The 70,860-nt window shown below is 38.1% G+C and overlaps 6 protein-coding genes and 1 long non-coding RNA gene across 12 annotated transcripts in view; 3 read left to right on the forward strand and 4 right to left on the reverse strand.

Annotated features, from left to right (window-relative positions):
* Positions 1-757: 757 nt before the first annotated feature.
* Positions 758-16,615, reverse strand: LOC143860171 (Tetratricopeptide repeat (TPR)-like superfamily protein). 5 transcript variants are annotated; one of them, XM_077370724.1, is made up of 3 exons: positions 13,567-16,615; positions 5,206-6,134; positions 758-1,543 (listed from the first exon to the last, which is right to left on the reverse strand). In XM_077370724.1, exon 1 carries the CDS (start codon positions 16,543-16,545, stop codon positions 13,783-13,785), a length of 2,763 nt encoding a protein of 920 aa, XP_077226839.1. In that variant the 5' UTR covers positions 16,546-16,615; the 3' UTR covers positions 758-1,543; positions 5,206-6,134; positions 13,567-13,782. The 5 variants fall into 5 exon arrangements, with proteins under 5 accessions (XP_077226839.1, XP_077226840.1, XP_077226838.1 ...); XM_077370725.1 differs by lacking the exon at positions 758-1,543 and having other exon boundaries at positions 4,888-5,356; positions 5,444-6,134; XM_077370726.1 differs by lacking the exon at positions 758-1,543 and having other exon boundaries at positions 4,891-5,356; positions 5,918-6,134.
* Positions 3,358-4,608, forward strand: LOC143860172 (uncharacterized). Its single transcript, XR_013239624.1, has 2 exons — positions 3,358-3,794; positions 3,883-4,608. It is a non-coding gene; the product is annotated as an uncharacterized LOC143860172 (long non-coding RNA).
* Positions 16,616-17,768: 1,153 nt separating the features above from the next.
* Positions 17,769-30,006, forward strand: B73 (molybdopterin biosynthesis CNX1 protein / molybdenum cofactor biosynthesis enzyme CNX1 (CNX1)). The gene is made up of 13 exons (XM_077371692.1): positions 17,769-18,137; positions 18,286-18,412; positions 19,598-19,728; positions 21,398-21,499; positions 21,581-21,664; positions 22,213-22,440; positions 24,153-24,343; positions 25,702-25,806; positions 25,888-26,211; positions 27,377-27,534; positions 27,620-27,726; positions 29,356-29,412; positions 29,600-30,006. Exons 1-13 carry the CDS (start codon positions 17,946-17,948, stop codon positions 29,813-29,815), a joined length of 2,022 nt encoding a protein of 673 aa, XP_077227807.1. The 5' UTR covers positions 17,769-17,945; the 3' UTR covers positions 29,816-30,006.
* A 2,046-nt stretch (positions 30,007-32,052) lies between these two features.
* LOC143862496 (Nucleic acid-binding proteins superfamily) lies at positions 32,053-39,339 on the reverse strand. Of its 2 annotated transcripts, none has more exons than XM_077373551.1 (10): positions 39,038-39,339; positions 38,438-38,597; positions 36,800-36,861; positions 35,809-35,968; positions 35,587-35,707; positions 33,831-33,912; positions 33,629-33,723; positions 33,117-33,195; positions 32,984-33,034; positions 32,053-32,384 (listed from the first exon to the last, which is right to left on the reverse strand). In XM_077373551.1, exons 1-10 carry the CDS (start codon positions 39,275-39,277, stop codon positions 32,301-32,303), a joined length of 1,134 nt encoding a protein of 377 aa, XP_077229666.1. In that variant the 5' UTR covers positions 39,278-39,339; the 3' UTR covers positions 32,053-32,300. The 2 variants fall into 2 exon arrangements, with proteins under 2 accessions (XP_077229666.1, XP_077229667.1); XM_077373552.1 differs by having other exon boundaries at positions 38,438-38,600; positions 39,038-39,177.
* Positions 39,340-44,768: 5,429 nt separating this feature from the next.
* Positions 44,769-51,772, forward strand: LOC143862476 (ras-related protein RABA5c-like). The gene is made up of 2 exons (XM_077373526.1): positions 44,769-45,233; positions 51,137-51,772. The coding sequence occupies exons 1-2, from the start codon at positions 44,903-44,905 to the stop codon at positions 51,451-51,453; spliced, it is 648 nt and encodes a 215-aa protein (XP_077229641.1). The 5' UTR covers positions 44,769-44,902; the 3' UTR covers positions 51,454-51,772.
* A 1,652-nt stretch (positions 51,773-53,424) lies between these two features.
* On the reverse strand, positions 53,425-55,687 carry LOC143862474 (pirin-like protein). Its single transcript, XM_077373525.1, has 6 exons — positions 55,454-55,687; positions 55,200-55,249; positions 55,060-55,098; positions 54,873-54,964; positions 54,668-54,771; positions 53,425-54,515 (listed from the first exon to the last, which is right to left on the reverse strand). Exons 1-6 carry the CDS (start codon positions 55,675-55,677, stop codon positions 54,023-54,025), a joined length of 1,002 nt encoding a protein of 333 aa, XP_077229640.1. The 5' UTR covers positions 55,678-55,687; the 3' UTR covers positions 53,425-54,022.
* An 11,314-nt stretch (positions 55,688-67,001) lies between these two features.
* LOC143860092 (lipase class 3 family protein) overlaps positions 67,002-70,860 on the reverse strand; it is a 21,524-nt gene continuing 17,665 nt past the window's right edge. Inside the window, exons 13-14 of the mRNA XM_077370603.1 lie at positions 68,059-68,598; positions 67,002-67,451 (exon numbers count right to left, since the gene is read on the reverse strand). Coding sequence (XP_077226718.1) covers positions 67,263-67,451; positions 68,059-68,598 — 729 coding nt within the window. The 3' untranslated portion in view covers positions 67,002-67,262. The remainder of the gene's footprint in view (positions 67,452-68,058; positions 68,599-70,860) is intronic.

A 70,860-nucleotide genomic window follows, 5' to 3' on the forward strand; every position in this document is an offset into this window, starting at 1 on the left:
AGGCCATTCATCCCGCATTCACGCCATCCACACTCCATAAGATGATCCAAACCATTTATTTGTTGGGCCTGATGTAAATAGGATGTTTCGCTTGAAAATCATCTTCATAAAGATGGTCATAACCCCTCACCTCCAACCTGTAGAGGACAACACATTATATAAACACATATTGGTCGTTTCGATACCTGGATTTTATAATAAAATCTAGGTTTTAACTTGTAAAATCTGGATTTTACAATCATGAAAAGAATTTACTATCAAAGGTTTAGGTTATAAAATCTAGCTTTTAACTTGTAAAATTCAGGATCGTAGTAAAATCCTTGTATCCAAACGGCCCCGTACCAATTGAGGGGTTAGGATTATCTTGTGGAGATGATTTTTGGGGTACGGCCTATTTAAGTTGGGGCTCAATAATTAATTAAATTGTTTGAATCATAAAATGAAGTAGGTCCCATAATATTTTTTTTTCAAAATATGTGCAGGTACAAGACAGAAGAGCCAACTCATAGCTGAATGTCTTATTCATTTAATTCATATGAGTTGGTATTTCTATGGTGAAAAGGAGGGCCAGCAAAATCATAAAACTAATGATAAAATCCTAAAATCTCTCTCGATTGATTGATTCATCGATCTAAATTGTTCACTTGTGCGCCTTTTTTTATATTGAACATGTACAATCAAAAACTATATTTTAAGGAAAGTGTTGTGAAAATCAGCCAGATAAATCCAATCTGATCGTGCACGAATTAATGTATAAGTAGAAAATAATATAGGCCACAAGATGAATACCACAATCTTCACTACGAGAGAACAATATACAAGGATTACATTGGATCAACCCAAAACCTACAAACACGCAACCCTTCTTTGCTTCTCTTACCGAAGACTGTACACCGATAGTAACCCGAGAGAAAACCCTAGAAAACTCCAAGAAGAACGGATGCAACCCCAACTCATCTTCCTTGGCAACTTAGAAGAGTAGCCATTGAAGTTATCTTTCCATATTTTGCCCCACTCTATTTTCAAAAACCTGTCCATTCGCTTTCATCCACTTCCATCACCATTTCGAGCTATTTCTAGTATTTTTCTGAGCAAACTTTTGTCAGCAAAGTTGTAGATCTTTGAGTCCTTGAAATTTTGACTTTTGAATCAAGTCATTCCGACCTATATCGAGGGAGATACGCTCATTTTAAAGAGATTGCGCAAATCTGTTTTCTTGAATCCGAATTCTTGAGCAATTGAGTATTTGTTTGTCACTCTCCCGATCCTTAGTCCAAGAAGTCTAGGAGAGGCTTGCATCAAGAACCCAAGAAAAAACCCAAAGGAGATAAACCCCTCCCCCCTCTCTAGCCACCCAAAAGAGACTCACGGACTCTTTCTTTTTACCTTTAAAAAGAACTTTTTTGCCGTTTTCCTTCCCACCCAAGCAACCCAGTGGTGGTGAGTAATAAGGCAACTTTCCCAGCAGAAAGAATTCTCATTCAAGGATAAAAAATACACATTGGGGCTGTTCGCCATGTGGATAGCACTGGATAAGTTGTTCCTGGAATCGACAATCTTAAGTCAATAAGTTTATCTTTAAATTATTTTCTTCTCCGTTCATCACCACCAGGATAATAGGCACTTAAACAAAAAAAAATTTTCCATTGTTTAGTTTATATTGCAGTTATCCAATCAGACTCTACTCTCACACTTTAGAAAAGTCTTTATTTTTAGACTTCCTTGTTTGCGAAAAAACGAAATTTCTTTGAGGAAAATCCATCAAAAATCTGATGTGCAGCTTCTTCAATCCACAGATCTAAGATTACTTTGAACCCACTCATGTTTGATAAAATTAATGTAAGAAAGCACTAAAAAATAAAGTAAAATGTTTGTGACTTGACAATGTGATAAAAAAGAACACAAAAAAAAAAAAAAAATTGCAAAACCCAACAAATTGTGTTTCCATGTCTTGTAATGATATCCCTAAAATTTGTCATTTGCCTCTAAATTGCGAAAACACAAAAAATAATCTAGGAGAAAATTTTCCTCAAGAAATGTTTTTCCTCAAAAAATCCATGCAAAAAAGTCAAGGTAGTTTGTAGGTTCACAAGTTACTTAACATAGGAAAAATTCTCGATATTGGAATGAATTTTCCATGGAAAATGGACTGAGCAACAGTGCCTATTTTGTAGGTTCACTATTTTCTTGGAATATAACGAATATTCTCAATATTGGAAAAATAATTCCCTGGAAAATGAACTAAAGAACAGTTGCCCACCAAAATCTAAAAGTAAGTATCCTGATTTGGTTCAAAAGAGGAAGATATAAGATATAAAGGATTAGAAGAGACAAGCATGCCTGAATTTAGGTAGGGTCTTGGGTGGTCTGAGATTCCCACAAGGGTGGGTCCCATCTGTTGGGGCAAAAGAAACTTCAAAATAGAGCATGGTCGGATATAGGGAGACTGATTTTTTGTCACTTTCTCTGACATTTCCACTGTCTTGCTTGTGATTCTATTTCTATATTGTATTGAATTCTGCTTTCTCTGATATTTATACTGCCTTGCATGTGAAGGCATATTATTATATAAAGAACTCTTGGTGAAGTAGAAATTTCGCCGCTTTCTCTGATATTTCTACTGCCTTGCACGTGATTTTATATTATACAGAATTCTGAGTAGAGTAGAAACTTGGAAAGGTTGTTCTCTTCAAACCCAACAAAGTGGCGACTGTGAGAGGAAAAACTTTTTCCAAGCCCAATAAGGTGCCAACCCACAGTAATCCATTTGCCATTTACCTCACCATTGTTCTTTGACTTCTTGGTATGGGAAGTTGGAGAATAGGAACTCACTTAGGTAGTACCTAACCAATAAGGCAAAAGCTTGAATCTAACCAATACGCCAAAAGCTTGAATAGGCTAGACTCTTTAAACCTGTCCCACAAGATGTCGACTTATTGACTTACCTGTCAAATAAAACTTTTATCACTGCCCAAGGTAAGCCCACTCTGTAGCGGTTTATATGCTGGCCTTTTTTCCATGTAGCCTTTTCCACACGTCGCCCCCGCTAAGGTCGCTACTCTGTGGTAAATTTACTCGGATTTTTTTACCAGTAGCTCTTTCTTCTTTCCAATTAGTTATGTGGACCACCCTTCCGTAGCTTGAACATGTGACATGATGGCTGTTTTGATAATAAACGTGAAGTACCTAACCAATATGCCAAAAGCCCCAGAGTTGATGGAACATGTTAGGCTAGGCCCTTTAAACATGTTCCATACTAGGTTAGGTCCTACCTAATCCCATACCTAGGCAGGGCCCCACTTAAAACCGTAACATACCCTTACCAGAATTTATTATAAAAAATAATAGAAAGGATTGTAATATGAACACATCTCTTCCAGTGCAATTCCCATGAATGCAAAGAAAATGATTCCAGGAGAGAAGCAGAATATCTGCTCCTTCACAAGGGCAATCCACCTCGAAAGGAAATCTATTGGAGAATTATCTTCTCTCCAAACATGGGTTATTTTCCAATAGGTGAAACAGTCAATGGATAATCTGATTTCCTCCTCAGAGATAGTTCTAAGAGGAGATGGGATAGTTGTAAGAGGAGTTGCAGCATTGAGGGCATCCTGAAAGTAGGAGACAAAAGTGGTGCTAATCTCAATGGGATCTTCTTAGAGGGTGCCATCTTCCCTCACGAGTAAATGAACGCAGTTCCAATTCTGCCTGGAATACAGCTGTGGCTCTAATAATTAATATTATAGGGGGCCACATTTTATATAAGGTATTAGAGAGCATTACTTACCAGATAGGTATTATCCTTCTCCCTACGCACAGCTACATGGCAGTTCTTCGGTCCAACTCTTTGTCCTTACTATGGTCATGTTTCTTGTGCACCAGCTTTTATGCCTATCTGTCTGACAAGAAAAGAATTCGACTACATCCTACTACCTATGTCAGGTGGAGTCTAATGTTGAAGCAGTGAAACGAGCCCTCTTCCACTAGTTTATGGCCACGGCTTTGCCTCTTTTTCTTTTTGTTGAATGAGAAAGGTGTAACGCCTAGAAGGTAGGGCATAGGATGCCCGGTTCAAGACCAACCTTGGCGCGAATACGTAGGGAAAGCAGAGGCTGAACGAGTCTATATCATAGCAGTATGGTATGCTTTCGCACGGGAAAGAAACGCCTCTGAGAGCGAAGTAGTTGAATGAATCTCCGCTGATTTATCCGATCACGCTAGCAATCCAGAAGAACTGGAGGCTCAAGAGGTTAGGTCAAGTGGATTGATCCGTTTAGTCTTCGCATGTTATCCTCACCTCAGTCAGCAGCTCTAATCCAAGGCACACCAAGTTTTTTGCCTATTGCCGCCGGTCACTTTCTCAGGGGCTCCGTGGTACTCCGCCACCAAGCACCTTTCCCAACTGCGGCCCCGTTGATGCCTTGTTTGCATTTGACATTTGTACCTAGCCGTTGCCACGCCGTAGTCCATGGTTGCTGCGACCACCACTACGAATTCCACCGAAAAGACTAAAGAACGTTTCAATATGTGCTTTGAAGAACATTATTGTTCGCTTTATGTACTTGGAACAATATTCCTTAAGAAGGCACTCTCTTATATCTTGCATCATTTTTTGGAACCAAATGCCAAAATTGGGTGGAATCGGAAAATGATGCTGATTCCATTGCCTGATTCTGGCAATCCAAACAAGGAAAGGAAGTGGAAACACTGGATAAAGTCCCATCAAAATTCAGCTTTAGCAGCTTTTCGCCTTCCCACCAGAGTATGGTAGCTCTGTGATATCAAAGGGGAACTTCAAGATCTTAGGATATAGCTAAAAACTTAATGGCCTCTTTGGATTCCTCTGTAAATCATTTGCATATATTTTATACTGATATGGTTTTGAAGGTAAATATGATTATTTGCAAATAATGATTATAATCGTTTATAAATGATACAGGTAATAGCTTTCAAAGCACCCTTAATGACCCATTTGCAAAAAAAATTAACTTCAAATGATCTACTCTGCAAAGGACAGATTTTTGTGGCATCCAAAGAGGCCCTTGGGTGCCTTTCAACATAGTTTCCATGGAAATTACAACATGAAATCAACAAACCCTCCATAGAAGGGTTGGATGCCATCAAAATTTAAGCATATATTAGGGGCCATCAATATGGATTCTAAGTTGCACAAACATATTGAGAAAGAAATAGCAGACGCTTTACCTGATCTCAAGAGATTTGGGCACTGCCCCGTGTCAAGAGATTTTGTGCCTGCATTGGTTTGGTACAAACTGAATCTTTCTAGCTTCATCTCATGTGCCTGGAGAGCAATGGAAAGTCACCTGTCGCTTCTCAAACCCATCGCCTTTGGCCTCTGCTTTGATCCAGCAATAATTCCTGATTGTCAGTGATCTTAATGTATGATATAAAATTTACAACTAAAGAAATTTTTTGAGATTACTTTGTCTACCGTATGCTCTATGTCGTGCATGAGCTGTTTTCTAGCCTGTCATGAAAAACCCATCTTGGTTCGCCGCAGATCACCACAGTAGGTGTATATACATACAGTTGGAGTATCTGAACTCTCCATATGGTGGTGTTGTGGATGAACCGGGAATAAAAATTAAAAATTATAGCAATCTAATGGTCTACACATCCAACTAATGGACTTTTGCCCATTGCTTATAGATCATTTACTGTTTCTGTTTTCCAATGTGTCAGTCTGATCACTTCAAACCGTGTGACAAAATGGGCCGTCTGGATCCTCCAACAGTACAGCCATGTACAGTGGGGTGTCATGTGATGAAGCAGGTGCAACATTTTAATGAAAATATATGTAGCCACTTAAGGAATGATACCTATATGCAACCCAATGGACACTCAAGGAGAAGTAAATCAACAATCCAATCAGTTGCATACTTGAGCATAATGTTACCTAGGCACAAAGAGTTATGTCCACCCCTCAATTTGGTGAGACGATGAGCGTATACCGAGTCACCCACATAAAAAATGTGCCAGATAATCCCATTTTATTTTCCTGGTCAAAAGAGCTCCACCAGAAAAAACACAGGTTTAAGTCTTGTTATGAAGTGGTAAGTATGACCTATGTCAAGGAGCAGGACCATCATTATCATGCGCATAGTACCATGGAGCTGCAAAGGGAAGGAAGAAAGATATTACATGTCATATATTTTAAACAAATTACTATCAATCATCATATGAAAGTGTTACTCTATTAGTTGTGGGAGTCTTGGATGCAATAAGCTAATCTCATGGTTCTGTAATTGTGATCTTCACAAGTCCCCTTGAGCAATCCAAAAAAGAAAAAAAAAAATCCTTGGGAAGGTAAGCTTACTAAAATCTAATTGGTCATGAGAAGGAATGCAATATTCTGATTACTAAGACTGGACTCAGAAGTTGCTAGACTTGGTCACTAGGAGCAGGCCACGGCTGCAATATCCATTAATGTTATGTTCTTTTAAGACCCTAACAAGTCCAAATTGTCATACTTGTTGCTGTCGCCTATGGATTTATGAATCGGAGTACAAGGCCTGATCTAATTGGCAGAAATGTGCAAAATAGGAAAAGCCTTCTTAAGAATAAGAATAGATCCAAATGAATTAGAAGCTTCTTATCGCGCCAAAAGGCCTTCTCACAAAAATTGTTAACACAATAAAGCCTGTTGTTCCAATTCATCTTTGCTAGAATTTTCCCTAGACATTGGCATGATTTGAGGCATCTTATTTGTCTTCTTCTAAATCTTTCTGAAACTTCATGCAGTCTCATTTGATGTGCCCCTTTTTATGGCACCAACAGAATTCAATCGTGCTTCCCCACTCTCGATTTGGATCGAGATTTATCCCCGTCTAGCCTCCTATCACGAGATCAACCACGCTCCACCCTATTGTTGACATTCACCACAAACCATCTACCTTGGTTTCTTCCCAAGTAACCTTATTTATCTTTTCACTTGCTAGAAGGGATGATGTTACCTGCATTGTGACCAAGGTATCCTTCCCAAAGAGAAGGAGAGAAACTAGGTGAACTTAGGGGCCTAGGAGAGATGTCATAGGAAGCTTGTGTTTTCTTCCATCTGAAGAACAAATAGTTGCTTTTTGAGAAATAGTTTGTTTGTTAAAAACTCACGAGTTTGGGTCAAATCCTAGTTGTATTCTATTCGCCGATCACGTTCTACATGGACCACGGCCACGAAATTTAGGGGGCGTAGTGTAGGTAGTAGGGTAGAACGTAGCTGGCATAACTTTTTTCCATAGAATAAAGGGGGAGAAAAGAAAGACTCTCAAAGCACCAAATAAGTTTGAAGATATGGCAGCTTGGGCAAGGGCATAGTTCTACACATGTACGTACTTGTCAAGTGCGTGTAACTACAAGAAGTGTATGTGAGATGTGTATGTGCTGTGTGTATGTTGAGTGAAAGGAGAAGAAATACCTAGAAGTGTGAGTGCAAGCAACCAGCCCATTATGTCGCAAGAGAACTGCCACATCAGCACCTACAACTGGCATTTACCGCTGTCCAACAGCTAGAAACAGCTGGCCATTCTAGAACTTTCATTTGCTGCCTACAAATAGGCTTGAAAGTGGTGAAATGTAATTGGTCCAGAATTTGTCATTTTTTTTTGTGGGTGTTTGGGAGAGTTTTGGGAGAGAGCCTTGGGATCAAGGAGGAATCACATCCATGAAAGGAGATTGTGAAGAAATCTTCCAAGTAAGATCTTCACTTTTCCTCCACTTCACCTCGAATGTAATCATTCGTTTACAGTAAACCTCAGATCAAGAATTCTCTCTTCACTCGTGAAGTTCTGTCCAGAAATTTACATATCATTTAGATCAATGCTAATTCTTTTCTGCCTGAGTTTTTCTTATGAACCTGCTGCCATTACCGTGTAATTTATAAAGCCCTCTCTGTTTAGTCACCTTCATCCATCTCTGATCAAAGATCAAGAGAGATCTATTCAGATCATAGCAGAAATTTGTGTCAGCTTGTGACTAACGTGAAACTGTTGTGGATCAGCCTTGCTGCTATGAACAGGCTTAGATCCAATGACCTTTGAATTATCAATGACCGAATCGAACCTCCTTGTACAGATCAGAGAAAGATCAAGCAACTTAGGAAGTTACAAACCTACTCGAGTGAGGATATCACTGAAATGTCAATTTCATTAGAGTTGCTGCTCCAAACTAATTACCTTCAGTTGCCAAACAGTTTTAAGAGCTCACGTTTGAATTCTGTAAGTGAAGACTTGCTACTGCAGCAACCTAAGACTGAGAATAGGCACATTAATGGAAATCGATTTTTCCTTGATCATTTAACATTTTATTTTTACTTCTGTTGTGGATTCTTGTGAGACAGTTCACTTCAGAACCGTTCTTTTTGTTATGTGAGCTGAAACAAAACAAAAGAATTATACATTCACTTGACCAAATGTTTCTGCTCTAGTCAAGATAATCTTGCTCTGATATGAGCAAGGGAGAAGCTGAATGACAAAACAAGTTGAATCAAACAGCCAAGAGTCCAAATTCAATCAATCTGAGGGAAGAAGATTATTTTTTTTGTCAGACACATTGCTTCCTCTGTTGGAACCGAGAATCCAAATTCAGAGATGTTCTGACCTTCCATTTAGATCTGGATTGTGTTGTAGATTCAAGCACCTCTACTGATATAAATTCATTCATGAGTTTATGATGCCAAAGAGTTCTTTAGTCTGCTCCTTATTGACTCTAAGTAAAGGACCTGCTCTCTTGAACCAGTTCTTTAGTTAATCCAACACGATTGTATTGTGTTTATCTTGGACACCACAATCCGAATGGAATCGAGAAATTGCTTAAAAAAATTAATTTTGGATCTACGCTCAAACAAAGGATCTATTATTCTATTCTGTCATTTTGAACCTCATTAATATCCATCCAAAGTTCGGAACAGAATCTGCAAATTTAACTCGTGTCCAAGCAGCTGAAAATCTCGAGTGTTGAAATCCAAAATTAGCAACAAATGAAAGTGTCAGGTTATTATTATTCACAAACCAGAATACTGGTCGTCGTGACATTCTGGCTGAATCTTCCACTGTTGCTGCGATCTGGAATCAAGTAGATCCAGTCAAGTCTATTGAGCAATAGTCCAAGCTTCAATTCACAATTGAAGCAACCAGTTGGTTCGACTCTTCTTGCTTGAACTGATAGCACGGTAAGCAAATAAAACCACTCTTTTGAAACAAAGCCAAAAAAATGCCATCACTTTTCTAATGATTTAAAACCCATACCCTTCTCCTTAGAGCTTTAGAAAAGCACATCCTTTTATGTCTATTTACTAACCATGCCCTTCACCTTAAGTACAAAAACAACCCAAAAGTCACTCAAATTTACAAAAGCTTGCTACTCAGCCCTATATACAAAAATCAACCATTTTCTTTCCCATTTTTTTCAAATTCTTCCCCAAATATGACCGAATCTTGCCAGAAATCGTGTGCTTTCAATCAAACGGCCATAACTTTCCCAAAACCTACCCATTTTGCAAATTTATCCTCGCCCCAAGCACAAAATCTATTTTAAAGAAAAATTCCCCAAGAATCTTCCTTTAAAATGCCCATTTTTCCATTCAATGAGATATAGATCTCCTCCAAATCTTCAATTAGAACAAAAAATCCTTGCTTTCATGCCATCTTTACTTTAAAATCAAACCCAAATCCGATCCTTTTAAAATCCTTGATTGATGCCCTAAAATGGTAGTTCTTCACTCATTTCAACTATAAATATGCCTCCCTACAACCCTCTAAACCACGAAAATACAAGGCACAAGCCTCACACAAAGCTCTCAAGATCTCAATCACTCTTCTTCTCTTCTTTCAAGCTTTCTACATTTTCACTTTCTTTATACAATCTTTTTTTACCCTCTTTCTTCATTTTCTTCTTTGCCATATACACTGGGGCAGCAACTTGACGCCGTCTAAAAGGCCTTCAACATCCCCAAACGACAATCCCTTCCTCTCCTCTCGGCCTGCCGGTTCGTTGACCACCGGAATCCTGCGAGCAGGGAAAGCCTAAACCCATTGTTCTAGGTTTAATTTGCTTACTAATATTTTGCTTAGTTAGTTATTGCGAGCAATCACTATACGCTCATCTATTTCTCTGATTTTTTTTTTTCCATCATTGTCTGCATATTGCAAGTTGGAGCATTGCATAATTAATTGCTCAATCTCTGCTAGTTTAGTTGTCTAGTTCGCATGACCCATAGTTACATTCACTCTTTTATAAGCATACCACAATACTCTAAAATTGATCTCAATCACTCTTCTTCTCTTCTTTCAAGCTTTCTACATTTTCACTTTCCTTATACAATCTTTTTTTACACTCTTTCTTCATTTTCTTCTTTGCCGTATACAATGGGGCAGCAGCTTGACGCCGTCTAAAAGGCCTTCAACATCCCCAAACGACGATCCCTTCCTCTCCCCTCGGCCAGCCGGTTCGTCGACCACCGGAATCCTGCGAGCAGGGAAGGCCTAAACCCATTGTTCTAGGTTTAATTTGCTTACTAATATTTTGCCTAGTTAGTTATTGCGAGCAATCACTATACGCTCATCTATTTCTCTGATTTTTTTTTCCATCATTGTCTGCATATTGCAAGTTGGAGCATTGCATAATTAATTGCTCAATCTCTGCTAGTTTAGTTGTCTAGTTCGCATGACCCACAGTTACATTCACTCTTTTATAAGCTTACCACAATACTCTAAAATTGGTTCCTGGCACCCAAAGCTTAGTCATTATAATATCTATCACTCATTTGTATCCATCTTTTCACCTTAAATATTTGTTAACTATCAGTAGTTTCAATTTGGTTCACTGCTCTCAGGCTTACTTAGTCACCCAGTTACTATTTTCCTGAACTCATCATATAGTTGTATTGACAGACAACTTGTTTTCTGCCATTCAAATAGATTGACATTTTTTTTTGAAATGGGTCAAATAGATTGACATTAAAACTAGATATGTATACGTTCATCATTTGTCTGTGAAGCTTAATATCCTTTCACTGGAAATTAGTCTCATTTGTCTCATTACGCTGTTTACCCAACTTGGATTTCACATCTTAGTCTGTTTCACATATCAGTTTCTCGATTGTGCTATTGTGCCTATTTATCTCACAATATTTTCACCTTTTTCAATATTGTGCTCCAAGACATTTCAGCCTACACTTTCTATAGATTCTTGTTTGATCTCCGCCGCGCACGATAAAGCTTATTAAAACAGCCAACGAACCCCCTCACGCCACGGCATTTCAGCCCATCACCAGCTGTTCAGACACAATACATTCTAGCAAAATTTCTCTGCTAGTGGATTATCCCGCCAAGAGCCTTGAGCACCGACATCAGGACACTTCAAACGCGCAGATTTTGGACTCTAATCTCGCCCTTCATCACGAATTGCAAAGCTTGCTAATACAGCCAAAGAGCCCCAGTGCCTCGGCACTTCAATCCGTTCCTTGCCATATAGACATTAAAACAGGTTAGTATTCTAATCCTTGGGCTCGCTCACGTTAGACAATACACATTAGCCATCAGATCTAACTTCCAAATCCTGAATAGCCTTTCCCACTTCAATTAGGATTAATTATAGCCCAGCTAAGCTTTAAGGTACCCACTCTATTTATATTTAAATTCAAATTTAAATTTCACCTCTCATTACAACATTCAAGTTCTTTCTTTTAAATTTTCTTTTATAGTTTCTTTCTTTTATAGTTCTTTCTTTCAAGCTTTCTACATTTTCCACTTTCTTTCTACAGTTTTTTATTTTATTTACAATCTTTCTTCATTCTCTTCTTCGCCATATACACCGGGGCAGCAGCTTGGGTGCCGTCTAACGGCCTTCAGACATCTCCTTAAACAACCCCCACGCACTTCCTTTGCAGAACGTTGCAAGTGGTTTCGTCTCCCTCTTCTCCTAACTCTGTTGGTTCATCAACAACTCGGAGGCCTTGCCAAAGGGAAGTCCTAAACTTAACTACCTTATTAACATTACTCTCTTATATTTGTTTTGCAATTGCTGTTTTGCCAAACATCTCTCTGGATTCCATCTTTGAGTACTGCCATTGATCTTACAAGAGAGCACTTCTTGTATTCTTTTGGATATTTAATCTCTATTGAATCTCTGCAATATCAGTCCCTCTAACATTCTACTAGTTTTCTTATTCGAATCTGAAATCACGGTTTACCAATTTTGAAACCCAATTTATTCTAGCCACACTCTGCAAGGTAATTGTATTCGTGTGGTCAATAAAACAAGTTTTATATACATATATCAAGACTCCAAGACAAGACACTCATCTGCATTCTTGGTTTTGAAACTCCCATTTTACAATACAATACGCCATTTGAACTACCCTGTTTGATTTCTTTTCTGAAAATTTATCATTTAAGTCTAGATTACACAAGTTCCTGAGTATTATCAGACCCCGTATTCACTTGTTCACATAAATTCTTCAGTTGTTTGGCTTATGATCACACATATTGTCGGTCTGTTTAGAACTCCTCACTTAAAGGAGCATTCAATTTCAATAGCATATATCGGAGCTCTGCACTTTACATCGTGCCTCGACTTATTATCATTGCTGTTAAGTCTTAATTAGTTCGTCGCTTGTCTTAGATTCTTGCCTATGCGACACAGTTAACTGATTTTATTGTGCATTGCCTAATTTCATACATGATACCATCTGCTCAGAATAGTTAAGCAATCAGTTCTTTATTCATATTGTTATACTCGAGGAATTTCAGTTTGCGTCATTTGCAGACTCTTATTCGATCTCTGCCATTGCATACTAAAACTTGCCAAGACAGCCAAAGAAGACCCGTTGTTGTTATACATCGACCTCACGACTCCCGGTCAGGCCAACAACATCCCCACTCGACAATCTGCCAAGTTTAGCGAATAAAACTCTCCGTTGCTACATCAGCTTCGCAGGTTGGTAATAGCTCATACTCGCCGCAAAAGGCCAGTAGCTTGAACCTCTAAAAAAAAAAACTCACTCTCAATATAGCCTAAGCCCCGATTTAGATATTAAGCCTCGATTAATACCTTTACAAGATTAACTAAATCCAGTTCAAGCTCAACCATTATACTCCAATCCAAACTTTGGAGTCTCTTTTTTTTATCAGATTTAAACTCTAATTCGGGTTAACCTCCCGTTACAGCATTTGAATTCAAACCCTTAAAGCTTTAAAATTTGTTGTTTTCAAGCACACTTAACTGAGAGAGCATTCAACCATAGGCTGTTCATTAGGGTTTTTTCGGAGTCCAAAGTCCACACCAAATTCTAGAAAGAAAATTGCTTCTACAAGCAAACTCCATACTAGAATAAAATTGCTTCTCTCTATAAATTGAATTTCTCTATATGCTATATGTAAGTTATTGTTTTGGTTTTATTTTAAATTTCTAGAATGTGGGGTTGTGAATTTTTATGTACTTGCCACACTAGTTACTGCTCAAACACAATGTTTTCATGCAAATAGCACTGTGAAGAAATACTTAAAAGGTAGCAAATATAGCCATTAATTAAGTCTTCGTAATGAAACATACCTTGTTTGATGAAGCCGGACTATTTTCAATGTATAGTGTAGGGCATAAAAGCAGAGCCATGAGTATGATCACATTGAACCTTCAAACGGCGCACACATCCCTAGGGCCGCTACACAAAGGTTATGTAGCCATATGCATTGCATCCATAAGCAATTTTATGCCTTGATAGACACAAAACATCTCATAGAACCCATAGGTCTGAACTTCTCTTTAATGTTATGATTTATTGATATCCTCCCCAAGGTCACGGACACTGTGGATCATTGGGATGCAGCCCTCTCCAATAAAATTTTGTACATCAGAAGAAATGACTTCATCTTCATACAACTTGCGTAGTGCATCCATCAGTAGCGAATAATTCTTATCCGTGGGACTAGGACATTTTGCCTTTTGAACCATCTCTTTGAGAAGGTTGAAAGCCAAAAGTGAATTCCCTTTGGAAAGAAAAGCATTTATAAGCGCTACATAGACAAAAGTATCAGGTTCAAGTTCCTTCTCTTCCATTTCATGGAAATAGTCCAAAGCAGTAACTGCCCTACCACACTTGCATAGTCCATGAACCAGAGCTATATATGCTATCCTATTTGGAGCACATCCCTTCTCCCTCATTTGGTTCCAAATCATGATAGCATCGTCAGGTTTTCCTGCATTACACATTCCATCTACTAAAGTTGTGTAGGTAATCACTGTGGGAGGCCTCGCCTCATCAACCATTTTAGAAAAGCAAAGGAGAGCTAGGTCAATCCTTCCTGTCTTGCACCACCCATCTATCATTAAGTTGTAGGTAACAACCGAGGGTACAAGCCCCTTCTCCAAAATCTCATCAAGAATACCTTGGGCCTCAGATACCCTTCCAGCCTTGCAAAATCCACCTATGAGAATATTATGAGCAACTACGTCGGGAATATACTGATTTGTAGACATGGCGCGGAAAATCTGTAGAGCTTGAGTCATTTCTCCAACTCTGCACAGGCCATTAATGGCCGCAGAATATGCAATCGTATCTGGGATGGCACCTAATTCAACCATGCCATTCAGAAAATTACAAGCTTCAGCTACTTTTCCATTTGCACAAAGTTGTTTCACAAGCATGGTATAATGTTTTATCCATGGTTGATGCCCGTGACTTCGCATTTCCCTGACCAGTTCAAGGGCATTAGACGTGTCTCCATGCCTGCATAGGCAGCCAAATATTGCATTGTAAGTGAATTGTACTGGGTCGAATCCAGATTCCTTCATTTCCCTCAAAAGCTTATAACTTTCCTCCAATCTATCACCATTGCACAGTTCGAGAATTAAATTATTGTAGATCAACAGATTTCCTTTGCAACCCATACCAACCATATCATGAAAGAGCTCTAGGGCCATATCCACTTTATGGTTCTTCAACAAACCATCAATCACAATATTAAAAGAAGTGGCATCTGGGAGGATGGCTTTATTAATCATAAGAAGGCTATCAATCACAACCCCAGTACCATTACCAACACATTCAGCAACCATATCCTTAGCAAATTGTGACTTTAGAGATTCCATCAATGCATGAACATGGGAATAAGCTTTGTCTACCTCACCATGATTAACAAGTCCCTCTAGGACCGCATTATGAACAAAAAGTAAAGTCGATACATCCAAATTTAATCCATCTTCCTTGAGCAACCTGTTTGCAGTGACCAAATCCCCTTCTATACAGAAAGACGAAATCAATTTCTTTACTAAACTGACATCAGGAAATACACCAGACTCCTTCATCTCCACATACAAATCCAGAGCCTTGGTAAACTCTTTCCTCTCACAAAGCCCCTCAATCAATACACTGTAAAGAGCCAAGTCTCTGCTAAAACCCAATTGATTCATCATATCAAACAGAATGAGAGCACTATCTACTCTCTTCTCCCTTGTAAATCCATGAATCAAAATGCAAAGTGTTTTCTCATTAAGTTTCATATTGAAATGTTCCATTCTGTGTATCAATTCAAGAGCCTTATCAACCTCCCCCCACTTGCTAAGTGAGACTATCAAAATCGAGAAGACGTGTTCGTCAACCCAGCCATTATCGCGAATCCTATCGAAAATGATCAAAGATTCTTTGAATTTCCCAACATTGCAGTACGCCTGCAAGACTGCTGTTAGCGTAAACTTATCAGACTCCCTCCCCGAATCGACCATCTCCTTAAACCTCGACTCCACCAAATCGACCCGACTAGACTTAGCAAGAGCCTCTAACAAACAATTATAAGTGTAAGTATTGGGAACCCAATTGGTTGATTTTGCGTGATCAAACACATAATTCACTTCATCCACTAGTCCTTCACTACCCAAACACCTAATTAGAAACCCTAATGCTCCCGGAGTCATGGGGCACCCAGAGTTCACCATGTCTTTGGATAGGGTTTTGAGATGGGTTTTCTGGTGGGCCCGCGAGAGGATCGATGCCATGGCATTATAAGTATAACAATTGTGTCTGAACCCATCTTGCTGGGCAGCCCATAAGAAGAATTGGTGGGCAATTCTCCAACTTTTAAAGTCATTCAAGAGCTTTTCAACTGTTCCAAGGGTTAGGGTTGCTCCAAGGTGTTGTAAAATTTCGCTTTCTTTGTTGAAGGGAGAAGGGTTTTTGGAAAAGATTGTGGAGATTTCACGAGCTATCTGATGAGTAGTGTGTAAAGGAAGAGCTGGGTCTGCGTAGTAATTCCTGGTAAATTGGGGAGAATTTGGGATTGATAAAAGAAAGAGGTTTTGATGGGAAATCTTCTTTGAGTGAAGGAAATTTGTGATTAGATGACTTGGGTTCCAGTGTTTGATGGAGTAGTAACGGCTAGTTTTCATGGTTTCCACGAAAAGCAAATGGAGAGAGAGAGAGAGAGAGGGGGGGGGTGTTTTTACCTGGCGAAGTGGGTCTTTTTGGAGGGTTTTGTTGCAGAGGAGAAGACGGTACAAATGGGTAAGGAGGTGTTTTGACTGTACTTGGGGCACCATATAAAAACTCCAAAAATCATTTCTCAGAACTCTCCAGACATGAAACCAAAACAAAACTATGTTCCTCCTAAGAAATATTTCTCGTTCGATGTGAACACTAAAGTCCATTATTTATCATCAACAAATACAGCGGGGCCCACTCCTTAAGATGATCCAATTCGTCCATTGGTCTGATAGTATGAAGTTCTTGGCTGGCCATACTGTAGATATAGGCTATACTCCATAAAGTGATCCTTAACCCTACGATCTGTAGATGGACCTTACATTATACAAACTAAAGATTGGAGGGTTAGGATCATCCTATGGAGATGATTTACTGGGTAAAACCTATTTAAGTCTTGCTCAATCAAATGAACACTCTGGATCATCCTTAGAAGTGTCCCCACTATCCGTTCTGAAAAATACCGGGCTTACCCACATGCCATGTAAAAGGCATTAAGGCAGTGATATTCACCCCCTTTCTAAGAAAAAATCCCCCAGTCCACAATCGGTACAACACTACTTCAAGAGGTCTCTCTCTCTCTCTCTCTCTCTCTCTCTCTCTCTCTCTCACAGCAACATGAATAGTTGGTGGGCCCAACAATTAATTTGTTGAAATCACTCAATAAGATATTCCTCACCCATATCTTTTAAAATTAACTGTAATGCCCACACCATAGGATGATCCAAGCCGTCCATTTGATGGCCCACAATGTGAATAGGTTGTGCCCATGGTTTTAAAATTTTGGTTTCTTTAACTGTTTCAGACCCCACCGAAAATCAAGATTTCGGCAAAATCTAAAATTTGGTAATTTGGTTCGAAATTTCGGACGAAAATTTGTAACACTTTTTTTTTAATAAATAATGGTATTTAATCGAAATTTCAGTCCAAAATTCGATAAATGACAAAAAATGAAATTTCGGTAAATTATGGTTTCGGTCTAAACTTAAAACCATGGTTGTGCCCCAAAATACCATTTCTACAGGATGAACTTAGCCCTCCGATCTAATCGAGAAACTGCGTATTATGGAAACCTCTATAGACCGGAGGGTTGCAATTATCATGTGGGAATGATTTTGGGGCACAACCTATTTACGTTGTGGCCCATCAAATTTACGGCTTCCGATCATCCTATGGTGTGGGTCGGGCAGTAACATTAAGGCCCAATTGTAGGCCCCACCCATATATTTTCAAAATGAAGTGTACGGTTAAACTTTAATAATAGATGAAGGACCTAGAACAATCCGAACATCATGGGCCAGAGATATTTGGCTTCATCTTTTCTAGGGCTCCTTATTAAAGAAGACACCCATTAGTTATTGAAATTTGACAACTACCTTCTTCCTCAGCTCTGTGCCTCTGTATAATAGTAGTAGTTAATAAGGAAGAAGAGAATAAAAACTCATCGAACTATAATCAAATGGAGAAGAAGAATCATCCCTCAACGAGTCCCATGATCTCTGTGGAAGAAGCACTCAACATCGTTCTCAGTGTCTCACAACAAGCGCGTCTGAAACCCATCACCGTTCCGTTTCATGACGCGCTCGGAATGATATTGGCCGAGGACGTTTCAGCCCCTGACCCTTTACCCCCTTATCCAGCTTCAATCAAGGTAACCTAATATTATGCCCTAATATTCAGATTCCCTATTCTCTTTTTTTCTTTGGAGTTTTCAACTCATTTAAAAAAATTAAGCTTTTGGTGACTTCACTAGCATACTTGTTAGTATCTTTACTGGTTTATGATCTTTTTTACTGTAGGATGGTTATGCTGTAATTGCTTCAGATGGGCCCGGTGAATATACTGTAATTGCTGAATCAAGAGCTGGAAATGATGCATTGGGTGTGACAGTTACGCCTGGAACTGTTGCATATGTGACAACTGGAGGCAAGTCTACTACTTTGCCTGGTTGCGATCTCGTAAACTTTATATGATACAGATCTTTCCATTACCAAGATTGGTTTTTTTTTATTTTTTTATAATAAGTTGTGTTTGATTGTTTTGTGTTTGCTTATTATTTTGTTGTGTTGATTATCTTCCACTTGCTTGTCATTGAAAGAGATTTTTGTTTTCATTTTAATTAAATTTGAAACTTACCATTTTGATAACTTAGCCTAGGCCAACAAAACAATGTTAAAGTTTTTACCTTTGGCTCTGTCTCTCTTAGCGAAATACATGATACTGTATTTGAATAATATTATTATTTACATATAGTAATATTATTATATCGGCATATGTTATATTACTTTGGCAAGTAAGGAAGATCTTACGCTTTGGGACTGTGTTATATGCTATTAATGGCTATTTCTTGTGAAGTTGTAGCATGTATAGTGCGAAAACTGCTGATCGAGGAATCACTTTAGTTGACCCAACTGGGTCACACACTGGCTGAAGTTTAGCGTTAAACTCGTTCTACTGTGGTTGTATGCTTTCTGAGCCAATAAGGGACACATTTGACACCTTTGGGTCAAAATGATTCAGAAAAGTCCCTTTTAGAAGCAAATGCTAACTTCGTTGCATAACTGGGATTTTTTTCCTAGTTGCGGGTTCACTGTAAAAGTTCCATGATTGGGGCTGTTGATCTAGGGAACCATCACTATATTGTACGTTGTTGATCGAGACCCCAAGACAAATGAAGATCCCATCAGCTCAAAATTTCTCATATCGTGCTAAACCACCTGGTTTGGCATGGTGGGGATGCGTTGCTGCTCCCTTTCTTTTGTATCTTTTGTCCTCTTTTTATTTTCATTAGTGCATACCTGTTCGAAAAAAAAGATTTAATACGTGCCCAGCCTCCAAGGCACCTAGCCATTCACTAAGTGGTGGCCCCATCAGTGTATACTCTACATGATAGACAGGCTTCTCTGTCATCTGAGTCAAAGGGGATTGTATTAGCATGATGGCAACTCTTTAATAATTCTCCTTTTTTTGGTACCGTGAAGAACATAAATAAAAGGGACAAAATTCTTCCTAAAAATATCCCATGCTCCATGTATTGGTTAGTGTTTCTGTAAGTGCAAGTTCGGGTTTTGTTTGTACGCCTAAATTTTTTTATTTCCATTTCATTATCAGGACCGATACCTTATGGTGCTGATGCTGTTGTACAAATCGAAGATACCGAACACATGAAAGATTCATCAAGTGGGTTAAAGAAGGTCAAAATATTTGCGAGAGCCAGCCCAGGGCTCGATATTCGTCCAGTGGTACAATCCTATTACCTTTTCGGTTTTATCTGTGAGAATGTTGGAGGCCTTAGTGCTGAAACTACAAATAAATGGTTACTGTTGGGCATGCTATATTTTCTGTAGGCGTCATGTCATTCTTGGTCTTGGATACTGTTTATCATGCACGGATTTCTATCTGATCCAAATATTTGATTTCAATGTGCGTCATTTATTTATGTTTTCTGCATGTAATTTTCTTTCATCTTGTGCGAATGGTGCCTGGTTTACATGTAGTGGACATTACAACTGTCATACATTCTATAAAGGACTCTAGGAACTTGGAAGCATTGAGTTCCATATTCTTTCTTTCCTTAATGTCCAATAAATGCTGTGCATATGTTTGTCTTGTGCATTTGATCATTAATTAATGAGATGTCTAGTTTTTTCTTCTTCTTCTTTTTTTTTGAATAGTAGCGATGTCTAGTTGTTTCTATTCACATGGATCAGTTTGAAACTTCAAATGTTGCGCATACGTTTCTATCTGATTTTGACGTAATTATGAGAACCAAGTTTAGCGAGTGCACTGGGATGCAATGAGTTCCAGGGTCTGAAACTTGAGATTTCGATGAGTCTAACCATAAATGCAATCTTGTCTCCTGTTTTCTTTTTTTAAATTTCGACGAGTCTAACCTTATATGCAATCTAGTGTTCTGATTTTTGAATGAAAAGCTGTTAAGAAATAAATATAACCCAGAAAATAGTAGAAGGCTAAGAAAAATTACATAGAAAAGAAGAAAATGCAACCACAGTATAAAATTAGGAAAAGATAAATTAGGACGAAGTACAACTCGTCGATGGGGCACCTTAAGGGCTATTTTTTGCTCTATCTGTCGCTGCCCATTTTAAGGCTTTAATTTCATTCTGTTGCACTACTTCGGGGTTTTCCTTGTACTTGCATTAACCATTTCTGGACTTTTCTTTGTGTATTAGATCTGATTTGGGATGGTATGGTTTTGAAAGAGGCTTTTTTAACACTGTTTTGGATCTGAATTTCTATGATTTCATTGAGATTCGTGTGTTCTTGTGTGTGCGCACTTACCTTTCCACACATGCATACTTGAAAGAACTAGAAAAGAGAGAGTAAATATTGCAGAACTCTGAGTTACTTTCAGACCGCTTAAATAAGTGCACTCTGGTCAGGGAAAAAAATCAGTAGAAAATGGAAAATCTGAAAGGGAAATGACATATTCGCTTCCTTTTCTTACTTGGGCCACCCCCCTTCAGTGTATTTATGACTACTCTTTTTATAGTTGAGGGCGGTGGCCCAAGGAAGAAAAGGTGGAGAACATATCACTTACCAATTCGAAATGGGTTGGACTAATAAATCAGAGGGAAATTAGTAATCCTATATTTGAAGAGGAGAAATGAGCCTCGATGATATGTTGATTCAGAAGGACCTAACACCTAAATATTTTTTCTGATTCAAGTCTTTTATTTGAATATTCATTATCCCTTCATTCGTATCTGAGCGAGCAAGAATGTAAGAATTAACTGAATTTTAGGAGTATATATTCTCATGCATTTTGAATGATATATTGAAAAGCTTGCAGTGCAAAACAAGTAACCATTATTCTTTGTTAAATGAGTTAAGAGATAAAATGTAAGGGGCACATAACATTTTCCATCCATTCCTTTATGAACTGGTCAGGGGTGTGACATCGAGAAAGGTGCCACAATATTAAAGTCAGGCGAACAAGTGGGCATTTCCGAAATTGGCTTACTTGCAACTATGGGAGTTATGATGGTGAAGGTAATCCTGATTATTTCTTTGATGCTCCAAACTTTTGGAAATCGTGGTAAATGTGAAGTTGAATTGATTTTCTACGAACAGGTGTACCCTAGGCCATCAGTTGCTGTGCTTTCTACAGGGGATGAGCTTGTAGAGCCGACAACTCAGCTTCTAAGTTATGGACAGGTAGTGCAAGTTTTGTGCTCAACTGACATAGTAAGAGTGTAAGACAACTGCTAATTTCACTTATTTGGCTGTGTATGGCGTACTTAAAGTCAATTTTGTAGTATCCAACTATGAGAATGTCACGCCCCGACCCCACCGTGTAAATATTGTCTAGTTCTGAATCTTCTACAGTATCCAACTATGAGAATGTCATGCCCGACCCCACTGTGTAAATATTGTCTGGTTCTGAGTCTTCTACCGGCTATGAAAATGTCACGCCCCGACCCCACCATGTAAATATTGTCTTGTTCTGAGTCTTCTACAGTATCCAACTATGAGAATGTCACGCCCTAATATTGTCCGGTTCTGAGTCTTCTACCGTCCCCGGTTTTGTTTTTTAGCAGCACTAACCGTGCCCAACCCACTCCGTGTGGCCCACCCCTTGGAGATACTGAAAACGCTTCTACACGGGGAGAATCCCATGCGGCTGTAGGTTTCAAATGGGCTGCACAGGGGGGATTAGGCTTGTATGCCGTATAAATTCATGATGGTTTTGTTTACTTATGCAGATCAGGGACTCCAACCGTGCTATGCTACTAGCAGCTGCTAAACAGCAGCAATGTAATACAATTGACCTGGCTATTGCTAATGATAATGAAGAGGATGTTGAGAGGATACTGGACAGTGCTATTTCTGCCGGCATTGATGTCCTTTTTACTTCTGGAGGTGTTTCCATGGGAGATAGAGATTTTGTCAAGCCTTTGCTTGGAAAGAGAGGGACCATTCATTTCAACAGGGTAGACTGATGGTTCATCTATGTATTTTTCCTGCTTCCTCTGATCAATTTTCTTATTTGCTTTCTCAAATGTAAATTTATACAGTGCAATTGATATGTAGGAAGTAATGCATTTTTAGATTTGCAATAGAGGCATCTTTAACTGCACTAGTTGGGCTTGGAACTTGTTGAAATGTTTTGAATGTTTACCAATTCCTGCCCCTTTGTGATTTCATTTTTCTTTAGGCTCCGTTCCTTTCGACGTAAAAATGAACATAAAATTTGTTTTATGTTCATTTTTACGTCGAAAGGAACAGAGCCTTAATAAAATTCTTCTTGATATGCTTAAAAAAAGAACAAAAAAAATGTATAATATGCCAATTTTCTATGGTTCTCCGAAATTAAAATTGTTATGAATATTGTAGTTCTCAATCAAAATTGGAAATTTTTGGGGAACCTTTTTTTTTTGCTGCATTCTTAGAGACGGCTGGTGCATTGTTTCTGAATTATTTGAGACTAGCTAAGTTGTCTATCTGTAGAGCTTCCATCTTGAATATATAGTGCTTTGTTATTTGGTTATCATCAAATTATCCATTTCAAAAAGAATGCTTTGTTATTTGGCTTATTAAAAGCTATTTCTTAACCTCATTCTGCCTAATATTCTCACATGGTACTAGGGGATCGTTCTTTTAGGAGTTTTGATTCTACCACTGAAACAATACCTTTTATTTACAGTGGGAAAAATTGAATGAGTACTCTAAATGGATCGTTGAATTGGAAAAGTGATAGACGTGATTTCTAATCTGTATACCAGGAGCTTGGCACATTGCATAGCTAGAAAACTGGGAAGGCATGTTTACTGTAGTCTTTGCCTTTCAAAAAAAAAAAAAACTGGGAAGGCAAAACCATGTGACACTTTTTTTATTTATTCTACCACTGAAACAATACCTTTTATTTACAGTGGGAAAAATTGAATGAATACTCTAAATGGATCGTTGAATTGGAAAAGTGATAGACGTGATTTCTAATCTGTATACCAGGTGCTTGGCACGTTGCATACCAAGAAAACTGGGATGGCAAAACCATGTGACCCTTTTTTCTGAAATGTATAGAATAACTGAAATGCTAATTGGAAACAGTTAATATTTATTATATTGAGAGTGCAATAAACCATTCCTAATCAATGGTTGTACCAGGCTCTTATCTATGTTCTAGCTATGTCCATGGTTTTGCCCTCTTAAGACACATCCCTGCAATAAATTCTTGATTTTTCAACTGTAGATTTTCTGATGGTCAATGATGATTATATGAGTTATCATTCTGCTTTGTGATTTTTCTGAGTAAATCTTTAGGAATATGTAACTTCTTAAAGAATATGGGATTTTCCGTATTTGATCCTTGGAGCCATTTATTTTTACTACTAGAAAACACACTGGCTGTGACTTGGAAAGCCTACTTTGCTTTTGAGGCATGGTCCTGATTATGTTTTTGTAAAGTTCATCCCAAAGGGAATTCTTAGTTAGCGTTTTGCTTCTCCCGGAACCACTGTTCAGTTCTTTGGTGTGTTATTGGTTCTTTTTGTTGGTGTTTTCCTGTTCTTATACTTCCAACATTTATAGACCAAATTTTTTAATGCAAATAAATTGTTGATTATTACTCTCGTCAAGTTTGATTAAGCCCATTTATGGGATTACTTTTCTTACATAGTGAGATGCTGTGGTGATCTCATTTCAGGTTCAGATGAAACCTGGAAAGCCTTTAACATTTGCAGAGATTAGTGTTAAATCAACTGAAGGAAGAGCAGCCAAGAAGATCCTTGCATTTGGTTTGCCTGGAAATCCTGTGAGCTGTTTGGTCTGTTTCCATCTTTTTGGTGTTCCTGCCATTCGCTGTCTTGCGGGTTGGGAAAATCCTCGGCTCCAGAGGTTGTTGAAAACTTGCCCAAATAATACCCCTCTCTCTTTTCTATCCATTTAAGTTAAAGTAATATTTCGGTTGGTATTTTTCAATGGGTTTTGCTAACGAGTGCCCTTAGGCCACCTGTTAAAGTGCATTGGAAATGACATCTTTTGATAATAAATTCACAGAATATGAGTATTTTTATCAAACAATGTGTAAAATGATTGTCAAATATCATTTTCAATGCACCTTACCGGGTGCCCTAAGGGCACTCGTTAGCAAAACATTTTTTCAATTACTGAAGCTGATGATTTGCAGTAATATTATGTTTTGTTTTTCTTTGGATGATTCTGGGTTTCCACCTTGCTTCATAAGTACATTTTGGAAGCATAAAGGCACGGTTTTAGATGTTTATTGATTTTCCATTTCATTAGTAGTTAAAGTGGCAACAAAGGAGAAAATTAGGGTTAGATTACCCTCTAATCTTATTTATATATTGTACAACCAAAAATACCAACTATGCCCTTCTAGTAGTAGAGAGATTGTGCTTCCTTAACCAGAATTTCTGTCCAGCTCCCGGAATTTGCTAAGATACTGTTTACTGAAGGCAACCAATTGATGTGTTGTTCCTATTTGCATGTTGTATCAGTGTGTATACCTGGACTATAAAACTATCTTCACTACCCTTGGTTAACAAATCTAAATCTACACTTTTTATGTTTATTTACCAAAAAATATTTTCAATTGCAGTTTTGTTTATCAAAAGTGGCAACAGTGTGAATCCTGTGACCTCTATGCTTCTCTTTGGAATAATGTGAAGAAGCACCTCTATTACATTTTATAAGTGAATTGCTATGTTCCTGAATATCATAATCCGTTATCTTAGAGCTAACCAAGTGGATATAAATGTTACTATCTTGGATTGATGTACTGTCGATTGACTGAACTTAAATGAATTGGATTTGTGGAAAACCAGTCGAACTGCTTAAATTCCAATTCTGTGGAGGTTAACCATGAAATATTCTGAGGCAGAATAACCCAAAAACTCTTTGTGCCATAAAATATGGACTTCTGAAAAGCTCCTTAGAAGTGGGTCTCAAGCGTGCACGGATTCCAGCTTCAGTTCTTCACGGTATTCAGTTCGGGGATTCGTATATTCCAGAATTTTTGCTTCTTTTGGTAGTACATTTTGTATTTCTTTTTCTTTAAAATATAGGTTAGCCTTCATCCGTTAATCTATGAAACCAAACGAAAAAATTCTGGAAATTATGGATGTTACATATTGACTTCTATAGTAAATTAATCTTGTGCTTTTGCTATATCATGAGAACCATTCATTTATAGGTTAAGATTGACTTTAAACGGCATTGTGATCTATATACAGAGTGCATGCTCGCATTGCAAAGCCTATAAAGACAGATCCAATTCGAACAGAATTTCATCGAGCCATTATTAGATGGGAACTCAATGATGGATCTGGGGATCCAGGGTAAGAGTTGAAATCTTTTATAGTGGCTCCCTGCCAATTCCATGAGGGTAATTATGTTAAACAGTTCTCTATGCATTACAGTTTTGTAGCTGAGAGCACTGGTCATCAGTTGAGTAGTCGACTACTAAGCATGAAGTCAGCAAATGCGTTACTAGAGTTGCCAGCGACGGGCATGGTACTTCCTGCTGGAATGTCTGTGCAGGCTATTCTTATTTCAGATATAAGCATTTTTCCCATGAGTAAAGCTACCAGTAGTATGGCTTCATTATCGCTTGGTTTAAATTCTACGCAAGGAAAAAGTATCACACATACACAAGCTGTACCTGAATCTCAAGATGCGAAGGTCAAAGTAGCTGTTCTTACAGTGAGTGACACTGTTGCGGCAGGGGCTGGCCCTGATCGAAGGTGTGCTTCATTTTTTTTATTGGTTCTTTTTATGGGATCATTATGATGAATAAGTTTTTTTCACATCTGCTATTTCTGAGTCTACAATAAGTTTCTTATTTAAATATAATTTTATTAAGGGAGCTGATACCGGCACTCCATGTCCTTGTAAATTATAAGAACATCCTTTTTTACAAATTTAATATTTCTAATAGTGACTTCTCTTCCCATTTTTATGCTTTTGAAAGTTGCATTTCATAATAAAGCTGAAGAGAGGGAGTGTTCTTATAAAAAAAATAGGGGTTGCTCAATTTAGGTCCCTTATAGACCTAAACTCATATCCCGGCACATGAGGAACCCAATTACATTAACATATGCTGTTTAAGAAACCCAGATCTCCCTAAACTTGACTTTCAAGCAACCCATTTTAGATATTTGTAAAAATAATAATAATATTTAATAAATAAATTACTACTCCAATTTTCGAAATATATGGACTATGGTGGGCCCCTGCTAACATTAGCATCATATAATGATGCTGACACCTGTTGTGCCAATTTGTATCTTTTCTTTTTTGACTCCTATTGTTGCTTCTTTTTTGCTGGCGTGTATCAAGAGCTGTGCAGACTTGCAGGCCCTCTTTATTTTCATCAAATATCCACAGTATGAGTGCTACCATTTCTTTTAACCATGAGTTGTCAAAGTAATGCTGGCCAATACTCCAAAATCAATTCGTTTAAATACTCAACCACCAAATCAATGTAATGATAGATCTCAAGAGGAGACTCACACTGTTAAAGGTAGTTGATGTTCCAACACCTTTAATTATCTTCTGTGTTTCTTGTTTTTACTTCCCAAGTTTACTTTCTTCCCAAATTTACTTTAAAAAAATCAGACCCAAGTTGCATGAATTGAGTTAATTCAGAGGTCCAACCTTGTGAGCCCGCTTTACAAAGTTTTTACTTTAGTCAAATCCTTTATTGATATTTGGAAAAATGCATCTGGATACACCTCATTGGGTCTTTGTTTCAATGGGGTCACTTAGTTGATGCGAAATCAAGTATCACAGAGTCACTGTTAATCTTTGTCAAAGAAGACAACATATTAACAGTGTATTCTCTGCACATTACAATTTTTATTTATTTTTATATGAATCTCAAACTTACCGAAGAGGAAATGTCTTCAGTGGTCCAAGAGCAGTTTCTGTTGTAAATGCTTCATCAGAAAGGTTAGGAGGAGCAAAGGTTGTCGCCACAGCAGTAGTTCCAGATGAAGTGTGTGAAATTCAGAATGTGGTGCGAAGATGGAGCGATACTGACAAAGTTGAACTCATCTTAACTTTAGGTTAGGCTCTTGTGATGGTGATGTTTGGTTGGAACTACAGAAAATCAAACTGCCCTTATTATTCAGCTTCCTTTTGTTTTTTTAGGTGGCACTGGCTTTACTCCCAGAGATGTTACCCCTGAAGCCACAAAAGGTTTGATAGACAAAGAAACCCCTGGTCTTCTTCATGTGATGCTGCAAGAGAGTCTCAAGGTATTAAGATTTTCCTATGGTAAAACGTGAGTTTGTTTTTCTATGAAAATATGAACAAATGTAGTGCTAGTTGTGCTATTTGCTTGAGTGTTAAAGTGACTAGTAGATAGACGAAAATATGAACAAATGCAGTGCTAGTTGTGCTATTTGCTTGAGTATTAAAGTGACTAGTAGATATCATTAGTTAGAGCTTATATTTCAAATCATAAACAATTCAGCACTATTTGTAATGAACCTGAAGCACTGATTCCTCTGTTTTTAATTTTTCATTTTCCACCTTTGATGGATGCTCCCTCTATATATTTTAAATTTTTTCCTTTGGCTATTGTTCAAAAAAATATTTTCCTTTGGCTGTTACAATTTACATGTAGCTGTAACAGCCAATAAAAAAGGATTAAACAAAGAGAAGACCATAGTTATCAAAAGCAGGGGTTGCAAATATTAGCTCCGTATATAGATGTACATATACACAATAATGGTACTATGAATTTGGTTAATGCTTTTGGCATGTTCCTAGCACACTTCCATTCCACCCCCATATTTGTGTGGGCAATCGGGACTTATACCAATCAATGGGCTATACCATGAATGGCACAGGGTCCAAAAATCTCACTAGTTGGACAACACTAGCCATGGACAACACTAGCCATCTGATCAATGGCGTTGATTCTTAACTTTTGGTCACTTGTTAACCATCCATTTTTTATTCATTGATCAGATGGCTCGCATTGTCAGCTTTGTGAGATTTATGGTATATGGACCGCGATCAGACATTGTAGAAATTGGTGGATAGACATGGTAACTCTCCCATTTCCTTCATAAAGGGTGAGGAATAAAATTATTACCCTTGTAAGGTGAGAGTTAGCAGATCTTTCTCCAGTTCTTCATGTATTGGTTTTGCATCTTTTCTATCTGCCATGGGTTCTTAGGCCATGTACTAGATGTGTATCTTCTACCTAGCATTCAACGTAAATTATTGTTCGTTTCTTAGTTACTTCTCAATTCTATTATTTTATCGTTGCACCTTATGGTCTTGTGAAGAATCTGCAATCAGGGAAACTTATCACTAAAGGTGTTTGTTGCATTCTGCCTATTGGCTAGCTTCGATTTAAGATCTTCGCCACATATGGACTATCGTGCTTCATAAAGGAAAATATAAAATTCTAATATGACTAATATATCCCTGTAAAATAAAAGACAATTATATCCTTAAAAAGTAAAGGAAAAAAAATGCACATCTAATGGACCCTATTCACAATTAGTTCCTTTTCTAATTTTTGTGAAGGCTGGTCCCCCATCAATATTGTTTTACGGTACTTGTACTTTTGGATGATTGGAAAGATGCATAGGAAAAGTTCATTTTTATTGTTGGGTGCTAAGGTAAGGCTTGAAGGAAAATTCAAGATAGAAATCCGTGCTTATGCTTGGTCAATGCAACCTTGACAGCTTTGCTATGCCATCTTTAAAATTTTCCGAATATGATTGATTACAACAAACTTGGGAGGCAAAAAAATATTAAAAGCAACCTGGATGGAACTGCTTAGGGCCCTGATTATGTTTTGATATTGGTTAGTGTTTGCGCTTTGCTCTGAAATACCAAATGCTTGATGATTCCTATTTTGAATACAGGTGACACCGTTTGCCATGCTCTCCCGAGCTGTAGCTGGAATAAGAGGATCAACATTGGTAAGGATCTGACCTCATTTCAGCAATATTCTGTCACTTTGTTGTTCTTTCTTTCTTACAAATGTGGGAGTACTTCTTTTTTTTTTTTTTAATGTGGTAGTACTTTTAGTCTTCTGTTTTTGCTTTCGTTCCCAACAGTTGTTCATTTTCCATTTTCCTCTAGTGATTCCTTTTATGGTATATTCAGATCATCAACATGCCAGGGAATCCGAATGCAGTTGCTGAGTGCATGGAGGCTTTGTCCCCTGCACTAAAGCATGCTTTGAGACAGATTAAGGGAGACAAGAAAGAGAAGCACCCTCGGCATGTCCCCCATGCAGAGGCAGAGCCAACGGACGTGTGGGAACGGAGTTTCCAATTGGCATCCTCTGGCATTGAATCTACGTGTTCTTGTGAACACTGAGAAAGGATGAGGTATTATTAACAGACTGAAAATGTTTTTTTTTTTTTTTTTTTTTTTTGTGAAGAGGTTAACGGACTGAAAATGTTAACAACTCAGCAATAGTTTCCTTCACTAGTTATAAATATAGATTTGGTTGTAAATGGCTGCAACAATTCATTATAGAAAATGGATAATTGTATCCATTTCACTGCCGCAATAGCATTTGAGTGCACTAGGAAACGATCTATAAGATGAATCTTAGGCCATTCATGCAGAGCAAGAAAAACATGAATCTTGTTCAATGCCCACTGTATTTGTAGCATGTTTTTGGGGTGATCTAGGTTGCTGATATGGCGGGCCAACCCCAAATTGTGTGGGCAAGATTGTTCGCGCGAAAGTTCCCAACAAATTTAGGCCACTGGTACATGCCTTTTGTTGAGAGTACTGGATCTCCATCAAGTGTGGTTGGCTACCTTTCTGTAGTATGATAATGGTCAGTAGAATTTGTACATGATTTTAAACTCAAACCCAGTCATGGAATACATGCATAAACAGGAAATATTCTGTTGTAATTGCCCATTTCTAGGAATGCCATTTCCAGTGCATTCAAGGCAATTTCATTGAAGAACTTTTGCTTGCTTAATTTGGCCACTGCTCGACTTTAACCATCCATTTTCAAGTTAGTGATTGGAAATATACAATTGTCTGAATCAGTTTAACCAGATTCCATGAAACCCCTCCTAGTTGTGTACAGTTCAAACAGTTCATAAGGTGGGGGTGAATGGTCTTTGCCTGTTTGATACGGATAGTGATGTGTTGCTCGTTTATGTTCCCAACCGTTCATGTGTTTCAGGAAGACTTCAAACATGTTATTCTAGTGTGACTACTGTGACACACCTGTACCATGTTGGGGTTTTACAAGCATAGGAAATCCTTGGATATGCTATTCCTGAGATTGTGTATCCTGCTATTTTATCTTGAATAAGCCTCTGGGATTGGCCATCCTGGTTTTATATTATACCCTATCCATGGGAGCTGTTATCGTGGTGAACGGTTGATAACATGCCTATCCAAGGATTAATTAATCCCCAGCTTGGTATCCCCTTGTAGAACATTGTCCTTGTTGAACTTTGGATTTATTAGGCAATTTCGCATAAAGCCATTTCGCAGCTGACTTTTGCAGCAGATAACAGCCATATCAAATGAATTAAATGAATGAGACAAAATCTGCTAGAAAGTGAGCCTGTATGACTGTTCTCTCCTGCAAAAGTGAGCCATGAAATGGCTTTCTGCAAAATTAGCTAGCAAGTCCTTCGAACTTTCGTTATGAACTAGTTTCTTTTGCCAACCTTGCGTGTAGTTGGTGTCTCCACTCTTTCATTGCGTGTACTAAAACCATGAGATATTGCTGATGATTTTGAGATTAGAGAGATCCAGGGTCCAGACCATAGTAAGCTAATGAATACAATTTTTTTGCTTAAAACAGAGATTTCCCACAAAATATCTTGGGTTATCGGTTATATCTGTCAGCAAATATCCAAATTCACAAGACTTAGTTGGCTGTAACCAATCTCAGGCTATCGACCGGCAATTGTGAAAATGTACCTTTTTTTGGCTGATATTCGAATTTATGGGCCGATATTTCTGATTTATTAGGAGAGAGAGAGAGAGAGACTGGGCTTTTGCAAGGACGCTCTTCAATTTAGCATTCCTCTTATTATTCATGTACTTATTGTTTCTAAACAAGATACAATAGAAAGAATGAAAACTGCACTCAAGTGCGCGCATCCGATAGATTAGGATGTGAATTTCATTTCTATTACTTTCTCTTTGTATTAGAGGTTTTTAAAAGTTAAAATGAGGCATACAAAATGGGATTTTTCAAGAAATTTTAAATTATTGGAGGAATTTTGTAACTTCATAAAATGGAGTTCCTGAACCATCCTCACAAAGATCACAAGAAAAAACCCTTGGGAACGTATTTCAAATTTCCTTGCTTTGGATCTTGTACATCTTTTTTCTAATCCTATCCAATCATTGATCTTAGATCAACAGTCTAGATTGATGAATGAGAATAAGTGCGAAATTACAAGAGTTACGCATTGACCAAAAATAGGCTTCGCAGCTTACTTCATGGGCAGTGCCCAAAACAAGATAGTAGGGGCACCAAAGAGTAAGGTAGAAAGTAGGCAGACCCCAAGAAGAGAGGACAGGAAACTCAAGTTTCTAACCCTGCATTGATATTTACAATCAAGTCAGGTAGTCCTCTTTATACAGATGAAATTCAATTTAAGGTTTCTCATATCTTCTGTCACTGTAAATCAGAGTTAGAAGTAAAATCAGTGTGATCTATTGACATAATTTACAAGTAATGAAGGTGGGTGCGAGTTCAGGTAATTCATTTTTACAGTATCTGCATAAGGGAAGATTACAGGTATATCCTTACTGAAATGAATAATCAGCAAAGCAAAAGCATCAGAACTCAAAGTGAAAACTACAACCGCTTTCATATGATTCGTCCCAAGACTCGCTGCACTGCCTTCTTTATGCTCTCTTGATCAAGATTTGTTGTCAAATATACTTCCTGGACCTGAATCACAGTGAATCAATAAGCACATTTTTTATGATGATTTATCATTGAGAGAGGTGAAACTAGAAAAAAAATAGTGTACATGTGCGCCTGAACTATGATTTTACAAAAAATGACACCTGTGCTCAGAATGGGAGCTGATCACATCAAATTTATAAATTTAAATGATGTGAAGTACTAAAATAAATTGAATAGCTCTACTTTTCTTTGCTTTTTTTTTTAGAATGGTAACAAAATTATTGAATTAAACAGAGCAAAACATTTACAAGGGGACAGGGGGTCCCACCATACAATGTAAGCTACTGGTCCTACCCTGAACACATAGCTTCTCTACCCACCCACTCCAACAGTTCCAATGTCATGTATAAATGGTTTCCACCCTTGAATTGCTCTTCTTTTCTTTGCTGTTTTTTTACAATATTGCAGAAAAGGGGAAGCAATAACCACATCTGATCATTCCTTTCAATGACCATGGTTTTACAAACCCAGATTATGCATATCACCAAGAAATCCTCTCTAAGGAGAAGTGATTTCCACTATAAGAAATCACACTTCAGGAATGGAACCAAGAAGTGGATGCATAAACAAAAACAACTAACCTCTCGGCCAGCTCGAGCAAGAAGCGTGAACTGATTGTCCTTGACAGGTTCCTACAGATGAAACACAAAGGTTGAAAACAACAAAAACTCAATCGTTCTCAGTTGAAAAAACAAGGTTCTTTTGACATCATACATTTGAAAGCCAAAGTTCCAAGTCCTGTGAAACCACACGCTTCTCAATTCCTTTTCGACCAATCCTTACATCAGTTATACTGCACAGAAATGGGCAAATGCCAAATAAATAGCAGTAAAGTTTCCTCAGAATTCGTTGCTTCAAAAATAAAAATAAAAGGATATTGACAAAATGGTTGCTTGATCAGTTGATTCTGAGTATATTTTAACAGGTCAACAGAAAGCTACTAATATGCAAATGTATTACTGAACCGGACATGCCTTTTTCTGTGTCATTAAATTTTTTTACAACTTGACTATATTGTTTGTTCACTGGCTCTGGCCTATTCAAATGGACTAGCGATGGCCATATGATAAAATATTTCTGCAATATAGATCAGAAATGCCCTTAATGACACAGCTAACGTGAGGACCATAGAAGTTACTGATCAAATATCAATGCGTTTCCACAAATTCCCTAAGGTTTCACGAGGCATTCACTTTTATAAAAATCAAGTAATCATACAAGCATACCCATCTTCTTCTTGTAGCTCTTTGCAAATGCTTTCAAGCCCTGGAAGAGGTTCAATGTTCAAGCTATAAGAAATGTTTGACTTATCAGTCCCAACCTGCAATGGTTCATATCCCATGAGCAGTTAGAAATTATTTTTATTTTAGATGAAGAAATAAGAAATTAACTATATCCACCAAGTTTATCAGGGTATGTCAGACACACCTGAGGAATTACTTTGTCCAAAGTTTCCAAAAGAGGATCATCCTCCAATTGTTTGATTGATAAAGTAATCCTTGACTTTTCCCTACATGATAAAGCCAATAGAAGCCCACACAGATACTATCAAGCAAAGAATAGAAATTTCTAGGTATACATGACTCTTTATATCTCAAAAAGAGAACAATCATAGATGTAGACTAATATAAAACAGACAAACAATTTCAATACTTTTTAGCAGGTATACTATAATAGAGACTTTACTAAAAGCAGAGAAAAATACAAAAAGAAATTATATAGTGTCAGCAAGTTCCCGAGAAAACATACTCGCAGCAAAAGAAAAGGTGTGATCCACAACTTTGGTGAACCAAACCATTGAACTTTCGGCCCCGTAAGCCGGTGTGGCCATAGAACAAATTCTCTTGAATGGTACATGTTAGAGTATAAAAGATTAAATAAAGCCTTCTCCAACAGCTTAAGCTTTTGGAGTAACTGGTTGTTCCACAAGGTATCAGAGCCAAAGGTCCTGAGTTCAAACCTCCTTGTTATGGCCAACCCAAAAGTGGGGCCACATGTGCCACATTTAGGCCAACCCAGAAAAAGAGGGGCCACGTGTGAGGGGGAGTGTTAAGAGTATAAAAGATTAAATGACGCCTTCTCCAACAGCTTAAGCTTTTTGAGTAACTGTTGTCTCACGGTACAATTCTAACTGTTGTGCAAATGTCTTGCATTTCGGCAGTGATTCATCACTCTAGAGGAAAAGAAAAGAGAGTTTGCAACCCCAACTGATATAGTGGAACGCTGTGTGTTCTGTTCCTTGAATCTCATCTTGTCGTTAGTTGCACATCGCGTTTTATCTTATTTTGAGAGATTAAAGATCTCTCAGTTTTCAACACTAACCTTCTGTTGAATTTGTCAAGTCAAATAAGCATATCTGATGTCCTCAACTTTAAGCACTTCCATTCCATCTAAAGGTGACTAACGGAGGCAATTCAAAGACTATCTTTTTCCAAATTGGTGGGAGGGGGTGCTCCAATAACCAACAGGTGATATGTTTCAGATCGATGGGAGGTACAAAAATCACTTGACAATTAATCATGGGATGTATAGAAGGCGTCCAGAGAGTGGACGGGAACTTAGTCGAATTTAATAAGTGGACCCACGTTTGAAGTCTAGTTAATTTCTTTATTTCATTCACTTAAGTTATGTTTTAAGATGTTTTAAGTCATGTTTAGTCAGTCCATATCTATGTTTTAAAGATGAGAGTACTTATGTCGTTTTGAGAGGATTTTGTAATCGACTTTTGAATAGTGAAATTTATGACATACTTTTAGGAAGGCACGGCGTGCCCTCTTCAAGCCTATTCGTGTTCTAGGGCTTTGCAGACCGAAGGGGAATTAAAGTCCTTATTCTTCTACATCTTGATTTCTGTTGATCTCATTATTTTGTTTTTTTTTTTTGGCATCTGGATTGAGGGCGCTGAAAAATCTGGTTGATTGTATTCCAGATCTTAATCACTCCAACAGGATAGAATAAAAAACCTCTCTTGTTACCTTATCTTCTTTTCTTCATGAGTAAGTCAAGGAACATCTAATCTAGTGCAACAATATTCTTCAAGAGTTAGCCTTAGAAAAGACCTAGTCAATCCATCATTACTTAGTTTATGGAGCATGCTAGAAAGAACATAACCTAGAAGCTCCATATGAGGATATAACATGTTAGCAGTAAATAAAATCCTTTGATAGAAGAATGAAAAACACACCTATCTATTTGAATAACTTTGACTTGAACGCCATCACCTTCATTTAGTATATCTCTCACATCTTGAACCAAATCCCAAGAAACCTCCGAGACATGTACGAGTCCAGTGAGATAATAATTACCTGTTCCATGAGTTCAATATATTATCACATTTCTTCATGAAAGAAATAATGCTCAGTCAAATAAAAAATAATGAGGAGATCTAATCAAGGATTATAAATACCATCAGGGAAACACAGGTGAACAAAGGCACCATAGTCTTCCACAGAACCCACCCTCGCCTCAAAAACATTTCCAACATTTACTTGGCCTGAAAACTTTGACCAAATGGCCTCCTTTTCAGAGAATATCAATTTTCTGTTCTCCTCGCTCGCTTGGATTACCTAGAAGAAGAAGAAGAAGAAGAATGAACTGCAAACCCAATATGAACAAAAATAATGTGTAGGATTCCCTGTTCAACATTTAAAAATTGAGGAAGTTTTATGGACTTGGGTCTCAAATAAATGCGGGTTCAAATGTGTGTGACATATAATGGTGAATTGATTTCTGGCCTTTTCCTCTGGCAATATATGTGAGGGTGTTGCTCTCTGCTGTTAGTTATCACAAAAGAAAGTAAATCTAGATCATTGTATGTTGCTTAGACTTAGGATGAGAGATTCTATGTGCTGGTAGACTGTAGAAAAAGAGTTTTCGAGTATTTATAATCACTAGTGAAGTTAAATGAGAAATTTTTTTAACTTGGTGTCGTGCTGCCCATATCTTTATTTTTCCAAAGAGCAAAGTTCGGACACCTTGATGGTAGGATCAATAAACCCAATCAGACTGATATCTATATACAAAGGTGCTTAATATATATTATGTCAAGTTATATTGAGTGCTATTCATCCATATTCCTCGGGAAGGAACCTCCATGGCTAATTCTCTTCCAAATTTTGGAGTGATAATGGATAAATATTTTAGTGCTTCATGAGATGCCAAATATGTGATTTTTTCTTTTCTTTTATTTCCTCATGTATTGTTGTTGGCTCTCAGCCAGACTCCACGTAGCTTTCGTCTTTTTAAAGATTTACTACCTATTCAAGAAAAATAGAAAGAATATTTTACTGCACATGTAATCAGGCCCAAAATATCGAATGAAACGGCAACAGAATTTTTGAGATTTGAAACAAAACAACCAGAACTTTTCAACAAACTTGAACCAAAATATTAAGTACCTTAACAGATATAAACGAACCGATTAGATCCTTTGCAATTTCTTGAATGCTTCTCTGAGGTTCTACATCAGAAAAGTATCATCAATAGTGATAACATCTTAGATATTCTGAACAAATAATGGACCCAATGATGATGAAAAACAATATGGCAATTTGAAATTTCCAGTAATCAAGAATATATAATATATAACTAATTTTGTAAGCACCAACCAATAGAAGTGACCTTTGATTTAAGATAATATACTTTGATTTCTGAAAGATGCAAATATAGTGCATCTCCTAACTAAAGCATGCCTTCCTCTTTTAAATCTATCAAAATCCTGAAGCTATCAAGAACATTACTCAGGTGTTCCCATGAAGAGAATGTAGGTCTTAGATAGAGCTGTGGTGACAAATATGAATTGTAAGGATGATAGTCTTGCTATAGAGGGAGATTGACCAACGCTAGCCATTGGGAAACAAAGAGGATCTGAAATTGTTTGTAGGACTATCAAGCATTGCAAAATTATTAGACTTAACTAAGGAAATTATGAATGTTTGACTTTCTCAATCCCTCGAGGATTAATAAATTTACCATTATAATTCACGAAGAAACGAAGCAAGCTCTCATACAATTCCTTTTGTCTAAAGGGGAACTTGGTCTCCAATTTTGTATTTGAGAGATAGATTATCTTACGATTGAGCCCGTGTGCATTTTCTGCATTCATTTGTAATAAGTTCCTTATTTATCAAAAGAAAATAACAAAGAAAAGTACCATAGATCTAGAAGATCAAGTAACAGTATACTATATATTGATGACAAGATGTACAAATATCTTTAAAAAAAATTGAAAGGAAATCCCATTTGTCAAGTAGCATGCCTATAACTAGAATTTGAACAGCATTCTTTCATAATAAAAGTCTTGATTCATATATCTGTATATATGTATAATTTGTGTGTGTATAGGGATGGGACATTATTCTGTAGACGTGACACATGTTTGTGCATGTGAGACCAGAACCAATACATGGGCCCCCTACATGAACTGTTCACGATCTAACATCTCACCGCTATATATTCTACGCCCTTGATCTGACAAGTCGATTTTCATCAACTGATGAATTTTTTTGGGCCATGGACTATTCTTGTTGGATTTCACCTATTGGTATGGGCCCCACATGCCAAAAATGTGCCACATGTCCTATGGTGAAGCCGGGTCCAATTGAACCCAAAACAATAGTACATTTTCCACCATGCCTTTTTGTCTTATTTGATTTGCTTTTAGTCTTTAACATGCTTACAAAACTGACATGGGTGTCATGCCTATCAAAACCCTATATATAGCATATAACATATAAGATATGTACCATGTATATATCAAGGAACATATCATGAAGATATAGACATGTAAGTGTCTCATTTTTTTTAATGATTCTTGACATGTCCCGGTCCTGCAGTACGCCTTTAGTTGGAATAGTTATTCTCCTACAATCTTTGAAGTTTTTTCTAACTAGAAACGAAAACAATAAAGAAATACAGAAGCACAATATGTAATTGTGAAATTATTGGACAAGTATGAGCACCATAATAAGAAAAGCTAAAAAGCAGTGAAATTTAAATGATGAAAGTGAAACCTGCAAGGAAGAAAAGGAGTGTACCTTTACATGAATGTGAAGGACACAATAAAGGATAGGGGAGAAATCCAATCAATGAATTAAACCGAAGCAGCAAGCCTCCACCATTAAAGCCTTCAATCCTACCCTCATAGACAAATCCATTTTCTTTATAAGCCATTGCTTCCTTCCAATCAGCAGACATCTACTTCTTTGCAGAAATTAAGTATTAGATCATATTTACATATTAAGAGAACAATAAATAAATCATCGAATGTATCTCCAATATTACAATTTCAACCTGAAGAATGAAATATAAAATCCTATAATTTAAGCTGAACTAACTGGGTCTTAGACAAATCCTAACATTAACAATCACCTAATTAATCAGATTCATGAACTACTACAAAATCTCAAGTATGAGAGTAAACTTCATGATGGTAAATGTTGAGATTAGAAATTTTTAGTGTTTAGTTTTACGGGCTATGATAAGGTATTTCTTGGTTTTTCTACAAAACCAAAACTGGGCCTGGGCACCCTTCAATTACCAAACAAGAACCTCCCCAGCAAAGAAAAGAAGCAAAAACAAGAAAACCCAATTCAATGAGAAAATTAAGAGAAGGGTGGAAGTAACAAAAAGAATACCTTACTTTGGCGGAGAGATTCGGTAGCCTCTGAATCTAGGCGCACTCCTTCCTCTTGCTCAATCCCTTCAATTTTCGACATTATGGGCTTAGACACACAGTGGGGTAGTTTGAGAGTAGATTTTCTGCAAAATTTAGAATACCCAGATGAATTTGGGGAAGCACAAGTGGTAGTATTGTAGGCCCCATCTCTGCCCAATGCAAATGAGAAACCACGAAGAAGCCCAACCGCACCCAACATGGCACTTCTGAGTGTGTGTGAGAGAGAGAGAGAGAGATGGGAGGGAGGGATGGATACGAAAGAAAATAGTAGTTTCCTGATAGTATAGATTTGTCCCAAGTGTCTTTGCTAACGCCCACAGAAGTCCCTTCCATGCCAGGAAAGGTATTTCCCATTTAAAACTTGGGAGCTGATATTGGCACCCTCTAGAATTAGGGATTACACGATGTAAGGTTTGTCTTATTTGTGAAGAGATGAAAGAACTACTTGGGCCTGATGGATGTAATCAGGTCCATTGATTTGGGTGACGGATGTAGGGTCGGCTCATTGACATTGTCCCCGCATGATAAGATGACCCTACACCCTGATCCCGTTCGTTGGATCAAATATCGCCCTGGTTACGTGCAACAACTAGCCTACACCATATAAAAACTTCCTTGGTCCTCGCACCCCGAGCGTGGTGTGTTTGGTTGCACGAAAGCTGGGATGGCTTAGGGGTTTTTGCTTGGCATTTGGGTGCCACATTTGCAAAACCCCTTGTGTTAGCATTGATTGACATCCCGGAAGACTCTTGGGATTCAACCCGATTTTGGCACGGGTTGGGTTGGGGTTGGGAAAAACCAACCCGATTTAATTTCGAGTTGGGTTATGGTTGATGCCTTGGCAACCCGACCCGAACCCGATCTCCATCCTCTAAGTTTATCATGATTTTCATAGGATTATGTTTTTTTCTTGTATTTTTCTATTTTGCCCTAGATGAACCTGAATCCAACGCCGAACCCAACCCGACCCGATTTGGAGGCGGGTTGGGTTAGGGTTGGCAATCCTCAACCCGAGGCTTTTATTGGGTTGGGGTTAGGGTTGAGGGAATACTATCTGGGGTTGGGTCAGGGTTGGCCTCAACCCGACCCGACCTAACCTGAGTTGCACCCCTACTCATGATGTGTCACTCTTATCCCTTCTATATGATATCCAAGCTAAAATCCACAAAAAAAAAAAAAAAAAAAGTGGAATTTTGCTTGAATTTCTTGTGAATGAAGTTTTTTTCCTCCTTTTCTCTTTATCTACACTACTAGGTTTACTTTTTCTCTTTATTTCTCTCTTACCTGACACCCCTTGTCTACACTACTAGGTTTAGAACCAAACATTACTTGTCACTATTCTCCAAGGTAAGTTCTAGGAAAATCCCATGCTTTTCTCTACCATGTTGACTACTTATATGTTCAACTACTCTTCGAGCTTATGATGTGCAACCAGATAGTAAAGGTTTGCTTTCCTGAGACCATAGAATCTCTCCTTCTTTGTTGTGTGTGGTCTTGGAAGTGTGAAGTGCCTAGACGTGCGCAGAAGGAATTTGTTACCGCCTTGAGTGGGGCCCACTTAGGTTTGGGACTGGGTGGGAACCAGTCTGGTATGGGACAGGTTTAAAGGGCCTTGCCTAATGCGTTCCATCAGCTCTAGAGCTTTTGGCGTATTGGTAAGGTAACTAACATCTGGTATCAGAGCAACCACCACGTCCTGTGTTCGAGTCACGAAAGGGGGCGGCGAACTGTGGAGAGAACTACTTGGAAAGGGCTACCTGGTAAAACAAATCAAAATGAAGTTGCCACAAAGAGGGCTTGGTATGGACAGGTTTAAAGGGTCTTGCCTAGCATGTTCATCAGCTCTGTAGCTTTTGGCGTATTGGTAAGGTACCTAACAAACTCAAATGAACCCTACAAAATTGAGATTTGATAGCTTTCTACAACACATCTTTTTCCCTCTCTTTCTTTGGCACGGAACAAACTACCTCTCCGTCAATCCTTGTAATCTAACTGTAGAGAGATTTCTTTCTTTAATTGCTTGTTACGATCCTAAGGTTTAGGTCCAATAATAAGTTTAGAGCTCATAATCAATTGTCACAATGTAAAGAGAACATGGCCTAATTGGTTTAAGGGCCTAGCACAACACATTCTATTGGTCCTAGGCTTTTGTCATATTGATTAGGTACCTAACATTTGGTATCATATATACTTCTATGCTTGTGGGCAGCTGTGAATCTGGTATCATAGCTACTTTTATATTCTATTTATTCATGAAACATGAGTATTTAATTAACCATACATGCAATGAACTAAACAAAGCAATGAATTTACAACACCAACAAACTTCTGAAAATTGATGAGTTCATGTTAGGGGTGTGCCAAACTGTTGAGAAGGGCTGTTAAGATCTCCCTAACACAGCAATCTTCTTAGCAGTTCTATGGAAAAAATAAATGTATGAAATAACTTTTTTATTGGATTGGAATTACATGGCGCAATTGTCGCTAGAATTTCAACCCAATTGTCTTTGGACACACCTTGATTGAAGGATCCTACCCACTTAGTCGGCACTCTCTGGTACGCGCAACTGTCACTAGTATTTCCTTCACACGGCGAGATTTTGAGATCTCTCGCCTCAAAACGCTTTCGGTGAAATTCGTTTGGATGAAATCACGGCGCCCATTTTGCATCACATACCACCGTCGAGTATGAGGTTTTGGAAGACAAGATCATCATCGTACTTTTCTCAGAATGACAAATATATCCTCTTTAGTCAAAACACATCACCAATTTGGGAGATGATTTTTTCGCACCCCGCCCTGTAGGATAACGCGCCCCCCCCTGTTAACTTGAATTGTGGGCAGATTTTAACTCTTTTTAACGTCGAATCACGTTAAAAGAGGCTGCATTATCCTACAGGGGTGAAAAAATCATTGCCCATCTTAGTTTCTTTTCTTTTTTGGCTTTATTTCCTTAAAAAGGTAAAACTACCCTCCTATGCCATGTGGCATGGAGGGATTGGTTCGGTAAAAAAATGCTAAAAAAGGTTATTATCATCATTTTATTAAGAGAAAACGGTTTCTACACACGAGTGTAGATAAGTTATCAATACACTAGCTTAAAATACAGTGGAGGCCCACAATGTTTGGGTGATCCAAACCATTCATTTGATTGGCCCTCACATAGATAGGGTGTCCACAAAAAATCAGCTCCGTAGGGTCATCATAACCCTTCTAACCGTGGAGGCAAAAATTAGACAGATTTGTGAAGGTTTATACATGTCCATTTTACCTCCCCAAATCGTAAGGTTAGGATGATCCTATGGAGCTGATTTTTTGTGGACACCCTATCTATGTGAGGGCCAATCAAATGAATGGTATGGATCACCCAATCAATATGCCCTCTACTGTATTTTAAGTTAGTTTGTGGGTATCCTATAAGAATATAATTGTTGTAGGGAAATGATTTCAGCACTCGCATCTTGTCGTCCATTAATCAAGGATCTAAGATCAGCCAACGGATGGATTTGATTCATGTCCCATCAAATCAACGGATAGGATTACCCCTATTGCTCTGTCGGTGTTGCATCGACCAATGAAAAGCTTCATTCAGAGAAGGCCAGTCTACACATGGCATATGTTAGATGATGACATAATGGGTAAGTCCAAGCTGAAACATGATCCCATCCGTTAGATCAAGAACTATAGAAATCAACGATGAAGCCTATTTTGAGAATTATGTACACATGACAATGGGCCCACCATATAAAAAAGTGATTAATTGTTATTTGTTACCCTTCCTTGTTAGGTAGACATGGATGCATTTTATGTCGCCGAAGATCGCGGCCTCAGATCGAACGTTGGACACCCTGGCACACTATCTATTCCACACATTACCAAATATACCCTTTCCAGGAGGGCAAATGACGACGACAATCAGCTCTCAACTTAAACCGATATAATAAAATGACTAAGGGTAAAAAGTAAAAAATCACTTTTACACTACTTCCTAAAAGAGATTGCTTGGGCCTGTTGATCTGAAGGTCAAGCTAAAAAGGGCCCTCAAGAACACCTTGATGAGATGATCTGCACCATTTGATGACGCCCAAAATCTGACTGTACGAACTAGCTTCGTAGAAATTATAATCCTGCGATCACAGAAAAAGAGTCAGCGGGCCCGGAGTTGTGGCTCCGGACGGCCACTTCGACACTCAAGTCAGAAACGGGCAATCACACACAATGGATGGGGAATGGGAGAGAGCTTGATCAGGTTACCAGACCCAAGAAGAAGAGAGGTTGAGTCTTTTTTCGATCTTTTTGCTTGAATGCGAAGTCCCCTTTTTATAGGGGTGGAGATCTACGATATTGGAGATATCAATCGTGCCTTTGATTTCGCCTACGTGGGGCGTGATGGTGGGAGAATCAGATCGTGGAGACCTATGAAAACATCAATCATATCCTTGATTCAATCCACGTGGGGCTTAATAGCTGGCGAATAAACACGTGGAGATACGGTTTCCGATGGTTACGGGAGAATATCAAGGATGGAGATTTAGGCGGGATGTTTCAAATTCGAAAGTCGCGCCTTACGCGTATCGGCCGTCCGGATTTCCCGTTTAGGGGGCGAGATCTCCGAGATTGCGTTTAGCTCCCTGTGTAGCTCGGTACCGTCCAAGGGAGAAGCATCAAGGAGGTCTAATCGAAGTTCATTACCGAGCGCTGTCGTAGGGATTGTGTCGACCAAGTTGAGTAATGGAGAAGGGGTTTGAGGTTCGGTGCCGAATGTACCGATTTTACGCCTAACACCCTTAATCTATAAATCCACGCTTTGAGTTTTGCCAAGAAAAGTTAATTAATTACTTTTTTTTTGTATTCCTTTTATCTTACGCATAGGATGTCTCTTCGGGATGGGACGGAAATCATGTGGGTCACGAAAAGATGTTCTATATAAAATCAATGGTCTTGATTTTATGTATAAAACCCACGTATGGCCTCTTGTAGGACCCAAAAGTTGTCTTTTACTTTTGATCGTAAAAGCACTTAGCCGTTTCCTAAGGCACTTTCTAGGCCCCTCTTTTGTCATGTCTGCAGGACCCAGGTCGATCGGATAGCTCCATTGAATCCTTCTGAAGTACATCAGCCTCTCTGCAGTCACAGATAAGATACTCTGCTGCTGGGTGTCCCAAGTAATAAAAAAGGAAAGGGCTGATATATTACTTCCCTTTTACAAATCATGTTTTGATATGGTTGGGTCCACCATCTTTAATTCTTTATCCAAACCAAGCATTATGGTGGGACCCACCACTTTCACGTATGAGTGGGCCAACCATCTTCACCAAAATCTATGCATGGGGTTGGGCCCACAATTGTAAACCATGTTCTTATAGGGAGAGTCCCACAAATCCACTCAAACCTATGCATCGGATAGTGTCCACGATTTTACCTCATTCGATGGAGGTGGGTCCTACGATTTCCCCCAAGCCCATGCATAAGGTAGGCCCCACCATTTTACGACCTTATCATGTCTTGATAGGGGTTGAGGCCAATACTTTACCCAATGCATGTCGATAGGCAATGAAAGGCATTTCAAAAGCGAAGCAAGGACATGATCGTCTTTGAGTAAAAAGTCAAGGGTACGACAGGCAATGAAGAAATGACGAAGAGAGAGAAGGAGAGAAAAAGGAGCAATTAAAATTGACTCGTGTCTAGAAATTGATCCGTCCACCCATCCTCTTGTTATCTTCTCACGTAGTCTCTCTCCCTCCTCAGATCCACTTGGAAAACTCTGCTAAACTCACAAACAAAAACCCTAATAATAATTCCTCCTCTATCCAAACCTAAATCAATGGAAGAAGAAGAGGATGGAGAGGAGTATCTTTTCAAGATCGTGATAATAGGGGATTCAGCAGTGGGGAAATCGAATTTACTATCCAGGTATGCTCGAAACGAGTTCAATATGAACTCAAAGGCAACAATAGGGGTGGAATTCCAGACTCAGAGTATGGATATTCAAGGAAAAGAAGTTAAGGCTCAGATCTGGGACACTGCAGGACAAGAGCGATTCCGCGCGGTCACTTCTGCCTATTATAGGGGTGCTGTTGGTGCCCTAATCGTGTATGACATCAGCCGAAGAACTACCTTTGATAGTGTTGAGAGATGGCTCGAAGAGCTCAACAGTATGTTCTTCATCTCTCTCTCTCTCTCTCTCTCTCTCTCTCTCTCTCTCTCTCTCTCTCTCTCTCTCTTTATGTCTCAAATGAATTTCAAACATTACATCTAAAAGGACAGTGCAAAATAGATCAGTAGAATACAAAGGGGTTTGAAACTTACCTCGATCTAGTGATCGATTGGTCAATAAAACTCTATTTGGCTTAATCTGTTTAACCAACTACACTATCTAGACTTAGTTAATGTAGTTGAATTGGGATACACACTAAACATACATGTCTTAGTAGGGATGAGATGCACTTATCACCCTTATATCGTTTACTGATCACTATGGTCAACGGGAAACTCCACTCATTTCACTTTTAATCTCATCATTTAATCTAGACTGTCGATGTTAGATCAATGATTTCACTTCAGTATGTTTGGATCTCTCTCTTTCTAACCCGGAATTTATCTAGGAACCTGGGGCAGCAGCGCCTTAAATTTTATTAATAAGAAAGAAAAAGTTACAAGAGGAGGACATAGAACCTTGCTTCGAACCCTACAAGATATAAGAAAGGGAAAGAAAACCCCTTGACGCCTTTACAAAGAAAATAAAACAATATTTATTTAGTGCGAACATAAAGAATACATAATTGGTCGCATCTAACAGCTCCTCTAGAGTTCTTGGGGAGAGTAGGCTATTCCCAAAAAAACTGCATTAGTGTTGGTATATGCCTGCTTCTCTATCTATTTATATCTCAAATGAATTCCAATTTCTCTAATCGAAGACCCAGATTGTTTTTCATGATTTCCCAAATTGGGCTTCCATCTTTGATGTTTCTCATCCTTGTAATGAATTCAACCTGGGGTCTTATTAGAACTTGTGGGTTTTCTTTCTGGTTGTTTTTTTTTATCTTGCTCCTCTTGTTTGATTCATTGATCTCTCGTCTATTTATAGGATAGTGAATCTTTTATCTGGGATTTTTTTTTTTTTTGGATTTTGTATTTTTATTGTTCAATTTAGATAGATGGGGCCTTGATTTGATGATGATGATGATGATGTTATATGTATATGCAAGGTTGTAGATCTGAACAGAGTGTTTCTGTTTTGTGATGGGCTGTTGGCATTTGATAAGGCTTTAGTGTCATTTCTCTTTATTTTGGAATATAATTTAGATTGGAAGGGGTATGGAAAGATTCAAGGTGGTTGACATAATCGAAAATTTGTGTTTATTTTCCAACTACTACATCCCTTCTCTCTGTAATGGTTTTGTGGAAGATTTTGGTACTATCTAGTGGTTTTTTATGGTGTGAAAGTTATAGATCTGGGGCTGAAAATCTCAGTAATTTTGTGGGTAAAGGCATTTTTAGAAGCATCTTCTGTTGTAAAAATGACATTTTGCCGTTTTTGTAGGTTTCTAGGATGGTATTTTGTTCATTGATGATTGATCAATCGATGGATTGAGTTAGTTATGATTCTACGTTGTTGTTTTGGCACCTATCATTGTCTTTTTGTTTCTTGGGATTCTTCACAACAATCCAGTTACCCAAGAAAGTTCCACTCCTTGTAGGAATCTCGGTGTAAAAGTACCCACCTTTCCCTTCTGTCTATGTGAGAGCTTGCAAATTTGTATGTATGTTGCTTTCTTTAGTTAGGTAGGTAGGTTTATGGTTTCTAAAGAGTCTTTAAATAGGTGTGTTTTGGGCTTTTTTCTCTCAATACATGCAAGGACTTTAAAGGAGAAGTTATAACACTAGAATAATGTGTTCTTTCTGAAAATGTTAGTTCAAGTTCAACAATTAAAGTTCTACTAAGAAATAATTATAAGTATGCTTATTTCAGTGAGGCAAATATTCAAAAATTCAAGAACGGATAGAGAAGAACTTGAGAGAATTTTATAATACAAATATTATCAGATCAGAGAATTTTGATAGCAGTGTCGAACTGTGTGCAAACTGCAAATTATCTTACGGAATTTCTTAAAGATGAAAACTACTTCATCTTTGGTCTTCATAAGGTAAACCCAAGTACTCCGAGTTTAATCATTTACAAATTTTTTTTAAAAAAGTTTATGCTATGATTCAAAGACTTAGTAAGCAACTAACATATAGCAACCTTGTAATGAGATTTGGGACTTGCAAAACTAAATAGACAATTGGGAGTAAAGAAAAACATACCCCTTCCCACCGATGGAAAGAGAGATCCATCTGTCACTTATACACTAGACAAATGGTATAATTTGAAGAAAAAACTGGGGACATATCATGTGGTTGGAAGCATCAAATTCAATAATCTATGACAGAGAAGTGGAAGTGTGGAATATGGTTTAAATTTCCCCGAAACGACTGAAATGTTTTTGTTTTCATCCCCACCAAAATAAAATCTCAATGAATTCCTTCCACGGCATTATTTCTCCGATATTTTTACCGAAATTTCCGAAATTCGACCGAAATGGTCAGAACGACAAAATTTTTTTTGGAAAGACGCTATGATTTGCATATCATTTCATTTCATTAATGTAGCCTAGAGAATGATATTTGGTAGGCAACCTCATTGAACTGTACAAAAAAGTAATCGTATCTTATGTATGGGACGTCAGGTCAGCATGAGACCAATAATACCTCCAAACTCTACGTGGTATTCACATAGAGTTGGGGTCCTTGGAGGGGAGATTGGTCATTGTACTTTCTTATACTTCATTGCATTGTACTTCTTTACTGAATTTTTTGTTCCAGGCATGTGCAACAACGCATGTCACTTGGTGTTCGATGTGATTAAGCCATTGTGGATGGCTTTCTTGCTTATGTAATGGTTTCTAAGTATGTATTTGTGCTTATTCTAGCATTTCAATAGTATCATCTTAAAATTTCATCAGTTTTATACGTTTCCATACACTTTCATGATTTTACAAGGTTTCCACCGAAACCAAAATGTTTCCATTTTTGTGCCGACCGAAACCGAAATTGAAATTTAAAACCTTGGTGTGGAAGGCAGATGCACGCATACCTGTGTGAGCATATGCAGAAACGGATGAGCTCTCCAATTTGGGATACCTTATGACGTAGGCGATCCAAGTCGTCCTCAGAAATGGGGACCATCCTTGAAGTGGCACCGAGACTAGTTTATACATGAGATGCAATTTGCGAGGGAGGCGGAGGTCCAATAGGTATTACAAACCTTCATAGCTGATATAGTATGGGTTGTAGATGCATTCTTCTTCAAGTTATATCTTGCTAACTGTCCAATAAGATCCCAACAATGCTTCCAGTCTTGCCTTGTCTTACCACAGCGAGTACATTTCAATTTGTTCGTATCCTTGCTGAACTTTTCTCCCATTTGAAATCCACTGCTAGACGCTAGGGTTGATTTTTCAATTTCCGAGGCATTATATTGCTGTGAAGAGGCTGACCAACACTTCTCACTCTGAACATGGGGATAAACTTGATGTACAGTGGGAAGTTTTGCCCTTTCAAGAATCTGAACCCGAATCAACTCCAAGTCTAGGTTAATACCAACAAGGAACTCAATGATGCAGTTTTGTTTCACCTTCGCTTTGTAGGACACAACATCAGTAGTACACATTGGCTCATTTGGATCATAAAATCCAACTCCTTCCACATACGTCGAAGATAAGCAAAATAAAGAGCTGGCAAGAGACTTCTCCCCTTTATGATGGTGGGCAATATCTTGTCGCAGCTGATAAATCTGCGAGAAGCTTTTCATCTACGAGTAAGTTTGGGATGCTGCATCCCAGATGACTGTAGCTGTCTTTAAAAACATGAAGCCACTATTCCTTTCAAGATCCATCGAGTTAATCAGAATAGACTTTTCTATGAGGTTCTCTGCTCCCCATCTATCATGAAATGGATCATCTGGGGTGGGTTCCATCGTCTTTCCAGTAAGATATCCAAGCTGACCTCTTCCCATAATGAACATCTTTACAGTTTGTGATCACTGGAGGCATTCAACCTCACTGTCATCGTGGGAATCCCTGCCTGTGTAAATGGAGGCTCAAGAGAGACTCGTGTGTTGGGTTACTTGACTTCTGAACTGTTTGATATGGATTTAACCAACAACCAGAACGTTCACACACAACAAAAACTCTGCCGAAGCTTTATCGGGTATAGGTTCCCAATCAGCCCCAAACAACGAACATTACCATACGAATGTAAGGGATTATAAAAAACAAGGTTTTAAATTTTGGTTTCGATTTTGGTTTCAGCCGACACGGAAACAGAAACATGTTGGTTTCGTTGGAAATCTTGTAAAATCACGGAAACGTATGAAAACATATGCAAATGATGAAATTTTAAGATGATACTTTGGGAAATGCTAGAATAAGCACAAACACATACTTAGAATCTAACACACAAGCAAGAAAGCTATCCATAATGGCTTAATCACATCGAACACCTAGTGACATGCATTGGTCCTATGCTTATTGACATCCCAGGCATAAATATGGTTACTTTGCGGTGCAGTTCAATGACTTTGCCTACCAAATATCATTCTCTACATTAATGAAATGAAATGGAAATCATAGCATCTTTCTAATTTTTTTGTAGTTCTAACCATTTCGGTCAAATTTCAGGAATTTGAAAAATGAAATGATGGATAAATTAAAAAAATTAAAGTTTTTGCTCTTGCGTGGATGCGATTTCCATTGCTCTTAGCCATGGGTGCAATGCTTTTTGGTGTGATGCCCTAACTCTTATCCTGTTCTTTTTTTTTGGTAAATTTAAATTTTTTTCTTCAAAAAATTGTCTCTCTTCTATTTCAAGCATATAATCTCTCTACTCTCCGTCTAGATGCGACATAATCACTTGACTCTACATATGTTCTATGCTGACATTAGGGTGTGCATGGTGGTTAGAATTTCATAATGATTGTAGTAAGTTACCACACATTTCCGAATAGGTGATTTGAACATTCTCACTTTCTAAAACATTTCAATCTAACTTAGACACGGGCAGGAAGTATCGGACACGGAAAACCCTGAAAAACCAATCTATCAACACAACAAACCCATTGTTATATAAATTTGGTTAACAAAGGGTGGCCCAGTGCACGAGGATCCCACCATTTTTACATATGGTGTTAGCATATATAATATTAAATATGGTGTTAGCTTTTATTTGCATAAACCATAGTAATGTATCTAGGTAAAGAAATACATTAAAACTGTGATAGTATATTAAACAAAAATAATGGCGAGAAAAACCAATCTATCAATACAACAAGCCCATTGTTATATAAGTTTGGATATAATATTAAATATGCTGTTAGCTTATATATGCACAAGCCATAGTAATGTATCTAGATAATAGAAATATATTTAAACTACGTTAGTATATAAATGATACGCGAAAATAATGGTAGACAGAAATTATGATATTGTCTAAATAGCCGTGTTTGAAAATAATGGTAGACAGAAATTATGACTTTGCCTAAATAGCCGTGTTCGAAAATAATGGTAGACAGAACTGATGACTTTGTCTAAATAGCCGTGTTTCATGAGTGCCTGATCTGCATATGCAGAACATGCGCCATACATGGCAATTTTTTTTAAAAGTTCATCGTCCATGTTGCACAGAGTTTGACTTTAGTGGCAAGTCCAGGTTTGAGACTCCCTGTGAAGCTCTGTAAAATGTCCTGACAACTGTTAATCTAAATTGAACAGGGCATATTGTATTAGCCAGTACGTTCATTTCATAAATTCTTGCTTGCCTCAAATAGATTGGTTCAAAACCATAATATTTCTGAAGGCATCATATATGCTGTTGACTTCTCAAGGCATGGCATGAACATTTTCATGCTTTCTACCCGTTTTCTTTATGATTCCTGGAGTCACATATATGAATTTATTTATCTATATATTCTCTTAGGGTTAGAGATCTCATGCTTTGTGTTAATGGAACAATCTTGCAGCACATTCTGATACAACTGTGGCAAGGATGCTGGTAGGAAATAAATGTGATTTGGAGAATATTAGGGATGTGAGTGTGGAGGAAGGTAAAAGCCTTGCTGAATCAGAAGGGCTCTTTTTCATGGAAACGTCGGCTCTAGATGCTACAAATGTTATGACAGCTTTTGAGATTGTTATCAAGGAGATCTACAATAATGTTAGCAGGAAGGTCTTGAATTCTGATTCCTATAAAGCAGAGTTGTCTGTCAACAGAGTAAGCCTTGTTAATGATGGAGCCGATGGATCAAAACAACCTCTGAACAAGTCTTCTTGCTGTTAGAGATCACTTGTTCCATCCTAGAACTGTTGCAGGTCAAGGGCTTTCTTGAAATTGGTCAATTAATGCCTTGTGCGCCAAATTGGGTTTTCCATTTGCTCTCCTTCTGGGTTTATTTTCAGGGGTTCTTCATTATACCTAATAAGATCCATAGTTTTGTTTGAGTGAATTTTTGTTTGATGGAGGTAAAAGGCATGTAATTTAATGATAGAATAAAGTGGAAGGAAATATGTCGTTCGTCGTTCTAATTATTTGGGAATTTTGTGCTTCATTTTTATTGTTCTTATAGGGTACTTATTTGATGAATGGTTGCTATTTGTAAGATGATTGGGTACTCATATTCTATCTGGTAAAATTAGAATGAATAACTACTTTGATATCCAAGTTTGGAATGTGTCTAAAACTAGTTAGTTTGTTCATTTTACTCAATATAGAACCTGCCCTGGAATGAAATCTTTAACCTTAGGCTAACCAACACATTTTGGTTTAGTTGTTTGCTTCCTCACCATTGAAGTTTCTTGGGTAATTATATATTTGTTCTCTAGTGGAGAGCTCTTTCAGCTCCCATTTGTTCGGTGGTTGGTTGCGTGCCTTGATTATCTGGTTCACTCAATGCCATTTGTTTGATGATGATTTGAATAGGCTTATCAGAGCAACTCAAAAGAACATGAATCCCAACCAAAGAGATGCCAGAGCAAAGGTAGAGGAGCCAATCAAATCGCCTGCTGAAAGGAATAGGTTTTACCAGCAAAATAAAGTGGAACTTCTCATGTTTGATCTGAGCTACTAGTTGGGGCAACCCTGTCAGGCCAAAAGCATGAATCCCATACACCTGAGAAAATGGTATTATAGGATGCTTAATCTAGAGAACTACCATTCCCATATGTGCTCCCAGAAGGAGTAGGCAGGATCCTTTTCTTTCATTTCAATGGCATCCTTGTCTTTCATTTCAATGACTATATCAGCGGCGTCCCTGCCTTTTGATGATTGTTTTCTGTCTTTGATTTTTTTTTTTTTGTAGAGGTGTTTTCTGTCTTTGATGTTTGTACAAATGTGATTATCACTAAATTACGAGATTATTTTGTGGCCACCAAAATCGTCTGAAATCCAGATCAGCAACCCTACTAATTGCACATGGAAGGTAGCAGATCAGAAGGGAAGACCCACTAGTTGCTTAAGTGGAAGTCCAATTACCTTTCTCCCGGCAGAAACAGCAACAGATTCAAGGGCGAGCATCAGCTATGCTGAGCAACTTCTCTGGCGCTTTCAGCCTCCCTAACCTGATTTTACTTGAAGCATTTAAAGAGGAAAGAGATCCCTCTGAAGTTCTCTGGTCTCTGCGTCTCATGAGGATACCTCAGATGACTGAAATCCTACACTTGTTTTACTCACTAGTTGCATTCTCTTGGAAATAATAAGGCTCGGTTGGAGGGTTAGAGGAAAAACAGAGTTACTTCATGAGTTCTTAGAATTGCTAGGGAGAAAAAAAAAACTTTCATAACCATAATTTCAGAGATAGTAGAAATCTTCTCCATCTCCCGTGAACATCAGCACACTACCAACCACAGATATTGTGTTCCGTTTTGTGTTTATACTTACTTTTCTTTACTGTTTTCATGGTTTGATTTGAATTTGTGTTTACACAAATAAAATTCAAACATGGATATACAAGATGATAATGGTATCCCAAAGATATGAAGAAATCACAGTGGTTTCACTCTTCTTTTTTTTCTTTGAATGGTTGCAAAATTCATTCAATAAGGAGGAAGACCGAGATGGTCCACCGAATAATACAAGGAAAAAAGAAAATATACAAGGGATAAACACAAAGCAAGATCGGCGTCCCTAACTAATCTATCCGCCTCACTATTAGCAGACCTTTTAATGTGCTTGAAGATAATGGACGAGCCAGGAATGCAGACTGAAAAAGAACAAATGATTCATCTTGGAAAGTGAAAAAGGCATAAACTCAAATAGATCAAATGACTCATTTTTACATTTCCAACAAACTCACACTTCAAAAAGAACAAATGATTCACTTCTCTCACATTGTGACCTAATTTACACTGCATTATGAAGCAATGATAGTAAATCCCACAAGATCCTACACTTAAAAGTATAGTAAAAAAAACCAAACTGACAAATCATTCAACCACCCCACTGAATTCTTACAGCTATTACATCACCAGTTGGAGGATAGCTGTTGTGCAAAAAATGATTGACCCAACTCCCAAAAGAGTCACCTTCACCCACCACTATCACCACCACCACATAGATCCCCCCAAAAAAAACCAAAAAAAAAAAAAAGAAAATGGAAAAAATCAGCTTTTCCAGATGTTGAAAATTATATTGAGAGAGTATTGAAAACCCAGATGAGCACTTTTGACTTTTGGAGCCCAGTTACTGCATCTGCACCAATAAAGGTTCTAGAAGTATTTCCAATCCCAAAACTTTGTTTCCATATCTGGTGTCTAATAGATGATACCTTGAGGAGATTGTCTTACAAATTTTATATACCCTGCTGTCACCATTGTCTGCCACAATGGCTTGAACTCAAAACCCATTTGGTATCTCAGTGCAATGGTTGGGATTTCCATTGCTTGGCCTTTTCAAATCCATTCCTGCAGAAATGGTAGTCTTCAATGGTTTGATCAATCTCAGCTTGTGTGTTCATCACAAATGGCCCATATTGAACAACAGGTTGATTCAGAGGTTGCCCACCAATGAGAACAAATCTGAGTACCTTGGAAGACTTGTTCCAAACACTGAGCCCATCTCCTGGACTCAACACCAATGTGTGGTGAGCCGTAGCCGGCGACGAGCTCAAATTTCCAAAAATTCCTTCTCCTTCAATGACATACACAAAGGAATTCCAAGACTCAGGAATGCTCTGGTGCAATTGAGCTCCTGGTTTTAATGTGAAATCCAGATACATTGTCGGCGTTCGAGTGTAGACTGGGGATCGGACACCCATCGATTCACCGGCTATAATTCGAACCTCCACTCCATCTTTTTCCACCCTGTTGATTTCCTCGCATCTCAATTCCTGATATCGGGGCTCGATCCTGCAATTACGAATTGGAATAATTCAAGCTTTCCAATGCCAAAGAAAGGAAGAATCTACTGATTCTACTGTTACATTGTTTTTGAGGTCTAAAAACCTGTACGTCTATTTCAAAAAAAGGGAAGGATTTTATGAAATTTGGTATGTTCTTACATTTTGTCCTTGGAAGAGAGATTGATCCAAAGCTGTAAACCTTTTTGGGTTCCTTCTCCTACAGGCATTTCTGAGTGAATTATCCCCCTACCGGCAGTCATCCACTGCACAAAAATAAGATCAAGAAAAAACACCCAAAACATCAAGATGACAAAATTCATTGTTCTGTTATGATATAAAAAGATTGTTTCATTCCAGACCAGACCTGTAAATCACCAGTTCTGATTGTACCCTTGTGCCCTGCAAAATCTTGATGTGTAAAAGTTCCATCCAACATGTATGTAACTGTCTCAAAACCTGAAAGAAAATCCCACAACAATCATAAATAAAGAAGGGGAAGTCATTCAAGAATCTTAAAAGCAAGATAGAAAGGAGATGGGCAACTCTCAAACCTCTATGTGGGTGATCAGGAAATCCAGCAGGTGCTGAGACTACAAAATCAACAACCCCAGAAATAAGACAATTTGAACCAAAACAGAGAACAACCAATATATAAAATCCAGAGTCATATTGCAGAGGCCCTGAAACATACCTGAGAATTCATCCAACATGACAAAAGGATCAAAATACTTCAATTCCATCCTGAAAAACCCATGATAGAAGGAAAAGTAAATAAAAATTAAAAAATACCAATTTGAAAAATCAATACCCCGAAAACATTAAAGCTGAAAACCCAAGAAATTATCAACAAAATGGAGAAAAAGAAACCTTCCAATGCCCCTCCTAACAACTAAAAAAATACCCACAAAACCCAAGAAATCAATAAGACAATGAATGAAAAGAAACCTTCCAATGCTCCTCCTAACAACTGCTCCTTCTCCTTCATGTTGAGGCTTGGCTAAAACTTTCTTCACCACTAATCTAGGTGTGTTAAAAAAGGAGCTTTGATCCACAGAAGCTCTAGACATTCTGCTCTTCTTGAGAAAGGTACAAAAGAGAGAGGTGGTTATGATATTGGTTTTGATTTGGGAAGAGGAACAGAATAGGAGGTGAAGATTTATAGGCCTCATTTTTCTCTCTCTGTTTGTTGCCTTTTTAAACTAACGACTTTATGGGAATGTAGAGGACAAGAAACTCTTGGCTTATTCTACAAGAAACAGCTAGTTGAATGGATGGGGCAAATGGGAATTGGAGAAGAAAATCCTAGCTGTTCAAATCTCTACACATGGTTAATGATGATGTCAATCTCATGTAATCATGACGTTCGACCCCACTCAACAACCCAAATCCTCAATTATAAGATGAAAAGAGAGAAAAATCAGAAAATTGAAATAAAATGGAAAGGGAAATGATATTTCCACCCCCTTCCACCATTTCCACTCTCTTTTGTTTGTTATTTCTAAAAATGACTGCATTTTCACTAGAGGTTGCAACTTGAGTCGGGCTCAACCCGAACCCGACACGGTTAGCCCAATTTTGGCTCGGGTTGGGTTAGGGTCGGAAAAGGCTAACCCCGTTTAATTTTCGATTGGGATAGGGTTGAGGCCTCGGGCAACCTGACTTGACTAGACCCGACCTCGACATATCAAGATTTTATCGTGGTTTTATTATGATCCTATCTCTTTCTCCTAATTTTATCGTGATTTTATTGCGATCCTACCTCCTCATCCTAATTTTATCGTGATTTTATTGCGATCCGACTCATCCTCCTAATTTTATCATGATTTTATTGCAAGGAAAACCCAATATCTATTTATTTGCATATTTTTTTATTTTTGCCGGGGCTACCCGAACCCAACCCAACCCAACCCGTTTTGGAAAATTGGCTTAGACGGGTTGTGTTAGGGTTAACCCTCCTCAACTTGAGGCCTGGGTCCGGTTGAGTTAGGGTTGACATAATTTATCTTGGGTTGGATTAGGGTTGGCCTCAACCCAACCCAACCCGGCCCGGCCCGAGTTGCGGCCCTATTTCCCACCACTTTTGTTTGTTTGTTTTTTTTTTTTCCCTAAAAATGGATTGAATTTCAGGAAAAGATAATGGCAATTGCCAAGAAGCCAAGAACGGGAGTAAATATTATTTCCAGAAAAGAAATTACCTTGTTTAAGTAATGGGAGCTGTTAATCAGTAATCACACCCCTTTTTCATTGATAGATGCACATCATTTCTCAAATTGGGTGTTCCATGTAACAACTTATTCTTAAAAACAGGAAGTGATACAATCGCCTTTTTTTTTACCTGGGCCACCCCCAATAGTGATATAACTTTGTTTCTTTATGTCAGTTCATACTTGGCTAGTTATATGGTGCACCCTTTTGTAAACTGATTCGCCCCGATTGAACAAGGCAGGTAACTCCCAATAAGACAAGTGGTTAATAAAGTGAGGAGTGGAATACCAAAAGAAGGGAGTGGAGATGTCATTTCCCTTTCCTTTTTCTTGTTTTGTTTGTCTGTAATGGAAGGGAATCTAATTCTATGATTCATACGAAGGAATCAAATGCAGGCGAGGATAAGATGAAAATGAGTAGCCAAGTTTTACTAGTTTTTGGAGTCTTTCCAAATATTTGGTTGTTTTGGCACAACTCATTCTTTCCTTCTACTTTCTTAGTTTCATTTTAAATATTAAGTGATCCCAAATTTTCGGTCTCCTTTAGGTGATGGTTGTTGTACTTTCTTATTACAGCTGGTTAACGTTAAACGTTAGGATTTAACGTTGGTGGGCCCAACAGAAACCGTTGGTGGAATGGTGGGCCCATCTTTGAACAACGTAGGCCCCGCCCATACCACACCATAGGATAATCCAAACCGTACATTTGATGGGCCATAAACGTAAATAGGTTGCGTCCCAAAATATTATTTCCATAGGCTGATCCTAGCCCTTCTATCTAAATAGAAACTACATCTTATGCAACCTCTATAGATTGTAGGGTTGTGATCATCCTACGGAAATGATTTTTGGGGCACAACCTATTTACATTGTGGCCCATCAAATGGACGGCTCGGATCATCCTATGGTCTGGACGGTACACTTCATTTTCAAAAATATGGGTGGGGCCTAAATTGGTACGAACCACACCATAGGATGATCCAAACCATGGACGGCTTGGATCATCCTATGTTGTGGACGGTACGCTTCAATTTGAAAAATATCGGTGGGGCCTACGATTAGGCCTTCATGTTAGTGTACGACCAACTCCATAGGATTATCCAAACCATGGACGGCTTGGATCATCCTATGTTGTGGACGGGCCTTAATGTTACTTTACGACCAACTCCATAGAATGATCCAAACCATTCATTTGATGGGCCACAATGTAGAGAGAGAGAGAGAGAGAGAGAGGGAAAGTGACACATACGTTAAATCCTAACGTTTAACGTTAGCCAGCCGTCACGGGGTGGGCGGGGGGGGGGAATAGCCTACAAGGGGGTTGTCGAGGGGGAATATCAGCACCCTACATTTATCATCTGCATGACACCCATCTTACATAAGCATTGCGTTATGTTTAATTGACTAAAAACAAGTTGTTTGCTCCCCTCCAGCTTACATATTTGGGTCAGAAATGACTGCTCTCACAATTACATACATACCTTTGACTCACTCCTCTCCCTATCTTCTTATCTATTTTCTTCTCCTTTTTGCTTTCTTCTTCTTGTATCTGTATATGCTTAGATAGATTCCATGTGCTATTTTCTACTCCTGAAAATTGCTAAAAGTGATGTGGCTGTTAGGCTCTCTGCCACTTGTGTAATGTGGAAGTGATCGGATTTGATTTGTTGATCCCACACATTTCTGTGGACCCCATCTTGATCAAATGATCCTAAACCCCTAATCCATTAAACCTCGTCGTGTGGAAGAGATCTGATTCGTTGGTCCCATCTATTTCTGTCGACCCCACCTTGATCAAATGACCCTAAACCCTTAATCAGTCAAACCTTCTTTAGGGTTCCCTAATAAATGCTAAATTATTGGTTTTTGTAGTTATTTTGTCATATGGGTTGGATGTTCATTTAACATAGGAGCAGAAACATGTGTGTCACCTCATGATGGAGCCATGATCAACTGTCTCATCACACATTAGACCATGTTTGGAACCATGAATTTTTTTTCTATGGAATATAAGTAGATTGAGTGTTGCTAGGGAAACCGAGAGTAGGACCGAAAAGAGATCCAACAAATGGGTTCTCGCCACAACATCACAGATGATGCGAGCCACCGTTAGGTTTTCGGAAATCATCCAAAAAAGTAATTTTTTTGGCACACATGGCATATTCTCACTGCAGGTCCCTTGCTCGGTCGTTCTCTCGGTCTCCATATCATTTTCCTTTAGATTAACCAATGGTGAAGAGGGATTCAGTGATGAGAGAGTAAGAAAATGCTGAAGATTAATGGGGGAAAAACAACTCCACTCAAAATACGACTTTTTTTTTTCCTTTTTTTCTAGCCACTTCTCATCTTCTCCTGATTCATCCTTACCCTCACTCACCACATGATAAACTAATTATATTCGATAGAAAAAAACTACATGGTTGTACCTAAGGTTGATCCCGGCAATGATTGTCTGCCTAGTGAGACCTTTTTTTTTTTGGGAAATGATATCCCCCGCTCCTTCTTCCCCCACCCCACTGTGAGAATGGTTCATTGCTTGAGGATAAATTCATCCCCTTTAACGTTTTTCTTTACTTGAGGATAAATTCACCCCCTTTAATGTTTTTCTTTGCCTTTAAAACTTAACGAATAACGTTAAAGGGGGGGATTTTATCCCTGGGGGGATATCATTTCCCATTTTTTTAGCTTTCGAACACCAATGGGACCAATACGTGGTCGAAATGTGAAAGAGAGGGCTGCCATTGTCAAATATAAAAAAAGAGGCATGAGCAGCGCGAACATTTTTCTTAGAAAAAATATGTGCTTTTCTAATAATGAAATATTTGAGGTAAAAAATAGACTCAAGGATTTAAAAAGTAAGGGAAATAAATAGCTATAAAGGAATTTACATTGGTAAAATATTATATTTATAAGACATTTAAAACTTAATGAAAATTTTACATTTATAAAGGTTTAAATAACCCCGAGGTCACCCAAGTCTTGCCCTTATATATAGTGCAGAGTGATAACACACTGTGCGAAAGTAATTCATGCAATATATGATTTTATGAATAATGTTTTGTGGGACCCAAGTACGAACCAAGACTTCGTACATGGGTCCCAAAACAAAACTTGGCTCAGGCCCTATTATATAATAGCAAAGAGTGTGGGGGTGTGGAAATATCAATTACTTCTGAAAATAAAAGGTAAGCATGGAATTGATATGCTTGCCTTTTATTTTCAGAAGTAATTGATATTTCCACACCCACACACTCTTTGCGAGCCCGACCTGAGCCAAGTTTCGTTCTAGGTCCCATATATACACATATTGTGTTAGTCCCGACTCATGGACACCTAACCTTTTTTACTCTACCGACAAAAACGAAACTAATGAGATTTTATATGGTGCCCGGTAAGTCAAGTATGGGCGGTACCACCCTTGATATTTGATCCAACAGCAGACCACTTTTTAAGAGTCTGCTGTTGGATCAAATATCAAGGGTGGTACTTTTAAAGTACCACCTACATGTGACGTCGCACTCGGGCACTGTGTAATTTCTCTAAACTATTTACATTTTTGGCAAGTCCCTGAGGAGCTTTATTGATCATGGTTCTAGGATCATCCAACCATGGCAAGGCTTATTGCAATGGGATTAGCTGGGATTAAACCTCCCACCTCAATGTTCAAGAACAAACCCTCCGACCTAAAAGAGAAGGGTGCAACACGAAGAACCTAGAACTAGTCTCTCCCAAGCACACTTAACTTTGGAGTTATGATGGAATCCAATTCATTTGTGCCGGTATGATCACACCCTATCACACCAATCATATCAACGAATCTAATCTAATTATGTGCATGTGACATGCTTGGGCTTAAAGTCACTTTTTTTTTTTCTGTTGTATTTGAATGTATTTAAATCACATTATAGTATGATTTATAATAATATTTTATTAATTTAATGGTTTGCTATATACTACAAAACATACACTCATATTTGTGGCAGCCCTCCTCATTCCCCTAGCCCATCTTTCCTAAGCTCACTGCCCTTCCCTTACCCGTCATCTCCACCTCAACATCAATCAACAACACCACCTTATTCCCATTGTCCTATTAAAGCTATATAAGTTTTTGGTCCATATTCTTATATAAATTCTCATGTCATTTCTCGGGTTCAAGCCACGAGAATTGGTCCATGAAGATTAGCTAAGTTTTTGGGTGAGATTAGTTCTATGATTAGCAATAGTTTCCTCTCTCTTTTTCATATCCCCAGGAGTGCCAATGATCTAGTAGACTGACTGGCTGAATTTGGGGCATTAAGGGACATGGTTTACTCCGAGTCCTCTCTCCAATGATGTGAATATTGAATCTCTTTTATGCTCTAAATATAATGATGTTTCTTAAAAAACATGAACTTAAAGCTCATTCTCTTTCACCAATTCTTCATATTGCTCCTTCATTGGACCTCACCAGTAGCTACTTCTCACAAACGTCTCACTAGGTCGGTCCCCCTTCTACTGTTCAAATCTTGTCGACAACAAATGGGTGTTTAAAATCAAGAGACATACGGATGGGGCTTTTGAATGCTTTAAAACATGCCTTGTGCAGTTACAAGGCTTTAATTTAATTAAACAATGGGGTGTTGATTTTTAACACATTGTCTGATTGTGAAGCACTATAGTATAGACACTATATTGATTCTAGCACATAAGAAGTAACTAGCCTATCAGTCAACTTGACATCTCTAATGCCTTTATACATGGTGATCTTAACGAGACTGTCTACATGCATGTGTTACCCAATTAACATCAGCATTTTATTTGCAACTTAAATAAAGTCATGGATCGGTTAGCAGGATGGGAGTGTCTCGTTCGGCATTAAAGTTCATTAAAGTTCATTGAAGTTCTTTGATTTTCTCCCCCTTGATAGTAATTTGTTTTCATGTCTATCTCTATCCCTCCTTTGTAACACATTGCTGCCTTGACTATCTCACTTTGGTGCTTTAGTTTGAATAAATTCTCAACAACTCAACTCAACTAAGCCTTTGTCCCTGGTCGGCTAATGAATCCTTTAGAAAAATTTTATAAAGAAGGTGATTGAATAAATTCTCATCATTTCAAAAAAATAAATTAATTAAAGTGATATATGGTTTGGGTTTGTCACGATTCATCTGGGACCGTCATCCTGCCTCTATATATTGATGACATGGTTCTAAGTTCTCATCAAGACTTTCTTACTTCCCTTCTCTAAGGTTTTATGTAGTTGATTCGCTACAAAGGATCTTGGCAACTTACACTACATATGAATAGAGGTTTCTTAATTAATTAATAATAAAATAAAGAATTGGTAGTATGTCTAAAATGAAACGTATTCTTGATCTACTTCCTCAGGCCAACAGGTTACGTTCAAAACATTTGTCCAGATTTCTTGTATTCTAGTAGTGATTCATCATCCTGGTGGATTACTATGCGCGACAAAATTTCTAGTTTGCACTGTAAGAGGATTTCAGTAATTTCTTGATGTAGTGGCATTAATATATAAGCCACATATTCGGGTCACAAGGTGTGAGGTTTTTTTGTGCGTTTCTTGATAGAGAGGAAAGAAAAGAAAAGAGAATTTTGTAACCGTAATCAAAATAGTGAAACTCTTTTCTCCCATAGATGTAACCACACTGCAAAGCCACATAAATCTCGTGTCCTTGCTCTGTGTGTTTTATATTTCTAACATCTGTTCTTGTACTTTACATTGTGTTTGATCTTATTGTTAAAGTATAAAAGATAAATAACGTCTTTCTCCAACAGCTTAAGCTATTGGAGAAGTTTGGTTAGTTAACATGGTATCAAAGCCAAAGGTCTCGAGTTCAAGCCCCCCCAGATAGTAAAAATCCACATGCGATGGTCGGCCTAAAGTGGGACCACATGTGCCGCGTGTTTGCCAAGTGGGCTACACGTGCGGGGTAGTGTTAAAGTATAAAAGATAAATAACGCCTTTCTCCAGCAGCTTAAGCTATTGGAGAAGTTTGGTTAGTTAACACTTATTTTGAGTAATTAGAGATCTCTCGGTTTTCAAATGATGCTAGTTATTATTGGTTCAAAGTTTTCAATTTTTATGATGGTGATATGTCACCTACTCCTATTTATCATCAATTGTTGGGCGCTCCAATATGTTCCAATAAATCTACCTGATATCACTTAAGAAATGAACTAGGTTTATCAGGCACAAACATAAATATATATATGTGCTATATGAAAGGTACCTTAGCCTGTAGCATTTGTTTCAAAAAATATCCAAGGAATGATCATTAATTATTTGCTTTCTCTTACACTGATTGCACGGGTTGCTCTGATGATCATAGGCCAATTTTTAATTTTTATTTATTTCTTGGGCATAATGTATTTTTTATTCCAAGAAATAACCTACTGTTTCGCGATCAATTACTGAGGAGTACCGTCGTCTTTTTTTTCTTTTTTTTTGAAATGGTAACTATTTATTAATACGGGCGACCATGACCCATACAGTCATGGTTTTAATCTTGAACTACTTGCACAGCCGCAAATCCGATCTTATATAATTGTATTCCTCATAGTGATCAATAATCACCTGATACCTTCACAAAATATTGAACTTTATGTTCAGTTAAAATAGCTTTGTTCCAAGCTGATTATTGATTCCTCACCCGCTTAGCTTGAGAGGAAGATGAAGGGGTGTAATTAGAATAAGATTTATCTTACATTATCTTTTTATTGTAACCACTTGTAATCACCTCTATCTCTTATACTCAATCTAGCTCTACTCAGCATTTTACAAGGCAATACACAATCTCATAATGGGCACTCTCTAGTCTTGTACACACCTGGGAGAGAGAAAGAGAGTCAGTATGTAAAGTTGGTGAGGTATCATAAAAATGGGGTGCTTTATCATTTCTCAGTAAGATAATATAATTTGGGTTGAAGATATCTTGTTATGATAATAGCAACACTCCTCTCCTTCGTTTACTCTGTCCTTTCTGATAGGATTTTGATAGCTTTTTGAGAATTGTAACAGCTTCTAGCAGTTAACTAGAGATATACAAATGGAAAAATGATATGGGAATCGATAATAAGATAAGGGAGTCTCTCATAGTCAAATGGATCCGATTGTTTAAGGAGCAATCCTTAGCTAGGCCCATAATAGATTATTTCTAAATCCACTACCAAAGTACCAATGCTTACTTAAAAATACATTATATTAACTTTCCATTACTAAGTTGGGGCCCATCATCTTGACAATGTAGATCAATATAAGGTGGGGGCCACCTATTTGATAACAGCATCGGATGATTCCCACATTTAGAAGGGAAACGATATCGGCACTCCCTTGTTTTAATAATGGCACCCTCTTCTTATTTTATACATCACAAGGTAGACGATGAAGTTATAAAAACTAATCTTATAGTTAATTTTCTAACATTAGTTCCTTTCCTAGTGCTTCTCTATAACCAAAAGCTACAAGGAAGCCATATTAATAACCCATCTTATGACGAGAGTACCCCTCATTTTCTTTCATAAATATGACAAACATAACCATAGCATGGTACGTATAAGTGGCAACATTAGGGTGGTTAAGTTTTATGAAACTAATGTTGGGGACACATGGGGTCCCATACCATGTAACTTACGTCTATTGACTCCTTTTTTTTTATAATGACAGCCTTTTTAAACTTCGATTAAGGATGATGGGAAACGGGCCCACTAATCCCCTCACCTCACCATGGGACCACCAACTATACACTAAGGTCAGCTTATAATCACCAAGCCCATTATTTTTTATTTTTTTTTCTTGATAGGTGCACCAAGCCCATTAGAGAATAAAGAATATGGCATTTGTCAACCCACTTCTTGTCAATGGGTTCCCCACCCATAAGGTCAGCTTCTAGAACCCTTTGATCCATTCCTTGGAATTGTGGGAGAGTCTTCTCTGGCCTTGCTTTTGGGGGTCCTACAAGAGAAACTAAAGAGAAAAATACAAATAAATTTGTGCCTGAACTTGGGGTACTTCTTTCAATGAGACCTCAATTTTGTACACAATTTTTAACAGATTAAGGATCCAAATCTAAATGGGTGGGACATAAATATAAGTTATGGGCATGTGATAGAGTCCCAAAGTCTGATTGGGTATTAGCAAAATACAAAAATACCTTTATGTTATTTTTTATTGATAGATTATATGATAACATAATTAACTTAAGAGGACACTTTGACTATTCTATAAGCACTCGCGGAAATATGATAACTATTTTTCTTTGGGGGGAGCCGAGAAAGACACATGGGGAGTCGATTTATCGCTGCCCTTTTTTTTTATTGGTATGTTATATAAAATACTCTTTGTGGATCGGCCTGAATGGTCGTCGATTGTCCGAATCAAAATGATGATGATTAGGAAAATGAAAGTAAGATTAGAGGATTTCTGCAATTAGGATCCAACCCGATAAGGATTAGAGCAGTTTGTGACCCTAACATGAATCATGTGACAGAATAAAACTCTAGTATCCATGGTGGGACCTCTCTTGACTCACTCCTCCTTAACATTACTCATGAAAAAAAAAAAGTGTTTTTATAGTCAAATTTTCATGAGGTGGAAATAGAGCCCAACCTTAAAATTTAAGGTAATTAGTAGTTTAAAAAAAACTTTGCACTCAATAGTTTTAAATATACCGCCGTTGATATTTGATCCAACAGCAGCCTACGTTTTGAAGGTCAGGGCACCATATAAAAACTCTTCCACTATATAGTATATGAGGTTGTTTCACCTTGGTTGCGACAAAGTGGGTTGCCTAGTAATCAGACTTTCACATTTTTTTTTGTGAAGGGTTGAGATGAAAATTTATTTTTAGTGAGATTAATCTGAAATTCGCAAAAAACAAAAATAAAGGCTGATCCCAAGGCGACGACCTTAATTGCAAGAGGTGAAACAATAGTTTTAAATATACCGCCGTTGAGATTAATCTGTTTGGATGCTATTAATTCTTTGGGAGATCTATATCCCAGCGGTCAAAGGGGAGATTAAAGGAGAGATCTAAAGCAGATCAGTCAACGGAGAGATTAAGGGTGGAAGAAAGAAACATTGTTTGGTTTGTCTTGCAAATAGTGGGGCGGTTTGGGATAAGGGCAAAAAGATCTCCCCAAGATCTTCTCCACAAATTTCTTTGATTTGAAGAAATTTGGAGAGAAGATCTCGAGCGCGCCACATCACCCGACCGTCGCCCGACAGTGCTAGTGGTCAAAGACTAAGGGCAACCAAACAATCTCAAGAAGATCTCGAGAAGAAGTTCTCCCCTCAATCTCCTTAAAAATAGCCAACCAAACAGAGCTATATAAGGATTTGCTAGGGAAAAAGGCATTTCACGGCTGACTATTGTATGAGAGAACAGCCACATAGGCTCACATTTCAGGACTGTCTTATTAATTTAATTCATCCTAGGTGTATGTTCTCTCATGCCAAAGTCAGCAGTGAAATGCCTTCCCGCAAAATTCCCTAGCAAATCCCACGAAAGCATGCACACATAGACTATTGATGTTGACACTGCCATGTTTAATAATTGCACAAACTCAACTTGTCTTTTCTTTTTTTGTTGGCTTCAAAGAGCTTGCTTTTTGGGAACTGTAGTAACTTTTTTTTTACTTTTGACAGCTGTTTACATAAGAAAAGACAAGATGAGTTTGTGCATTTATCAAAACATGGTAGTGTCAATGTCAGTATCATGTGTGTGTTGCAATTTCGCAGAAAGCTAACTCACAGCTTACTTTTGCAGGAGGGAGCAGCCAATTTATTCAATGATATCCCAGAGGTAGGTGCCACTAGAGAATTTATTTAGTTATAACATTTATAACTATTCAATGTAAAGTCGTCCATTCACAGGCCATTGATCAGATAGTTTTAATCATTTGCGAAGTGTGGTTTTCTAGTCATTCAGCAGTGAGCTTCTCTGCATCACCTTAACTGGGAGCTGATCCTGTGCCTGTTCCTATGGCTTGGGACACACAACAAGTGAGAAGAGATGCCCCTATGATTGACATAGGGGCACCTCTTCCAACCACAAATCGACCCAAAAGCGTACTTCATCCCCCCGCCCCGCTCTGAATCCTACAAGGGGTTTGAACTGCTCCCTGGAGGAGCAAATAGACTGCCATGCACCCGATTCCTTCCTCATCTTTGTATAATAGAATGTTTCTCTTTGAATACCAGAGACGTTCAACTTTATGCACATCTTTACATCCACCTGACTAAAACGGAGAAAGATTGGAAAAAGAAAATCCTAAGGTTACTAAATTCATGAAGACAAGCCTCCTGGATAGACTCTAATTAGAGTTTTCATTGTCTGTACAGATGAATCATCGCGAATATAAATATAATGAATCTATGGCAAGGCAACCTACATTTGTTTTGAACCTATATATTAACAAAGCTATAACTCAAAAGACTCAAAATCAGTGTACAGCTCCAAACCTTCTCTTATATCTGGAAAATCAAGAGTTGCTTGGCCTGGCCAACAGTAGTGTTCTCAGATTGTCAGAAATACTAAAAAACTGGAATCTCAAGGTTTTCTCAAAGCGGATGCTGCACCCATAACAACTGCCAAAACAAGGCCGACCCCGGCACCAAGAGATGCACCAACAGCCGCAGCAGTAATGGAGTTTCCCTTGCCTTGAGAATCTTGACTTGCTTCCGCTGCCCTTGCCTGTTCTCTTGCTGATTCCAGCAATAACCTCTCTTTGACAAGTTCCTGCGTGAAACAAACCATACCATATTGACTCTAAGTCGTAAAGGAACTGATAATAAAATGAGATAATAGGATAGCACTCAGATGAGAAAAGAGATCATTTTTGTCTACAAATACCATAATTGTTGTGCAAATTTCTTGTATTCTGGCACTATACAGGACCCCTGACTGCCTACTGTGCGTAACACACACACGAACACACACACGGGTTTGCGGTAACGGGTATTTTGGTAATTTTCTCTATGTAGTGGCATTGATACATAAGCCACATGTTAGGTTACGGGTAGCAAGTTTTTCTTTGTGTTTTCTTCGCCAAGGAGAGATTTTGTAACCCTAGACCGAAATAGTGAATATCTTCTCCCGTAGACTTAGGCACACTGCCGAACCATGTAAATATTGTCTCCCTGCATTGCGTGATTGTGTTTCTTGCTTTATTTTTTGTTTACTGCAAATCGTAGTTGATCCTTATTCGAGAAGGTATTTCTCGAGTTTTCAACGACACTAGTTTTATGAGATGCAGAGCGCACTAGTTCTGGACTAGGAATATCAAGAGAAATGCTTATTTAGGTGATTGAAGCTCAAAACAATTGAATGGTTGAATATAGCTTACCTGGAAAGAAGTCTCCTCATGGCTCCGAAGCACCCGGTGTATGAGTTGACGAAGAGCAGTTACACCCTCAACAGGAAGAACCACTTCCTTCTTTTGAAAAGGCATCCGAACCAAGTTAATAGGAGCAAGAAGAAACCTTTGTGCAGCCGCCCTCCCATTAGAATCATTGTCATCTGTTGAGCCCCACGACTGAGGAGCACTTGCACCACCCGGTGTAATGTAAGGGCAGGAATTGGTAACTTGAGTCATGCTTGGAGAGGCCTGGTATGCCTGCAGGACAGCATTAACTGCTGATATTTGCTGATGTGCACTGACAGAAAATTTGTTTGTTATGGTGAGGAGCCAAGGTATTCCGAGTGATTTGGCCTCATTCAAGAGAAGTGAAAGGGCGGGTTTTTGTTGGGATACATTTGACTGAAGATATGTTGGTATCTTGTGTGATAGGTTATGCACAAGAATAATCAGATCGGTCTTCTTACTAAGATCTCGGACTCCCATCCATAACTCATCTCGAAAACGGGTAGCCTCTAAATGTAACTCCTGTAGCAGAAAAGCAAACAGCCACAAGTTGTTGATATTTCAAATATCCATAAAGATTTATATCAATAAATGTGATATAAGCTACACTACTATCTGTTTATTATACTACGAGAATGTATAGTGCATATTCCCATAAATAAACATGTGAACCCTAGATTCGCAATAATCAGACATCCAGCGACCCTTGTCGAGGCTTCTCTCATTTGCTCTCTAGCCTGGCTCGCCCGTCAATGAGATTCTCATCACTATCGTCTCTGGCATTTCCTTGGAACCCAAAACTGGCATATCGACATTTTTTCAGACTAGGTATCTCGGCCATCCACAGGGGGCAGAGACAAGGATGATGTACAAGACCACTGGCTGTTAATTGGGATTCAAATTCTGGTGAGTTCTTGGGAGTTGGAGAGGATATAATGCATTAAGGCTCGAAGCAATAATGCCAATTTTTTAATAAATTTTAAATTTTATTTCAAAAAAGAGGCAGGTTGCCTCGGCTCTCCCAATCACACTGAGGGGACCCATGTTCAAGCCCTGTTATTATTATTATTATTATTTTGAAAAGGTAACTGAATTTTACTTCAATCCAAACGATGAAGCATACAACAGGGACAAGACTCTTGTCCCCGGATAAGAGCTTGATCTTTCAAACGATCCACAATGCATGCAAAAGTAAAAACCATAAACAAACAAAGCTCTCAGAGTATAGCTTCCTTGCAAAGGATAGAAGCTCGATCAACACTCGCTTTTGCCCATTCGTCCGCTGTTGAATTTGCAGATCTTCTCATATGCATTAGCGACGGGCGGATGATCATCACCAAATCCCGGATCTCGTCAAGCCCCTGTTATTATTGGTCATCCTTAGGGCTCCCCCAGCAAAACTCATCACAACTGCCTACATGATTTTATTTCTTTTGGATTATGTGCATGTCTACTCTATACTTAGTTCACCATTACTTAGTTCACCATTTATATTAAGACTCCCCAAAATTAGAAGTTTTTTTTTTTTTTTTTTTTTAATTAACATGGCTTTTATTGAAGAAAAAGTAAGTATAGAGTAGACATGCACATAATCCATGATGTCACCATGTCTACTTTTATTAACATGTCTACCCAAAAATTAGAAGTTTGTCAAAAAATATTTCATTAGTGATGCATGGAGGACAATGAAAGTTGACAACAGGTTAAAAATACCTCTTTGTCGACCTACGCAGCAATAGAGGTGTGTGAAGAGCTACAAGGAAGACACACTGGCTCTTTTTATGTATTTAAGGTAGTTAAGCTTCTTTTTTTTTGAAAGGTAAGCTACTTACGAAATGTAAACTTGGGAAATGATCTAATGTTCTTCATCATTATTTAAGGTGCTTCCAAGTAGCCGACAATACATGTGCCACGTGTGGTTGGTTCATACCATCCAAAAATGCGGGCCCTAGCACATTTAGAATCGTTGAATCATTGCAATTTTTTCTGCAAAGGCCCATCCATGATGTCAGCTTTGATTTTGGGTTTGAACCACAGGTATGTTTGGCTCTACTTGAAAGAACCCTAACTATGATGCTTTGAAGAGTAGTACACAATTGCCATTACATTTTATTTATTTTAAGAACATAATTGGCAACTACGTAGGTAATATTTGATAATTCTATCGATAGTATGATATCATAACCACATCTTTCCCATGCATTTTGTTTCATGATTAGGTGTGATCTTTTGGGATATGGGCTGTACAACATGTCTCCACAAGTGGAGTGGGCTATGGTTTACAAAATGACGCATTAACTAGGGAATCACCAGACTTAATGAACAGTAAAAAAATCATATTGAAACACCCTTCGATTCAGGCTCTAAAAGAAGTCATTAATGAATTGATTCAAAGGATTTATTCACTCAATTGGGTGGTCTTAGAATAGGTCAATTCATTAAAATTTTCTTTCTTTTCATTATAATAAAAATCTGAAGGATACGACTCAAGCAGACAACCGATCACCCTAACTTGTTGGTCATGATTACTGTGGAACGTTTGCTCTGGTTGCAAGCCTTAATTTTGCTATGATGTTTATTTCTAATGTTGAAAATAAAGATTGGCCAGTGGTAGTTGGATGTTAAAAGTCTTTCTTCATGATGACCTAGAAACAACCTCCATAGTTTTAAATTTTCATCGAAACCAACACAAAACCAATGAAATGTTTCTGTTTTCACCTCTACTGAAATATATACCAAAACAGAAATGCATAACGAAACCAAAACCATAAGTGTATTAGTCGT

Source organism: Tasmannia lanceolata, unplaced genomic scaffold (assembly GCF_043159265.1).
Source record: "Tasmannia lanceolata isolate RefF3 unplaced genomic scaffold, GAP_Taslan_0.1 ptg000037l, whole genome shotgun sequence".
Classification (NCBI taxonomy): Eukaryota; Viridiplantae; Streptophyta; class Magnoliopsida; order Canellales; family Winteraceae; genus Tasmannia; species Tasmannia lanceolata.

What these genes read in the sequence shown, in the direction of transcription:
- B73 (XM_077371692.1), top strand. Translation starts at nt 17,946, where the DNA reads ATGGAGAAGAAGAATCATCCCTCAACGAGTCCCATGATCTCTGTGGAA. An exon ending in TGCATATGTGACAACTGGAG is followed by an intron (nt 18,413 to 19,597) that starts GCAAGTCTACTA and finishes TTTCATTATCAG; the next exon opens with GACCGATACCTTATGGTGCT. An exon ending in GAATAAGAGGATCAACATTG is followed by an intron (nt 29,413 to 29,599) that starts GTAAGGATCTGA and finishes TGGTATATTCAG; the next exon opens with ATCATCAACATGCCAGGGAA.
- LOC143862496 (XM_077373551.1), bottom strand. Translation starts at nt 39,277, where the DNA reads ATGTTGGGTGCGGTTGGGCTTCTTCGTGGTTTCTCATTTGCATTGGGC. An exon ending in TCACCTGTGTTTCCCTGATG is followed by an intron (nt 35,708 to 35,808) that starts GTATTTATAATC and finishes CTCATGGAACAG; the next exon opens with GTAATTATTATCTCACTGGA. An exon ending in TTGCTCGAGCTGGCCGAGAG is followed by an intron (nt 32,385 to 32,983) that starts GTTAGTTGTTTT and finishes ACTGTGATTCAG; the next exon opens with GTCCAGGAAGTATATTTGAC.
- LOC143862476 (XM_077373526.1), top strand. Translation starts at nt 44,903, where the DNA reads ATGGAAGAAGAAGAGGATGGAGAGGAGTATCTTTTCAAGATCGTGATA. An exon ending in ATGGCTCGAAGAGCTCAACA is followed by an intron (nt 45,234 to 51,136) that starts GTATGTTCTTCA and finishes ACAATCTTGCAG; the next exon opens with CACATTCTGATACAACTGTG.
- LOC143860171 (XM_077370724.1), bottom strand. Translation starts at nt 16,545, where the DNA reads ATGGTGCCCCAAGTACAGTCAAAACACCTCCTTACCCATTTGTACCGT.
- LOC143862474 (XM_077373525.1), bottom strand. Translation starts at nt 55,677, where the DNA reads ATGAGGCCTATAAATCTTCACCTCCTATTCTGTTCCTCTTCCCAAATC. An exon ending in TCCTGATCACCCACATAGAG is followed by an intron (nt 54,965 to 55,059) that starts GTTTGAGAGTTG and finishes ATTTTCTTTCAG; the next exon opens with GTTTTGAGACAGTTACATAC. An exon ending in TCAGAACTGGTGATTTACAG is followed by an intron (nt 54,772 to 54,872) that starts GTCTGGTCTGGA and finishes ATTTTTGTGCAG; the next exon opens with TGGATGACTGCCGGTAGGGG.